Below are 60,948 nucleotides of genomic sequence, written 5' to 3' on the forward strand. Positions count from 1 at the left end.
AACTGTTCGTTTAGAGCTTGTTTTGCACCTGCAGACTTATGCAACCTTAAAACCTCCAGGGCATGCACTGGAACAATTGGTGATTTTAAAGTAAACTTTATCAAAAGTTGTATACTTTTGGACAGTTTTTATTTCTAAATTACAACATTTCCTCTAAATCAATGTTATGCAATCGAAAAACATTGGAACAAATATGATCTTTTTGAATATAATTGTGCATATTTGATCTAAAACACTGCACTCTTGCAGAGTAAACGCTTGCTGAAGAGACTTTTTATTGATTGGTTGATTTTTTATTTTTATGTATTTATTTATTTATTATTTATCCTGGCAAGACTTATTTCCAATTTGACTGTTGCAGTGATTGTGCAGGACGTTCTCACTGGCTTTCATTTCCATCATAGCCTACACAAGATACAACAAACCTGGAGAGAGGGTTGAAGTGGGGAGAGCAGTACCCCTATGCCTTCCCCATGTGGTTTGGCCCTTCTGTCTGCTTTCTCAACATACATCATCCAGATTATGCCAAAACAATACTGACAACAACAGGTGAGTGAAGCTTTTAGCTATTCTTCTTTATACAGGGGTTATTTATTTTAGGTGTTTCTGTGTGATCGGAAGGCTAAAGTGGGTTTATATTTGCCGTCTCTCCAACAGAACCAAAAGATGATTTTGGCTATATGTTTATTGAGTCATGGATCGGTGAGCCTGCCTTGCCTTTTTTACTGCAGCATGTCATACGCTCTAAGGGTTGTTCATTAAGCTGCTTTGTTATAACTCCCTTTTATTGTGTCTTTGGAAGGAAACGGGTTACTGGTGTCAAAAGGTCAGAAGTGGTTTCGACACAGGAGGCTCTTGACCCCGGGCTTCCACTATGATGTCCTAAAGCATTATGTCAACCTGATGTCAGAGTCTGCACAAGTTATGCTGGTATGTAATGCTGTACTCTTATTTTGGCTCAGATGTGGTGATTTAGACCGATCTAGATCAGGGGTCTGCAACCTGAGGCTGCAGGGCCACATGTCTTTTATCCCTTTATTGTGCCTCTATCAAATGATGTTTTTTGGTTGTTTTGTTATTTGTTCATAGATCGCAAGTTATATCGTCATCGCAATATTGATCACTAATATGGCTGGGAATCACTGGGTACCTCACGATACGATACGATTTGCGATACATTGCTCATGATAACGATAGTATCACGATATGGCGATAATGTGATAATCTCTAACAACTCACGATATATCAAACTTTAAGAAAGAAGAACTTGAAAAACTGTTTTTTGGAAAATATTTCCCCATTTATTCTTCTGTTAAACACAATGATAATGAACAACTTGTGCCCCATTTGGTGTAATGAATAACAGACTTTGGTGTAACATTGCTGAAATCAGTAATACTCGAATGTTCATGTTTTTCTTGAGAACCACAGGCTTTTTAGCGTCAAGACGCCGCTTGTCTACCGCTGCTTTGAGGAGAAGGGGGGTCTAAGGGCAGGGATGCCACTCTTTCTGCTGTTTCCATCTCAACCATAGCTGTGGTCTGGGCGGACAGTGCAGGGATCCTTTTTTCAGTATTTCCGAGAGGGAATGTCAAAGCGGAGCTCTAATGCATTCAATAAAAACCAAAATCCCTCGTTCTCCACCTCGCTGCAGGGACGGAGCCCATTTTAAACAGCAATCCCGTTTGTTATTGCCTCTGCTCTCGCAGAAGACGGTGGTAGCTTTGCCTGGAAAAAAGGTATCCATGCCGGGCTGTGTCCGCTTCAGGCCAGCAACAGCCACGTCTTTCTCACACAACTCCGGGTGATGCATTCAATGCTGCCGGTGTGTCTATTACTTGCTGCTCTCGTTATTCTCCTTGTTTTTCCCCTCCGCCATTTTTGTTTGCATGTTTATTCTTCTTCGTCCACCCGCAACAGCCAATCTCACAACGAGCGCCCCCTATCGACCCTCCGAATAATTTTCTTACGAAAAGATGATTTATATAATGTTTTACAGGGTCTTCAAACGTAAATAAAAGGTTGATACTTGATGAAGACACGTCGAGAATCAATCACAGGACTAAATATCGTGATTTATCACCATATCGATTTTTTGGCACTCCCCTTTTAATTACCCGTTTAAGAATTTTTAGTCCAGTAAAATTTTATACATGACGTAGAACAAATGATTTGCCTTTTGCCTGGACTAATGTCATTTTTTTAATCCTAATCAAAACTCACCAATGTTTGTTCTATTTTCTAGGTTTTAAAGTTCGAACAAGTGTTTTTGGAATTCACAGAAATGCCACGGTCTGGGAAAACCCTGAAGTAAGCAGAAGTGACGTCACTTCATGGACAGTATTGTACAGTGTTCCTCGTTTATTGCGGGCTTACGTTCGATTAAAGGACCTGCGATAGGTGAAAATCGACGAAGTAGGATCAGAGATGTTCACTGCACTGTTAAAAGAAAAGATCTGCTCCAAATCAGAGATTTATGCAACTGTTGTAGGCATTCGATACAGGAGACACAGAGGAGATTGATGGACAAGACCTACAGCCAATCAAGATGCAGAACACATTTCACTGTGTAGTAAAAAAAACATTCAAAAATTGCCCATAAAAAAATCTTTCAGACCGCAAAAGTTAAACTGTGGCGATATAAGAGGGAACACTGTTCTTTGTTAGTTGAATAAATCCTATTACCAACATGTAGATTTGAGCTGGTTATGTCATCCCTGTGACTTTGTGGTTATTGCTCACACATACTGATTAGATCATGTGGGACTGACACATCCTGTGTGTTTCCAGGTTTTTGACCCGCTCCGTTTTCTCCCTGAAAATGTTTCCAAGAGATCACCTCATGCTTTTGTGCCTTTCTCTGCTGGGGCGAGGTTTGAGCACACTCACACCCATGTGACTCCCTTAAAACTAGATGTTCACTTTTTCACTTCCTGTCTGCTCACATCATCTCAATAAACTGCTTTGAAACAATAACCAGATTTTCATCTAAATGTTTTGAACTGTAAGGAGGCACACAGATATTTCAAAGTATTCTATTCACTAATTATCCATACCCAGTATGTGGCATAATTTCAGTAAATGAAGTTACTTAATTTGATGGATTCTGTGTGTTGTGTCTTTCCAGAAACTGCATTGGTCAGAATTTTGCTATGAATGAGATGAAGGTGGTGATCGCCATGATGCTAAAGAAATACCAGCTGATAGAGGAACCCAGTTTGAAGCCCAGGATAATTCCTCGACTGGTTATGCGCTCACTTAATGGAATTCACATCAAGATCAAACCTGTGGAAGCACAGAAGTAAAGGGAACATAAAATAATTGCACTTAAGAAAAACACTTGGGATAATGAATAAGCTGTTTTTTAAACTATTTTGTGTATTTTGCTAGCAAAAAACTTGAAATTTGTAATTGTTTAGTGTCAAAGCAGTATAGAGGAAACATGTGTTTTTTTTTGTTTAGCCTTTTTAACTAGTCCTGTCCAACAGCTGGGCAGACAGATGAGACCTGAAGGCCTCTTGTGTTGGACATATTTTACTTTAACGAAAGGGGTTATAAACCTTCTGACAAACCAGAGGTATGTCTGAATAAACCCCTTTTGTAATCGAGGCCAAACTTTATTCATTTTAATCGTTTTTGAAAATCTTTTGTGTTGGACCGGACGGAAAAGGAAAGGAGGGAAGAAAAGAGAGGGATGTTAGAGAGGGGGGGGTAGGAGGGTGATCATAGGAGGGGGGAGGGGGTTAAAACCATGAAGCAGCATAAAGCAACAAGCTACTGGATGTTTATCATTACGGTAAGGTTCAGATGTAATACAAATCTCAAAGGGGCGGGGCCTTTCCTCACACACACTCAAATGTTATAAACACACCTGTTGGCTGCAAAAATGTCAACATGTACACAATACAGATGGTGTTCACACACGCATACTCATGCCTTAAAACCAACTAGCGTGAGATATTTCATTCAATCACGCAAACTATTAGTGCAAAGGTGAGCTAAGGGAGAGCTCTGGTCAGGCGCCGACGGGACCGAGGCTGCCAACCGGCCAGGGCAACCGGCGATTGCCTCAGCGGAGACCCCAACCCCACAACCCCAGCGGATGACACCCAGAGCGACCGGGGGCCCCAAGAGGGTTGCCCCGCCCCGTCCCAGAGCCAGGGAAGGGTTGGTCCCAGCCCCAGGTGTAGATGGGCAGCCCGCCCAGTGCCGTTGGACCTCCCCCCCATGCAGGAACCCCCGCCAACCCCCCCCCCAGCACGGGCAAAGAGACCACCCCCCCAAGCCACGCCAAACCACCACTCAACCTCCCCCACCACAAACCCCCCACACCCGTGCCCAGAAGACCGCGTAGCGCCCCAGCCCGCCCCACCCAGGCACCGGACCCGACCAACGGAGTCCCCACAGCCCCCCGCCGGGCATCGGAGGTCCCGATCCCCAAACCGACCCCCGGCAGAAGGGCAAGGAGCAGTGACGACCAGGCCCCCCACCCCCTAAGTCATGGAGTTAGCTATGGGAGACTAGAGAGACTGAATTCTCTCAAAGTTACTTGAACTTTGGGCTGACATTTTTTCCAAGCTGATATGATCAAACAGCAGATTTCTGTGTTGACTTAAATTTATATTTTTCTTGTTTTCCAATTTATTAAAATTGTTTTTTTAGCAATACAAATAGTTGTGAAAATGATAGATACTAATCCTCCTTCTATATCGATGGCACTCATGTCACCAAGCACACAAAGTGACGGTGAAGCCGTGATTGAAACCTTAAGCCAGACTGATAGATCGGCACATACCTGCTGCCAGAGAGCCTGGACGGGTGTGCAGAACCACAGTGCGTGCATGTAACTGTCAGGTAGGTTACTATCGCAGTGCTGACAAATGTCTGAGTTACTGAGACCAATCTTGAACATCCTCTGTCCAGTGTAGTAAATTCTGTGAAGAGTTTTGAAATGGATTAGCTGCAAATTTGGACTTTTTGTCAGTTTAAAGGTGTTTAGACAAGGTTCTGACCAGAAGCTTTCATCTGTGCTGATGCTCAAATCCACATTCCATTTTGTTGTTGGAAGTGAAATATTATTATCTAAATTGCATAAGAGTTTGTATATTTTAGAGAGAGTTTTTATTCATTGAGAAATTAATCAGAGAGGTAACTACTTCTGGTGGCTTTAAATCGCTGTCTTTATATTAAAAACAATGTATGGAAACATGTGTTTTTTAATAACGAATTAAAGTTTGGTTGCAGTTTGCAAATCAAGAAAAGACTGAGAATGTTTGTGAAACTTTAGTTTTAATACATTTCATAACTCATCTGTGTCATAAATTAGGAAATCCGGTGAAAATATCTGCTTTTGGGGTGTGATTTCGCTTTTTCTTCAAAATATGGCAAGACTCAAGCTAAACACGGACTTACTTTTAACCCTTGTGCTATCCTAGGCACTTTGACATTGGGAGTGAGGTCATCTAGACCCCACAATACAGTGCGCTGAACTTTGTTCTTCAATGATTTGTGATCTTCACTGGTTTCCATGGATTGCCTAAAACCCTTTCCACCTTTGTCATGGTAGGGATAACACGTCAATGGTCATGTTGGCCCCGTGGGATAGCACAAGGGTTATAAGCAAACATCTTGCAGTGTGCTAGAAATATTAGCTGGAAAAAAAGTGACAAAGAAGAATAGAAACATTTGAAAAACACTAAATCTAATGAAATCTATTGGGTTTCAATTACCTTGCTATGCAAAAAAATCTATATTTAAACTACAAGGATGGTTTGTGGTAGTAATAAAGGATAAGAAGTTCAGCATTTAATAAAATGAACTGACATGTGTAAACTTTTTTATAATTAATAAGCTGGAGAGAAAATCAGACATGACTGTAAATCAAAGACTACCCAATGAGCTAAGGAAGTTCTAGTTAAGATAGTTTTAGAATCTCTTTAAACAAAAAATTAGAGCTAATTCATACATTTAAAGCCAAAACTCATTTAGGATGGAAAATGTCTTGTTATATTTAGAAATGATACATTTTCAGTGCAACTAAACTTACCTGCAAATACTTCAACCACAAACCACCAAATGGTTCCCAAGCGCTGCAGTGACTGCAGCTCACCGCGGCCCCCACAGGGGATGGGTCAAATTCACAAAACCACCTCCACGCGCCCGCAGCTGTAAACGGAATATGCTTCTTCAAAAACTATTGTGTGTAGCAGAACAAAGGTGAACGGTACGGCATGAAGATGATGCTCCTGTCTGCAGCATACGCCCAAAACATTCAACCAAGACCATCACACCCCAAAAACATTCACCAAATTTTTCACCAAATCTCCAAAATCACTGCTGCATCAGGTCTGAGTGAGTCGACTCGAAGCTCATAGATTGTACTGGCAGACATCAAACAAAACCACCTTTTGGGAAATATTATACTGTTTCAAATTATTAAACGTTATGCACCTTAAGCCAGACAACTTTGAATGCACATAGTTCTTCAAAGTCAGTTTAAGGTATTCCAGAATCTTGTGATCTTTCAGCAGTTTTTCCTGTGTGCTCAGACGCAGTTGGCTTTCTTCGGTTAGTTAAGCCGTGTAAACTGTTACAGGTTAAAGTTTATGACCAGGTTTATTGTTCGTAAAACAAATTTCAAACCATTATGTCCAAGTATTTTTCAGTCCAACCAATATTGATTACACAATTCTGTCATTAGCTAAAAGAAAATGGAATAACCCATTTCAAATCCCAGGAAAAAGTCCAATATGTTGAGTTGTGTATTGTTTGGACCAGGAAATGCCAAAACTTTTAAGAATTAAACAATTCTTTGCAATATTCCTTTAATGATTACTTAGATTCAGGTGAGGTTTGGTGCAATAGATCAGACAAATGATCACTTTAGAGCTTGCAGCCAAACTTCAAACCAATCTCAAAACTTTGTTTGAGTCGCCACCTACTGGCTCACCAGGAGAATACAACACCTAGTCCATATAAGATCTGTCTAAAGGCCTGTTCACACCGGGACGAATTTCGCCGGCGATTTTCGCCGACGTTTAACGCCTCGTGACTAAACAAAGGGCACCAATGTGAGTGTGCACACCGAGGCGAAAAAACGCCAATCTATTCGACCAATGAGAATGGCGCTTTTGCACACGTGTCTGGATCTTCTGAAGTTACAGTAAAACACAACTTGGGGGCGCTCAAACACAAAACTGCCTTGCTGAGCACACATACCAGCGAAGAAGTTAGACGCCAAGTAGCGTCTACACTGCCGCGAAGAAATAATGATGGACATTCTTAAATATCCCCTTACCAAGTACCAGTTGGAGCTACTGATGCTTGAAATATTCATGTTTTCTTTGTATGATTCTGACAAGCGCGTAAATACTTGCTCTCTTCTTCTGAGTGAAAAGCGACTTTAAGAATCGTAAAGTTGCGCAGCGCCACCTTGTGTACAGGAGTATTTCTGTTTACATTAAGCGCCATCTAATGTCAGGGAAGGAAATTGCATGTTCGCTCGGCTCATCGTCAGCGAAAATCGCCTGGGTGTGAACACAAAAGACGTGGCGAAAAACGCTGGCGAATAACGCCTGGCGAATATTCGTCCCGGTGTGTACGGGCCTTTATACAGTGTTTTTCAACCATTGTGCCGCGGCACACTATGGTCAAGTGTGCCATGGGAAATGACCCATTCATTCACTGATCTAAAAAAAATTTCCATCTCCAGGATATCATCTGTTTGTTCATCCAAACAAACCCTGATAAAACACTGAGAAAATACGAATATGAAAGATCGTAAAATACCTTTTTCTTTGTTTTTGTTTGATTCTATTAAAGATATTTTGATAAGAATAACGGTACCGCAATTTAGCTGCAACTAAAGCCGTTTTCTGAAAAGTCCCGCCCCTTCAACTGTCTCCGCCAATCATTCTTGGAGTCTTAATCACATGTCATCAGTCTGACCAATCAGAAGTGGTTAAGTCTTCCCTGCTTCACTGATTCTGTAAATAAAGTCTCTCAGTTCCACCAAAAATAGCAGCTAAAGCTCATCTTTAGCGGTGTAGCTTTTCACAGAATCCAGTGTCAGACCGTGGAACAAGTGAACAAAACAATGAAGCTCAGAGACGCTTGTCTTTCTGCGTTCGGCGAATCATTGCACTACATCTCCCATGATGCATTGGGTTAAAGTGACAGCGTCTCGGCGCACAATGAGTCTCTCCTCTTAACATCTTGAAACAACAACGAACACACATCAAACAGTTTTTGAATCTTTGCCTTAACTTTTATTAAATCTTTTGGAGAGAAAAAAGCTGCAACTTCCAGCTTTTTCTGCCACAATTATCACAAAACTGCATGTGAGAATGCGGAGGCACTGTAGATCAATACAGACTATGAGTTCCTCCTTATTTTATTTTTTTTTGGATGCTGGTGTGGCGCTGGATTTTTGTCAAGGTTAAAGTGTGCCGTGGCTCAAAAAAGGTTGAAAAACACTGGTCTAATACACAGAATCTGGATAAATGGAAACACAAATGAAATGTAAAAACATTTTAAAACAGTAAAAGTAAAAAAAAAGATAAAGAGAATAGCCCTGCAATTTTCCAAAATATCCATTTACAGATGTATTCTCTCCTGACCTCTCAGTTTGGTGTGGTCTATAAAAGCACATTTGCTTAAATAGCAACTGTAAAACCAACAAAACAGAAATAAAAAGCAAGTTTACACTGATCAGAACTACCATGGACATTGCGGTGAGTCCACACCCATCAATAACAACTATCTGCCACTCTTCAACTGATGCACTAACTGCTAAGATTTTTTTGTCGGGGGGGGGGGGGGGGGGGGGGGGGGGGGTTCTAGCTGCCGCTGCAGCTACGGCGAGGGTCTTGGTGTGGGGACGACTGGGCACTCTCCCTCCTTCTTTTTACATTCCATCATCCATTTTAGAGGAACATAAACACTGGAGCAAAAGTATTAGCTCACATTTGCACTAATATTTTACGTATATTTATATATATTTTGCGTGATCGAATGGATTATTTCACACTTGTTGGTTTGAATGCATAGGTATGCATGTGTGAACATTATCTGTATTGTGTACATGTTGACATGAACATTTTTGGAGGTTTCAATGTTTATAACATTTGAGCATGTGTGGACAGGCCCCGCCCTTAAAGACTTGTATTACATCTGAACCTCACTGTAATGAGTATAACCATCCAGCAACTTATTGCTTTATGCTGCTTCATGGTTTTATCCCCCCCCCTTCTATAATCACCTTCCTATCCTCCCCCTCTCTGTCATCCCTCTCTCTTCCTCCCTCCTTTCCTTTTCCGTCCGGTCCAACACAAAAGATTTTCAAATACGATTTAAAATGAATAAAGTTTGGCCTCGATTACAAAAGGGGTTTATTCAGACATACCTCTGGTTTGTCAGAAGATTCATAACCCCTGTTGTTAAAATAAAATATGTCCAACACAAGAGGCCTTCAGCTCTCATCTGTTTGCCCAGTTGTTGGACAGGACAGCTTTAAAAAAAAAAAAGAATACAATAAATAAATAACATTTTAAAAAATCAGTTGCAAGCCATTTTATTTACAAAAACACTCACAAACCAAAACGCGTTTGAAAAATTGAAACAGTTATCAGTGCAGATAAGTAACTAAATGTATTTGAAAACCTTGCACACATTTAAAAATAATAAAAATATATATGTAGATTTCATACTAAAATGTTGTAATAGTAATTGCTGGCACCTAAAAAAAAAAATAAAAGCCTAGCTCTGTGGGCCTTCTTTTTACAACTCAGATGCTGCAACATCTTCAGAACAATTATAATATGAGTACCACTAGTTTGTCTTAAATATATATATTTTTAATTGTATAAAACATTTAAAATTCAAACATGCTGATATATTTTTTGGCTGATTGAGGTTCACAAACCTGTTAAGATTTGTGTGTAACCTTTTACAGTAAATGACAAACATTCCATCAGATGCATATTTTATACATAAAATAATAAAGATATGAAAACCGTGTTTTGACGGATTCCGAAGCCTTTAAAGACAAAATATTTAACTAAATTTGTGTCAGAAAAAATAATGGTTCAGAATCCTTTAAAGGATCTTGTTTTCTGTTTTCAAAGCACTTGCTGACATTATCAGGTACAGACACATAGCAATGCTATATTTCATAAAGATAATTAGCAAGCAGTTATTCATTTTCTGACACAATGGAAAAAACCCTTCTAAGGGTTTCCATTTTGGACCTTGTAGGGTGAAGTTTACTTCAACTCACAAAACAGAATCCATGTTAAGGCAACTTCAGAACTGCTAAAATATCGCAACAATTACCTGCTCAACCTATCCAAACTGCTTTTTGTGAATTTTATTTCACTGTAAATGGTTTCATTGTGGGCTAATTCACGGCCGTTGGTCTTTGCAGGGGTTCTAAAGGCAATTGAGGAATAAACAATGGAGGGTTCTTCTTCCACCTGTGAATAAAGAAATAATGATTAGTGGAAAATGATTAGTAAATGATTAGTCACTTTATGATTTGTGGAAAATCTAAAGGATTATTACTCACACTTGTCCATCTTCTGAAAACACAGCAAGTGCAAAGCAAAGGAAATGCTAGAGGGTGAACATAGAAAATGTGTGATGGAGCTGTTAAAACCTCAGGCTCATTAAAACTCTGAAAGTAAAAAACCTCAGAATTTGCACCCCAGACCTACCAGACTGCAGTCTTTTTCTCAAGCAGAACATTAAAATTAAAATCAAACAAGCAGAAGGAACCAACACGCCACAAACAAGTCCACTCCAGTCTTCCTTTTCTGTGGACATTCCTGCAAAAATGATCATTTTAATATTACAATTTGAAAAATGTTGCTTAAATTTTAAAAGACTGACAGACATGTGTATATGAATAGATAACCTGTTGTTTTGCTAAATGCAGTTGTTGACACATAACTGCTGGTAACTGTTGAATGTTCATCTGCCTTGAACATCTGACTTGCATTGCAGGTTAATTTCCCAGATCCATCCACATGCATCAATATCCCTGTTATGTTCATCATCTGACTCCAAGCATGACTTTTTTTATTGAATTCCTCATCACACACCACAGCACACGACACAGGAGAACCTTTATCAGGGATCACTGCTGGAAAAACATATAATAATAATACTAATAACAAATTAGATACCATAAATTGAAGCACTTTGATGTAAAAGTGTGTAAATGATGACCAGCTTCTCACCTGTTATTACGCATAAGTTGACAGTAAGCACTTTTTGACTTGGACCCCCACACCGACTCACCAAGCACGTATATTTCCCAGCATCTGTAATATTTACATTTGGAATATATATGGACTTGTTGGAAGTCACAGTGACGGAAAATGGCCTCTGTGCTGTTACAGAGATAGAATAGAATAGAATAGAATAGAATAGAATAGAATAGAATAGAATAGAATAGAATAGAATAGAATAGAATAGAATAGAATAGAATAGAATAGAATGTTTTATTCTTCACCGGGTTAAACATTTGTACTGGGCTCAATGGCTGAAAAAAACCCTACTTTTCCTGAAAGCAGTTGCAGTACCTGCTTCAAAAACCCATTCGAAAGAAGAAAAGTTGCCTGAGCATTCTTGGTTAAAGCTGGTGCCTGCGAGGATGTTAACCGTCCTCTGACTTTCATCTAGAATTTCTGGAAGAAAGAAACAAAAGGAGAGTTTAAGGAACAGACTTTGCAAATCTGCAAAAAAAAAATACAAAATCTGATGAAAATGTGATGAAAACCTTTTTTCACGCTGATGATGTTTGACTCTTTCCTGCTGCAGTTACTTTGATGGCAGATTTCACACCAATACATGCCCTGATCATCATCCGTGAAAGAACTGATGACTAAGTTGGCATTTTTTAAATTAAGTTTTTTGGTGAAAAGATTTTTACGAAATATTACTCCTTTTTTGTCTTTAGACAACAACACAGTTTGATCACTGTATTCTTCCTTTTTGTAAAACCATTTGAACGAGTCCAAGTCGCGGTTGCTGCAGGGTATGACAGCTTGACATCCCAGCCAGAAGCGGAAATGATCTTTGACTGATTTAAAAAAAAAAGAAACATTTTTGTTATTGACATTCACACCACATTACACAACTATAAAAAAGGTGATATAAAGTTAGCATCATCTAGGTTCCATGATTCACTCACCGTTTCCTTGTGTTATGCAAATATTCCAAAGTATAAGAATGAAAATAAAGTCTTTCTGATTCTGAGCTTTGACTGACCTCATGTCTTCAAAAAAACAAGAACCCTGTTCACTAAAACTGAAGCAGTTCCATATACGGTTTTACCAGCAGTTTCCTAAAGACTTCAGTTGAGAGGCTCTTCAAAGCACTAAAGGTTTTTAACTGAAAGTGACAACTGCATGCTCAAGCTGATTTAAAGGAAGTGGTCCAGAGACGAAGAAATTTAGCAAAGCCTTCCCCTACACTTTTTTTTCTCATCGTCTAGCCTACATTTTACATTCTGCAACAGCAAATGTGTCAAGATATAAAATCTAACTAGCAACAGGTTTCCTCACTTAAAAAACAAATGTGTGAAGGTTTTTTTTAATACCATAGCTTTTCATATTCTGTGTGTTTGACAGTATTTGATTTGCTCAATTGATTTAAATAAAGAATAATTGCAATGGTTCTACATTACTGCACTATATGCTACTGTGCGGAAATGAAGAATTTGATTTAATTAATTTGTTGGCTGAAAATACAGAGGCAAAGACCAGTTCTGGAAACTTTGATAAAACGTGTGGAAGCTTAATAGTATTTGAGTCAACTATGAAGTGTTTATGTTGTGGTTTCTGAGAGGTTTCCTTACAAATGAATGTCAAGGCTGTTTTTTTTTTTAATGTGGTTTCATACTCATAAAAAAGTCAAAGAGACTCATTCTCTCCAACCAAATGGAAAACTCATTAAAGAGGCCTTGTTGTTGTCAAACGTATTGTTATCTTATACTAAATAGAGTTTTATTTCCATTGTGGCTCCCAGACAAGAAGGCCAGCATCCATCAAACAAAATGTCACTTCAATAAACTTTATTATTTATGTACATGACTTGAAAGTCATAGAGACATCTTTTCTAGAAACACTACATAGTAAGTTCTGAAAGTTTGAGGCCTCCGCTTATGTTTAGAGTTTACACCAAAAACTAACACTTTGTGTTTATTAGTCACTGCAGCCACACCAGTCATCCATTCCAGTTCATTCTACTATAAACAAAACTACCAGCTCCACATCATAATGAATCTCATGGTCCCATCTGAGCAACCCGTCTCTGAGAAAGTCTGAAACGAGAGCGTGTTCACGTAAAATACAGCCATAAGATTATTTGTTTTCTATGTCACAGTGACATTAAAAACTGTTTGTTTATTACACAAAATTATATTTAACGCCCCTTTCACCCTATCACGGGTGGTTTCTTACACACAAGCTTGGGTCCAGTATCTTAGCTGTCCCTAGCACTACGCTTTTCTGGACTGAGATGTTTTCTATCAAGGTATCTGCTGTAGCCACTCTTCCATCTTGGGAGTCACTGCCCCAAGTGCTCCAATTACCACAGGCACCACTGTCACCTTCACTTTCCATGCTTTCTCCAGTTCTTCTCTAAGTCCCTGGTATTTCTCCAGTTTCTCATGTTGCTTCTTCCTGATGTTTCCATCGCTTGGCACTACCACATCCACCACAACGCCTTTCCTCTGTTCTTTATCCACCACTATGATGTCTGGTTGGTTCGCTAATACCATTCTATCAGTCTGGATCTGGAAGTCCCATTGGATCTTTGCCCTGTCATTCTCTATCACCTTCGGAGGTGTTTCCAATTTTTGACCTTGGGGTTTCTAGTTCATATTCTGCACACATGTTCCTGTATATTATTCCAGCCACTTGATTGTGGCGCTCTATGTATGCTTTACCTGCCAGCTTCTTACACCCTGCAGTTATGTGCTGGATTGTTTCAGGCGCCTCCTTGCACAGCCTACAGTACATCTTGGGTCTTGTCTGGTGTGGTAGATCTGAGCCTCTATCGCTCTGGTGCTCAGGGCTTGTTCCTGGGCTGCCAGGATGAGTGCTTCAGTGCTGTCCTGTAGGCCAACCCTTTCTAGCCATTGGTAGGACTTCTTGATATCAGCCACTTCAGTTATGGTCCGGTGGTACATCCCATGCAGGGGTTTGTCCTCCCATGAGGATCTGTCCTCCAGCACTGTATCCTCTGCCCTCCATTGCCTGAGACATTCACTGATCATACTGTCAGCTTGAGCTTGATGTACTCATGCATCTTGGATGTTTCATCCTGGATAGTGGCTTCTACGCTCACTAGTCCTCGGCCTCCTTCCTTGCGGCTAGCATACAGTCTCAGGGTGCTGGATTTGGGATGGAACCCTCCATGCATGGTGAGGAGCTTTCATGTCTTAACATCCGTGGTCTGTATCTCTTCCTTTGGCCATCTTATTATTCCTGCAGGGTATCTGATAACTGGCAGTGCGTAGCTGTTTATTGCCCGGGTCTTATTTGTGCCATTGAGCTGGCTTCTCAGGACTTGCCTTACTCGTTGAAGGTATTTAGCTGTTGCAGTTTTCCTTGTTGCCTGCTCCAGGTTGCCATTTGCCTGCGGAATTCCAAGGTACTTGTAACTGTCCTCAATGTCTGCTATTGTTCCTTCTGGGAGTGAGACCCCTCCTGTGTGGACTACCTTGCCTCTCTTTGTCACCATCCGGCTGCATTTCTCGAGCCCAAATGACATCCCAATGTCAGTACTGTAGATCCTGGTGGTGTGGATCAGTGTGATACATAATACAATTATCATATATATATATTCTTAAAGCTAAGATTATAAAACTTGTAAATATACATAATATAAGAAGCTATAGACTGTTCATAATTTTATCAAATGTAATAATTTGTTAGTGTGTATTTTCTTTTAAATTGTGAATTATTACAATTACTTTTTCTAAATTTCGAGAAAGAATTCTTAAAAATCTTTTCTTTTTAATAACAATTAAAAGAGTGAGGCTATAGTCCTTAATTTGCAAACTTTCTATTTAGAAATTAAAACAGAAAATAGGTCACCGTTTAAGTTGTGAAACAAGTTTCCAATTCCGCCATGCTGGAAGCCCAACTTTCCGCTAGTACGTGAACGGCTCACATTGACTTGCGCGCGCGCACCTTTATGCAAACACACACACACTCTCTCTCTCTCTCTTTTCAGGCGCGTGAATCTTCGGTTGAATTGAGCTCGCGCTGTTGTTTTGGGTTGAATTGTCCTCCGGGATCCAGCAGGTATGTTCGCTGCGGGGCTGACAGAAGCCCTCTTCGGCTTTCAGCTAACCTGGCTTCATATTCATGTCGCGTTCGGCGCGCTCTGCATCATCGTCATCGTCCACAAGTTGACTCTGTTGACGGCCACGAGAAAAAGTCTGCTGCGAGACGTTGAAGCTTTTCCAGGACCACCGGGGAACTGGCTGTTCGGACATGTCTTACAAGTGAGCGCAGAAACTGTTCGTTTAGAGTTTGTTTTGCACCTGCAGACTTATGCAACCTTAAAACCTCCAGGACATGATGCACTGGAACAATTGGTGATTTTAAAGTAAACTTTATCAAAAGTTGTATACTTTTGGACAGTTTTTATTTCTAAATTACAACATTTCCTCTAAATCAATGTTATGCAATCAAAAAACATTGGAACAAATATGATCTTTTTGAATATAATTGTGCATGTTTAATCTAAAACACTGCATTCTTGCAGAGAAAATGCATGCTGAAAAGACTTTTTATTGATTGATTGATTTTTTATTTGTTTATTTATTTAATATTTGTTTATCCAAGACTTATTTCCAATCCGACTGTTGCAGTGATTGTGCAGGATGTTCTCACAGGCTTTCATTTCCATCATAGCTTAAACAAGATGGAACAGACTTGGAGAGGGGGTTGAAGTGGGGAGAGCAGTACCCCTATGCCTTCCCCATGTGGTTTGGCCCTTCTGTCTGCTTTCTCAACATACATCATCCAGATTATGCCAAAACAATACTGACAACAACAGGTGAATGAAGCTTTTAGCTATTCTTCTTTATACAGGGGTTATTTATTTTAGGTGTTTCTGTGTGATCAGAAGGCTAAAGTGGGTTTATATTTGCTGTCTCTCCAACAGAACCAAAAGATGATTTGGCCTATAGGTTTATCGAGTCATGGATCGGTGAGCCTGCCTTGCCTTTTTTACTGGAGCATGTCATACGCTCTAAGGGTTGTTCATTAAGCTGCTTTGTTATAACTCCCTTTTATTGTGTCTTTGGAAGGAAACGGATTACTGGTGTCAAAAGGTCAGAAGTGGTTTCGACACAGGAGGCTCTTGACCCCGGGCTTCCACTATGATGTCCTAAAGCATTATGTCAACCTGATGTCAGAGTCTGCACAAGTTATGCTGGTATGTTATCCTGTACTCTTATTTTGGCTAAGGGGGTCTGCAACCTGAGGCTCCAGAGTCACATGTCTTTTATCCCTTTATTGTGCCTCTATGGCGGGGGTCGGCAACCCGCGGCTCTTTAGCGCTGCCTTAGTGGCTCCCTGGAGCATTTTCAAAAATGTTTGAAAATGTAAAAAGATGGGGGAGAGAAATATATTTTTTGTTTTATTATGGTTTCTGTATGAGGACAAACAAGACACAAGCATTCTTAACGTTTACCAATGCTGTAAGAATGTGTAGAATAAATATTGTAACGCCCGGCAAGTACGTCACTTGCAGCGGACGATACGGGAGCCAAGCTGTCAAGAATACTGAACTGTCAATCAACTGTCTGCGCTAGAAAACTGTCCGTGTCCCTTATAGCACACGACTCCGAACAGTCTCAGAGAAGTGAAGGCAAAAAGAGAAGCTGAGCGCGCCGCCTCTGTCCGGCCTATCAAGCCCATTTATTTAGAACACACCACATTGAACATTGCACAGTGGTCATCTACCTCTCTCCCTTCTACACTCATGGTGCAACATAAAGAACCAACATAAATTGAAGAATAAACTAAGGTGGAACAACAAAACTGCCATATGAAAAGAAATGTGGGCAAACAGAAACACTCATGCTGAGCCCTAATAAGACCATCATCCCGCATCCCACAATCCCCTGCTGCTAACAGACCTAAACTGCACAAGACCCCCACTACAATTTCAACATTTCTGTCAACGAAAATTTGCGTCATAGCCTGCGACACACGTTTCTACCAGAAGGGCTTTTTTATTTTTATTTTGTTTTACTTTTAGCGGACCGCTAGGCAGGTGGCTGATGGAAATCGAACCACCGTCAGTTCCGTGCATTGATCTCCTGCTACACAACACAGTCCGATGGCTGTCCAGGGGTGATTTTTTGCGCCACTTTCTCGTCTGTTTTGAACACGTGAAAAACATTCCTGAAAAGCAAAGACCTGAACTACCCGCAACTGGAAGATACTGTGGCTCGGAAAGCTGCACATTTTGGTGGACATGACTGTGACAAGCCACCTAAACGAGCTGAATGAAAGTCTGCAGGCGCCGCAAATGCTTAAAGCTGTTTTGTCATTCGAGCGCAGGCTGACTGTCATGGGGCACGCACGTTCCATTTTATTGTTTTTTTGTTCGAATCCTCAAAATAAAAATGACATCAATCGGATTTCTTTATTCCATTTCTTTAATTTTATCAAAGCAATGACACATAATTCATTGATATTATAATGAAGTTAAACTTGCACAACAGAGCAGTCACGTGACGCGTCGTTCTCCGCAGAATGCACTGCAGGGCAAATAAAAATGTAATCGTTAATGCTCATTATGTATTTGTAACAACGTAGTCATTTTGATAGTAGGCTAATATAGATACACATTGCATGTGTTGCCGTCATTATAAGGCTTAAATAGGGCTTTTAATATTTTGCGGCTCCAGACATATTTGTTTTTTTCGTCCAATTTGGCTCTTTCAACATTTTGGGTTGCCGACCCCTGCTCTATGGCTTTGATGAAAAACGCTTATGATTTTAATAAACAATGGTAGCCTGTACAATAAATTGCAAATTTATCATCATCGCGATATCAAGCTGTGCAAGACATATATCGCAAAAGACGGTGAAAACTGCACTGAATGGTTCCCTTAAATGTGACAAAACAATTTAGCAGCTTGAAATATTTAACGAATCAAAGAAATCCAGTTATGCCTTTGACCAATCAGATGGAAGCCTTTACATTGTTGACCAATTGGATGGAGCCCTTCTATGTAGACAAGAGTCATTTGGAGTTTAATTTAAGTTATGTTGACTCTTATTTAAACATTTAACTGTTGCAGTGAAAAGGAAATGATGTTTTTGGTTGTTTTGCTATTTGTTCATGGATCGCAAGTTAGATCGTCATCGCAATATTGCTCACTAATATCATATATCGCGAGTTTTCGTCATTTTATCACTTTAGGAATCCTTCAAAATACACAAGCAAAAATGATGGTTAAATCTAGAATAAAGTACATATCCTTATCTTCTTTTGCACAGCAGGACCTAGTTTCTGTTCAGAAGCAAAGTTTGAAAGTTTCTGCTGCATCAGGAGGATCTCCTATGACACAGAGTATTTTATTTTGAAAGGACTCATATGTGCTCCCGTCAGAGTAAAATAAATCAAAATTCTTCAATATAGAAACTGTTATAATTCAATAGTTGTAAGTATTTAAAAGCTACATTTTATGAATGAAAGGCTTAATGGCCACAAAAACAAAGTGAATTTTTATAAACGGTGGAGTTTTGGTCTGTAGGAAACTAACCCAAAAGACTCTTTTAGCATTAGAGATGAAACATTTGTGATATGAATCCCACAATCTTTTGTTTCCAGGATAAATGGGAGAGCTATGCAAACACCTCTGAGACGTTTGAGTTGTTTGAACACGTGAGCCTCATGACGCTGGACAGCATCTTGAAGTGCGCCTTTAGCCACAACAGCAACTGCCAGAGAGAGGGGTGAGCCCGATGACACCGACTCTGCTTCCTCCTTACGCTTCTGTGCCCATGAACATATTGCATGCTTTCATGTTTCCAGGGAAACAAACAAATACATCAAAGCTGTGTATGAGCTGAGCGATCTGATCAGCTTCCGGATGAGAACGTTTCCATACCACAGTGACCTTATTTTCTACCTTAGCCCACATGGTTTCAGACACAGGAGAGCATGCAAGGTGGCTCACAGTCATACACGTACGCTCCAACGTCTTCAAACTAAATATCGGGACTAACTCAGACCTAGTTTTGACAGTTTGAAGTGTGAAAAAGTCATAAATTAATGTCTCATTTTGGCAGAGGAAGTAATAAGGAAGAGGAAGGAGGCACTAAAGGAAGAGACCGAGTCGAGTCGCAAGAGAAACTTGGATTTTTTGGACATCTTACTCTTTGCAAAAGTATGTTTTATCATAACTCTACAAATTGCATCTCTTTTTATTATTATTCCAGCGATGCCTTAACCAGTGAAGTGTACCGTATTTTCCGGACTATAAGTCGCTGTGGAGTATAAGTCGCACCAGCCCAAAAATGCATTATAAAGTAGAAAAAAACACAGATAAGTCGCATTTTGACGGGAAATTTATTTGACAAAATCTGAGGCCAAGATATAATAACTTGCACAACCTCATATGACACAATCATAGCAGACTGTTTATCTCATAATTTCACAGTAATTCTTTGTCATACTTATTTATTTATTCCTTTCATGAAGCATCATTGGCCAACTAATACTCTGTTTTCATCCTGTATTAGTAGAAACAGTTGTCATTTTTATTGCATTTCTGAATCTATAAAATCATTGGAAAATAGAATATTATGTTTTTAGCCTTCAAGATCTTACTGTAAAAAAAGGTTTGCTGATTCTCTGAGTCACTTAACATACTCTTAACACTTAACATACCTCATACATCAAATTGACCCAGGAACATCATCTCTGTTCCTCACAAATGAACATAACAGGAGGGTTAACAATGTATTTATTTCAATTTATTTCTAATATAAGTCGCTGCGGAGTATAAGTCCGGAAAATACGGTAATCAAGCCATTTTTAGTTAACCCTTGTGCTATCTTAGATGACTCCACCCTTACACTGACGTGTTCTCCCTACCATGACAAAGGTGGATAAAGGTGGAAAGATTTCATGTAATCCATGGACACCAGTGAAGATCACAAATCATTGAAGAAAAAAGGTTCAGAGCACTGTCTAGTGGGTCTAGATGACCCAACTCCCAATGTTAAAGTGCCTAGGATAGCACAAGGGTTACATGTGAGAACCGAAGCAAAAATGTTTAAAGTATAAACCCACTTACTCCGATCAAATTTTGAGCTATTTTAAAAGCATTCCCTCTGGGTTTTTTTAAATAAGAATTATACCATTTTAAGCTTAAATCAAAAAACCTGTGTTGTTTTCTAGGACATAGTTAGAAATTGACCCCTGAGTTGTGGCTTGTAACCTACCCGGTGTATTTTCTATGCAACAAATACTATTTTTTTGTCAATCTGCCTTTTTTTCCGCAAGTCTGCTTCTGATTCACAGCGATTTAAATACAGAAATACTCAGAAATGCAATTAAAACTTAGTTTTCTCAGGTTTTATTTATATGAAAGTTTTCGTCACGGTAAAATCCGATTATTAACACCCTTTTGTTATGAAGTGTTTCACATAATCCCTGTCTATAATCCCAGTTTTGGTCTTTTAATTGATCAGGATGAGAACCAGCAGGGTCTGTCAGATGAAGATATACGTGCAGAGGTGGACACCTTTATGTTTGAGGGCCATGACACCACGGCCAGCGGCATCTCCTTCATCCTGTACTGTCTGGCCAGCCACCCAGAGCACCAGAAGATTTGCAGAAATGAGGTGATGGAGGCCCTGGATGGAAAGGACACCATTGAATGGTAATGGGATGCAGTCATTAGGCCTGAATGTCAGCACAAGCTGTGTCCCACAGCCTCTTTTCCTTTTTTTTTTTGGTATTCAGGGAGGATCTGAACAAAATTCCCTACACAACAATGTGCATAAAAGAATCGCTACGCCTTTACCCTCCTGTGCCAGGAATATCAAGGAAACTCACCAAACCCATCACCTTTTTTGATGGAAGGACCTTACCAGCAGGTATGGAATCTTTGGTTATGACTTTATAAAGAAGACAAAAGATTTTGTTAAAGTAAATTAAACCTAAACCAAGTCTTTTTATTTTTGTAAAGCGCTCATGCTTACTTCTTGTTCATTTTTTTTTACTCTTATGCACAATTTGCAGTGTACCTCCTATAAATGAAATCTATTCTGTGTATTGCTCAGTATTTTTACTTAACTCTGAGCACTTTTATCATGATTACACTCACTCTGTGATTTCTAGTTACCCGTTTAAGAATCCGACAGCTTTTTGGTCTAGTACAATTTTATGTATAACTAGATCAAATGATTTGCCTGTTGCCTGTACCGATGTCGTTTTTTTTAAATAAAAACTCACCAATATTTGTTCTATTTTCTAGGTTTTAAAGTTGGAACAAGTGTTTTTGGAATTCACAGAAATGCCACGGTCTGGGAAAACCCTGAAGTAAGCAGAAGTAACGTCACTTCATGGACAGTATTTTACAGTATGAGCAAAAATTGCCCATAAAAAAATCTGTGAGACCGTAAAAGGTAAACTGTGACGATATAAGAGGGAACACTGTTCTTTGTTAGTTGAATCATATTGCACAACTTTTACGTCAGCAGTGTTGTGTGTAAACAAATTATTTATTAACAATGTCGTTTTGCACTACAGAGCTAAAAGTTCCTAACCAATCAATCTACATAAGTATATATACCAACATGTAGATTTGAGCTGGTTATGTCATCCCTGGGACTCTGTGGTTATTGCTCACACATACTGATTAGATCATGTGAGACTGACACATCCTGTGTGTTTCCAGGTTTTTGACCCGCTCCGTTTTCTCCCTGAAAATGTTTCCAAGAGATCACCTCATGCTTTTGTGCCTTTCTCTGCTGGGGCGAGGTTTGAGCACACTCACACCCATGTGACTCCCTTAAAACTAGATGTTCACTTTTTCACTTCCTGTCTGCTCACATCATCTCAATAAACTGCTTTGAAACAATAACCAGATTTTCATCTAAATGTTTTGAACTGTAAGGAGGCACACAGATATTTCAAAGTATTCTATTCACTAATTATCCATACCCAGTATGTGGCATAATTTCAGTAAATGAAGTTACTTAATTTGATGGATTCTGTGTGTTGTGTCTTTCCAGAAACTGCATTGGTCAGAATTTTGCTATGAATGAGATGAAGGTGGTGATCGCCATGACGCTAAAGAAATACCAGCTGATAGAGGAACCCAGTTTGAAGCCCAGGATAATTCCTCGACTGGTTCTGCGCTCACTTAATGGAATTCACATCAAGATCAAACCTGTGGAAGCACAGAAGTAAAGGGAACATAAAATAACTGCAGTTAAGAAAAACACTTGGGATAATGAATAAGCTGTTTTTTAAACTATTTTGTGTATTTTGCTAGCAAAAAACTTGAAATTTGTAATTGTTTAGTGTCAAAGCAGTATAGAGGAAACATGTTTTTTAATAAGGAATTAAAGTTTGGTTGCACTTTGCAAATCAAGAAAAGACTGAGAATGTTTGTGAAACTTTAGTTTTAATAAATGTTATGACTCATCTGTGTCATAAATGCATTTGTGACCATTTCCAAGCATACTTTACTAAGAAAGTCACGAAATCCGGTGAAAATATCTGCTTTTGGGGTGTGATTTCGCTTTTTCTACAAAAAATGGCAAGACTCAGGCTAAACATGGACTTACTTAACACTTGTGCTATCTTCGGCACTTTGACATTGGGAGTAGGGTCATCTAGACCCCACAATACAGTGCGCTGAACTTTGTTCTTCAATGATTTGTGATCTTCACTGGTTTCCATGGATTGCCTAAAACCCTTTCCACCTTTGTCATGTTAGGGATAACACGTCAATGGTCATTTTGGCCCCGTGGGATAGCACAAGGGTTATAAGCAAACATCTTGCAGTGTGCTAGAAATATTAGCTGGAAAAAAAGTGACAAAGAAGAATAGAAACATTTGAAAAACACTAAATCTAATGAAATCTATTGGGTTTCAATTACCTTGCTATGCAAAAAAAATCTATATTTAAACTACAAGGAAGGAATGTCATAGTAATGACGGATAAGATGTTTAGCATTTTATAAAATGAACTTACATATGTAAACTTTTTTATAATTAATAAGCTGAAGATAGTTTTAGAGACTCTTTAAACCAAAAATTAGAGTTGATTCATACATTTAAAGCCAAAACTCATTTGATGGAAAATGTCTTGTTATATTTAGAAATGATACATTTTCAGTGTAACTAAACTTACCTGCAAATACTTCAACCACAAACCACCAAATGGTTCCTAAACTCTGCAGTGACTGCAGCTCACCGCGGCCCCCACAGGGGATGGGTCAAGTTCACAAAACCACCTCCACGCGCCCGCAGCTGTAAACGGAATATGCTTCTTCAAAAACTATTGTGTGTAGCAGAACAAAGGTGAACGGTACGGCATGAAGATGATGCTCCTGTCTGCAGCATACACTCATAACATTCAACCAAGACCATCACACCCCAAAAACATTCACCAAATTTCCAAGCAAAAATGATCAACCAAACTTTATTTACCAATAAATAACTTTCTGAGGCTTCATCTGCTTGAGTTTATCTCATCCTAAACAATAAAGAAATGTCCAAAAAGCTCTCTGCCAATGTTTTTGGTTTATTGGCTTTAAAAAAAAAAAAACGAAGTTACCATAAATCACACAAAAAAGGAGCATTTTTGAATTTACATTTCAATAAAATAAAATACCAATTAAAGAGGTTCGTGTCATATTCTTACTTTTTTACTTTACACATAGAGCTACCTTTAAAATATAATTTAAGATAAAAAATTGAAGGACTGTAAAGTTAAAGCTGCTTGTTTTGGTCTTATGGACAAGTCCAAAGAGCATTTGATTATTGAATATTTACCGTAGTTAATGTTTAGCTCTCGAACAAGCTGGAGAATAATAAACGATCTCTATAAACCTCATCACCTTTCCTCTCTTTACGTGTCGGTGAAGAGAGGACACACACTTGACCCACATTACTTCCTTTCAGACCAGCTCATAAAACAATGCAAGACGTTATCAGAAGTTGGAAATTCAACAAGTCATTGCATACAAAATAAATAAATAAAAACCTAGAGCTTAGTGATGTAAAATGTGCTCAAGATTGTATTTTGAGACATGAATGAAGTGCAACATGCTGCAGAGGCTGCGTTCACTTTCCACGGCTATGTTGACACAGAAAAAAATAAGTTTTAAATGTCTAAAAGTGTTCCAATTAATCCTGAAAAACCCTCTCCAACATGTTTAAGGATGCATTAACAAACATAATCACAAAAGAAGCAAAAGTGCTTAAAAAGTATTTTTTATTTACAGTCATTACAAAATCGACACTTAACTGACAAAAAGTCAACAGTTAAAGACGCAAGAAATGTCTTTTTTTTTTTTTTTTTAATCTCTTGAAATCTGTATATCTGTTAGGAGTTGGACGCTGTGACGCAGGACGCCAACTACTTATTCATCCAATAACATGGAGCATCTTTCTTAAAACTGTTTGCCCGTATGTGAACTCACACTGACCTGAAGCTTTCACCAAATCTCCAAAATCACTGCTGCATCAGGTCTGAGTGAGTCGACTCGAAGCTCATAGATTGTACTGGCAGACATAAAAAAAAAACCACCTTTTGGGAAATATTATACTGTTTCAAATTATTAAACGTTATGCACCTTAAGCCCAGACAACTTTGAATGCACATAGTTCTTCAAAGTCAGTTTAAGGTATTCCAGAATCTTGTGATCTTTCAGCAGTTTTTCCTGTGTGCTCAGACGCAGTTGGCTTTCTTCGGTTAGTTAAGCCGTGTAAACTGTTACAGGTTAAAGTTTATGACCAGGTTTATTGTTAGTAAAACAGATTTCAAACCATTATGTCCAAGGATTTTTCAGTCCAACCAATATTGATTACACAATTCTGTCATTAGCTAAAAGAAAATGGAATAACCCATTTCAAATCCCAGGAAAAAGTCCAATATGTTGAGTTGTGTATTGTTTGGACCAGGAAATGCCAAAACTTTTAAGAATTAAACAATTCTTTGCAATATTCCTTTGATGATTACTTAGATTCAGGTGCAATAGATCAGACAAATGATCACTTTAGAGCTTGCAGCCAAACTTCAAACCAATCTGAATCCTTTGTTTGAGTCGCCACCTACTGGTTTACCAGGAGAATACAACACCTAGTCCATAAAAGATCTAATACACAGAATCGGGATAATTGGAAACAAAAATGAAATGTAAAAACATTTTAAAACAGTACAAGTAAAAAAAAAGATAAAGAGAATAGCCCTGCATTTTTCCAAAATATCCATTTACAGATGTATTCTCTCCTGACCTCTCAGTTTGGTGTGGTCTATAAAAGCACATTTGCTTGAATAGCAACAGAAAAACCAACAAAACAGAAATAAAAAAAAAGTTCACACTGATCGGAACTACCATGGACATTGCGGTGACTCCACACCCGTCACTGACAACTATCTGCCACTCTTCAACTGATGCACTAACTGCTAAGATTTTTTTTAAACTTAGGTGGATTTTATTTCCAGACAAAAAAAGTTACAAACAACCAAACTGTTTATTAATAGGAGTGGATTCTAGTGAGGCAGACCTACGGTAAAAATGTAAGCTGCACTTTTGTTTGACGATGAGTAACACTATAAATTGATGGGGGGTAAATAGAAGTGAATGGCTCCATCTCTGCCAGGTCACAGTGACTGGCCCATCTTCTGGTAACCTGAGAGGCAGAAAGAAGCTTTCCAGAACTCATCAGATAAGTAGCGAAAGGGTGGGTTTTTTGCCTGGCCAAGCCTCTTTGGCGTACTTCTTTTTGCGTGGCTCGTTGAGGGTCTCTGGTAGATACGGGGCTGTGACGGGCGTGGGATTGAGAGAAATTGGGGGGTGAGGAGCCTCTGGGGCCAGGTCCACCTCCGGCGCTGGGTTTGGGAAGGGCAAAGGAAGTCCTCCTTGCATGGCAGCACCCCCGGGCGCTCCTGTAGGCTGGTTTTCATGACTGGTGGGAGGCAAGTCCCCATACAGACCACCACCTAAGCTGTAGCCATGCATGCGCTTTGCTGTCAGCTCGTCCAGTCCCAGAGTGTTTTGGCCCTCCGCTCTGCGTTTCTACAACAAAAAAGTCAACTATTAGTCTGATGGGTTAAGCTGGAAGCTGTACAACTTTGTTTCTTTTACAGATTTACAGAAGGCATAAAGTCTGTTCAGAATTTAAATTATAACACTATATGTTCACATCGATTAAATAACTATTCTTGCTCTTTTTACCTTCAAAAACATCTTCTTGCTAATCTTATTTTTTTTCTTTAATGCAAGTTATTCATGTTATAAACTGACCAATCAGACGCCTCAATATAAGATTATGGTCTCATGTTGAACGTTAATTAATTTCATTTTGTTGGAAGTAAACCATTCTTGCTCGGTCCAGTTCTCATACAAATAATCACCAAAATCCTTCGACAGTTTACCTTGATGGGGATGACAGCTGTTTGCACCATGTTCCTGAAGCGACCGACCGAGGGGTCAATATCCTCTGAAAAGGAGAAAAAGCCTTTTAGAGATGTTTTCACACATCTACATTCATGAGAATCCTAATAACTGGAGAATAACATGGAATAGACACACTTTGACACAACTGCAAAAGTAATATCAATGTATTTTACAAATATTTTTCAGCCTTTTCATAAACTAAAATTTGGGTGTATATCTTTAGAAAGCAACATTGACAGAATTATTTGACTGTGCTTTAATAAAAAGGGAAATTAACTACACACCCCCCCCAAAAAAAACAAAAAACTATTTACCAGTACATAAACTTATATATATATATATAAAGAACTAGTCCACAGGAAATCTACCAAAAAAATATTCATCCTGTCTCAAGAGGTGAAAACAGCTATGATTAAAAACAAGAAGTTCATAAATGAAGTTTTTTATTTTTTACACTGGTAAGTACCTGGGTTAATGATGGAGTCCTCTTCACTGAAGGTGACTCTGGAGTTTCTGCGTTTCCTTTTAGGTCTTTGGATTTCCAGGTTGCCTTCTTCAATGGTCAATAGCGAGATGCGCTTGTTGTGAGCTGTGTTGAACTCTGTCAGATTCTGACAGGATTCAGAAACCACAAACATTTGTAAGGCGGCTACAACATTTCAACCAACCGGTAGACGGGATTAAAGGATTCATAAGTGGGAAAAAACATAGTAGTATTCTGAAACTAAACCTTGCCACTACTTACTTTTACTTTTACTTTGACCATGCACACATGGTCAAAGTAAAATATGCAGGTCTATTTGTATAAAAGCAAACAAGCAAATCTTAAACTTTAGTAGTTTGACAAATTTAGCCAGAGTTCAAGAATCAACAGGCAAAAAGACTGGAATAAACAGAGATGAAAACAAGATTGATCAGAAAACATAACGTACATCTAACTCTGTTTCTTCTTCTGGAAGACCTAGAAGTCCTTTGAGCTCCTCGTCATCTCCCGTCTTATTGTCTCCTGTGCTAGTGCTGCCTTGGGTTTGGGGTTTCTCTCTGATGATATACGTTCGCGTGGAAGCCCCAAAAGCTAAAGTGGAGTCTATAGGAACCTGCTGAGGCTTGTGGGCCTCGAGGCGGATGTGTCCAAGGAAAGTACCATGTGCTGAAAGGGTAACAATCAAATAAGGTTTCCCAAAAGAATAAAATAAAGAGGTAACGCAACACTGTCATAACAATGAAACAATACTACAACAAAACAAGATGCAATTTTTACCACCACCGTACACTCCAACTCTTTTAGCAATTGGGAAAGATATTTGCTTTAAAGTCAGAAAGTTGATCAAATCTAAATTTTTCAGTGATACGATCCGTGATTTCATCACAACACATGAAATACAAACAAACAAAATGTGTATGGATGTTGAAGCTGTGGTGATCCTTTTAACTCTATTCATATGATTTAATATTCGTAAATGTATCAAACGTGATGGCAGAATGTATTCAATTCCTAAATGATTAAAATGCTTCAGTATTGCATTCTGCTTTGTGTACCGTTTCTTTCTTCCAACAATATAAATCAAATACAAAGGTAGGACTAAAAGCGATCCCTTACTGCTGTTGAGGTCTATAAGGAAGAGTCTTTTTAGGTGTTTGTGGTAGACTAAGGCAGCATGAACACGGGAACATGACTGATGGTCGATGGTGAAGTCACACCAGTCGGGGTTCCTCCCAAAAAGGTAAAACTTCTTCTCATCAATAATCAATTTCTATAGAAAAGAGAGAATGTTTTTTCTGTCAGTCACACATAAAGTATGGCTTCAACAGTACAGGTGTACCTCTGAGTCATAACTCATCAGTGTCGCTTCCACTGATCAGCTTAAACCTCACGGCTGATTTTGCTGTAGCACCGTTGGAAGCCATGCAGCCACAGACCTGTCCTGATGTTCAAACATCAGGGACAGAGCAGACTGTCAGGCTCGTGTATGGGTGCATGTATGGACTTACACGATACATGATTTAACAACAGTAAGGCACAAAAGCAGAATAAGCAGTCATATTACTGCATAACAGGACCAACATCTGCACATTTTCATTCAATTATTACCTCTATCAGTTTGTCTCCCTTCATTACGTCAAGATGAAGCCCCGTGGGGGGTTTGCCTGCCCTGTAAACAGACGATCAACTACTGTCAATATTTAGGGAAAACAAACAAACATGGATCATGCACAAATTAATGTTACAATAAATGAATTCAAATGTCTTTTACATGTTTCTCTCCGCGCTAGCTATTTCAAGAATAAATATTTTAAAGATAAATATTTTCCACATTTATAATAATAATTATTTTTAATTGATCTGGACGTGAATTCTACTCATACAAAGAACACGGCTTTCCCCGTTCGAATAAATAATTTCTAGCCCTTCTGGTTAATTGACGCCAACAACGCTAAGGGTTACCATGCTAACCTAGCTAATGTTAGCAACTGCAACTACAGACTTCTACTTAGCATTAAAAGGCACAAATGAACAGGTCAAATAGCTTTGCAAATGCACATCCAGCAACGCGTTACAAATTTCTAGTTTGTTCTGCAATAAGTAAGTTTTCTCACCATGATGGACAATCAAAAGGCGGAGGACCGTCTTTGCCTGTTTTAGTCGCCATCTTGCTTTAGCATATTGCAACCAAAATGCATGCTGGGTAAACAAAACATTGGGATGTCGGGAGTTGTCGTTCAGAGATAATAATGATAGTAAGAGTAATAATATTAATAATAATTTTACCATATTGCAATATTCGTCAGATTTGTACAGGATACAGGGAATTATTCTTTTTTAGTAAAACTTTTGAAATAGTTTTTTTTTTTTTTTGGCAAATGATCTTCACTTAAAACTTAATTGCACTGTAAGATTTATTAACAAAAAAAGTTCAATTTTGATTTACTTGTGTTAAATCCATTCATAGAAAATGTAATATTTTAATTAAAAATATACAGATTAATTTTAATAATAATGTCATTAATTTTAATTTCACAACAGTCCTGTAATGGGACTCAGAAAAAGTTATAAAAAATATTTGATGACAAAAATGACTTTTTTTGTTAGCTTTTCTCTTTTCTCTTCATGGTTTACACAGCAGAACCCTCGACCACATGCCTCCCCATCTATCCCATAGGAAAGATGTTCTTCTTACTACAGTACTGACCAAAAGTTTGGACACACCTTCTCATTCAAATGAATGGGAAGGTTTGTCCAAACGTTTGGTCTGTACTGTATGTTTAATGTTTCTTTTCAAGATGATGAGTGGTTTGGGAGTAACTTTTAAATACTTAACTAATGAAAAACATTATCATATTATATTTTGAAAAACAAACAAACAAAAACAGTTATAATTCAAGTAATTTTTTATTTGATTTGCATGTTTCTTTGTAAAGCTGCCTAATAAACATGAAGAATTCAATTACAAAAGACCACTAGAGGTCTCTAAACTCTTAATTTGAAAATGGAAACATTTTCTTGGAAATAAATGATTGGTCAACATGTGTGGGATTCTGTGTTGGGGGGCTTGAAGTTGTGTCTGTATCTATTTCTGCTTGTGAGTGGGTGAACTCCTTCTGGTTTTTGCTTTTTTGGTCAGGCCTGAGGTGGGTGGAAGGGGGGGGGGGGTTACCTCAAATTAACTGACTCTCTTGGATCCATTTAGAGTTCTATGTTTTAAATAAAAAAATATGTTCAGCGTTGACCTCTGTTAGTCAGCTGGAGATGGTAAAAGTTTTGTTTACAGATGGCATAAAGTGTAAAGCTGAAGCAGAAGTGAACTTTCAGAAAGGATGATAGACATTTTCAGAAAAGCGCTGTGAGCTGGATCCATAAAGAGGGGGTGCAGACACAACTTTTAACTGCATTTGATTCAGACATGTAAGGCTTCAACCAAAAATGAAATGTTTTCCGTCTATAATTTGCAAAAGGGGTAAAGATCACATGTTTAGTTAATGTGTCACACATCCAAATCCAGTTTTCCTTACCCAAGTACATTTGCATACAGTAAAATAAAATAAAACGAGTTCTAAGGTTTAGGCATTGCAGTAGAGTTAGTCCTTCTAGAACATTTTTAATTCAGAAAGAATGCATTTTATGTTTTGTTCCATTGATAGAGGAGAAATTGTTCTTCTCAGATTCTGTCTCTCACACATTCATGTGCATATATGACATCTGTAAAAACTCTTATTCACTTTGTGGTGTATTTTATTAAGCTGCAACAACTGTAACATTGTCTGTGAGCCAAGACCTGAGTCATATCTCACTGCCTTTACCACAGTGTGCACAACTTGTGCAAATAACTCCCTTAACTTCCTTGTTCACTCTTGTGGTTTTTAGATGCGAGAGCATCTCCTTTTTTTTTTGTTTTCTTGCTGTGCTTGTCATTTACCTCCTGCTTTCATTTCTGAGAGCAGCACAGAAACAGCAATGGCAGGTGCCATCGCTTTGCCGCTTCAAGAATACTTTGCATCCTTGGACAAGGCCAGTTTGCCAAAGATTCTGCAAGTGTGCTCTGGAGTGTATTTTCAAGGTAAGCCTTGTGGGGTTTTGGTTCTTTGAAAAGTAAAGACTTCAGTATAAATTTTAAAGAAGTTTAAGGGAACACAGAAACTGCGGGCACTAAAACACGTTCTACTGCGTCTGGATTTCAACATTCTCAGCCTGTTTTAGCGTATGTGCCTCCCTCCTTCCTTCCACTGGTCTCATTCATGAAGCATTTTATGTGATGATCATATTTGCATTAAGTAAAAATGTTAAACTTTTATAAGGATCATGTTTCTTTCTTTCTCTGTTCAGGTTCTGTGTATGAACTCTCTGGTAGTGAAGTGTGCTTCTCTACCGGTGATCTGATAAAGATCATTGGATTGGAGCTCCACTCAGTTTCTTGTCAGGATGTTTCCAACGATGAAAAGTTCGAGTTGCCAATCAATCACAAAGGTTGGTTTGAGATGCACTTGAGTAAAATGTTTAGTCTGCTGCAGTTTGCTGATTTTTTTTCTGTTTTTAGGTCTGTTCAAAGTGGTACCAGACGAGATGCCTTACAGTTCGCTCGAAGAGATGTTGAGTTTAAGGCCCGTCAGCTTGGATACCTGCCTTCCCTTCACTTTCACCAACCGCTCTAAGATGACCTTTGGGGATCTCACCCTCGGGGCTGGGAAAGTGTTGACTGTGCTTTCAATCGAACAGCAGAAGGGCCAAGAGGACCAAGTGCGATGCCACCTCAAAGGTTCACAAGAGACCTCTGCAGAAGTGTGCATTCCTACGTCTTTCCGTGGGGAGTTTTATGAGTGCGAGAGCGAAGAAAACTTCAGCCTCCAGGAGATCATGTCTTCACCATCACTGCGCAGTCGAAGGTTTCGCTTCAGCAACACCGCCAAGTGTCAGCGACCCTTAATCTTCTCTCCTATATATCAGATCCAGGCCATCATGAGTAGTAAGAAAAACTTCTTTACATATTACATTGGATTTTTTTGGTTCCTTATTTTCATAGCTGAGTGGTAAATGAGAAGTTCGTCAAACTATGAATGTGGATTGATCAAATCGAAAACAACATTTATAGAAATGGATCTTTGTAAAACATCTTAATATCTTTGCTCAGAAACATTTTAAGTATCATTTTACTAATGTTTACTCTTTAGAAAGCCGTAAGAGGGAAACAATTATCTTTATTTAGCTTTATGGACTTTCCTCTTTTCACATGTCTCTCACTAACATTTGTCAATTTTTCCCCTACAGTGAGAAAAAAAGAGATGAATTTCCTATCCAGTTTAGAGATAGATGTGGTGGATGTCACCAGCACATGCCAGGATGTAGAGTTTGTGGCGCCCCTCAGTCTGACAGAAGTCATGTCTCAGCCGGACGAAATGTTCCCCGCGGTTGTGGAGATCATAGATGGCCCAGAGAATGGCTACATGTTCAAAAGCACATGGATAGCAGAGCTCAACAAAGGGGTCAGCTTGGTTTTACACAAGAGAACGACAAAATCCTTCACAATGGTGTCCACCCCGAAGAGCCGAAAGACGCAGCAGTACTTCCTCGTGTGTCAGCAGTACACTGGACGCTTTCGGAAAAGACCGAGAGAGTTTAACTCGGCCTATGAGCTGTACGTGGCTTCAACTCAGACACCCTGCCTGAACGTCAGTGTGACAAAGAACTGTGAGGAGGACGTGGCGGAGGGCCTTCCTTCCCTCAGTGTTGGGGAGAAACTGGAGATTCTAAGTTGCACGAGAATGGAGTTATCTCCTGAGAACAGCAAAGGAGACAAGCAGTCTGTTGAGGCTCTTTTATGCCAACGCTTGCAAGAGCAAGACGAGGAGGACGATGAAGACAGCGACGTGGAGGCAGCTGAAAAGGAAGATAGTAAAGATGAAGTTTTTCTTCCTCTTTATATGCAAGGGCACTTTGTGGAAATACTTCCTGATAATAAAAAGTACAAACTCAGCGAATTGGTTAAGAACTGTAGCTTTCCACTGGACGTGAAGGTGGTGAGTCGTGATACAGAACTGGAGACAGATCCACTGTCGGCGTTTGCATGTCTCCGGTTAGAGGGAATTATTTCGGAGCCCGTCATCCAGGCAAGCCTCCTCGAAAAGCCCGAACATTGTTTTGAGATCCCAATCCAGTGGCTTTCCGTGAACGTCGTTTTCACCAAGGACCCTTTGCTGTGGCCTGAAGGTCAACCTCCCAAATGTTGCGTAGAAAAGGTCATTGAGGTGACCGAGTCCTTTTTTTATGAGTTTCGAAAGCAGGTCAGCTCAAACGAAGTTCCCCCGCCTCGGCCGCCAAAGAGAAACATGTCTTCAGAAAAAACAAGCAAAAAGGGAAAGAGCACAAAGAAAACAAGCAAAACAAATAAAACCAAACACCGAAAGGAGATGGCCACCCCGACCGAGGAGATGAGTAATCTGACTTTAACTAACAAGCGAAGACCACCAGCTCCACCCCCTCCAGTAAGTATGGATCTGTGGCAGTCATGTTCAAAAAGCTTCTCTGTTACAGTACACAGTAAACCTCACTTATGTCTGACACCATACCTTTTTCAAATGTGACTGTTGGGTAATCTTTCAGAAAAAGGTCAGGTACTATTTTCCCTTTTTTTTTTTTTCCTTTACCGTTTCCTCTTTTCCTACAGGCTGACATAACTGACGAGTCTCCACCAATTGTGCCCCGAAAACACTCTGAAGTTGAAGTGGCAGAAAGGAGGGCTGTAGCAAACGACTACGCAAAACTAATCCAGTCACAAAAAACACGAGGTGAACATTTGATTTTAGCGTTCATAAAAACTTTATGAATGCCGAACACCATGCACTTGCAAATCTTCTGTAGAGCAAAGAAACGTTCCTTTGGTTTGTGAGTTTTTTGGCTCAACAGAACCGACAATATTTAATCAGAAAAGACTAATAGTGGAACTCGTTAAAATAATAGTGTATTTTGTGGTACAAGCACCAAAGTTAGCATGGATGCAACTTAGGATCCTTTTTTTTAAAAAAAAAAAAAAAAAGCATGTTTGCCACAAAAAAAAAAATATTCTGTCCATCTTCTTTGATGGATAAAGTGATGTATATATATATATATATATATATATATATATATATATATATATATATATATATAGTGAGAGATAAATACATGGGTACTGAACACTGCAGGTGACGTTTTCCAGCTTCCTTGTCTTTCTTTTCACAGCAAACATGTTTTTCTAAAGGAGGGCCTCCTGAGGTCTACTCACGGCAGATTTGGTGCTTGTACCGCAAAATGTACGATTTGTCTGAAATATCAACCTAACCGGCTCCGCTACAAAGTAAACTCCCTGAAAAGACGCTGCTCAAAAGAAATGAGGAACATATTTTGCATGTAAAAAATATTCCATCTTTGTTTTGTAAATATGGAAAACTAATGTTAACGCTCACTTTTTTTGTTTGTTTTCAACCCTCAGGAACAGAGGACAGTGACCACGACTATGAAACTGTGGATGAATCTTTTGTAGATATGATGAAAACGGCACAGGAGAGCATCATGTTCTACTAAATAAACAAAAAATAAGGATTGTCAAACTGGACTTCAGAGGGGTACAGATATTGCAATATCAAGCACTTCTTGTTGAAAAACCTTGTAAGATGATAAATACACCATGCTGTGTTAATATCAAACTACAAATATAAAACTTTAAACTAGTATTTCATGAAACCGTTTTAGATTATTCAAAAAATCTGTTTTTTTTTTATTATTAACTCAAACTTATTTGTGGAGACGTTATTTTACTGTCAACATGTATTTGAAGCTGCCTGTGTGTCAAACTATTGAGAGAAGCGGGAACTTGTGTTGAAGTGTTGTGTTTTTGTGTAATACTAACAGTATGTTTGCTTTGGTGGATGTAAACTGCAAAACCAGAGCAGTAAGGCAATGCAAACCACAATTAGCTACCTTTTTCTAATCTGTTAATTCGTTTTACTGCGGTATGGAAATACAGCAAAGCACGATAGTGTCATCCTTTCAGCAACGGAAACTCTAAACAAAACGCTCTATACAATCTTTGATGCGAAGCCACAGACAAAACCACAATGTGAGGCCCAGGTCCCCTCCACCCCCATTACTTTCTTATACATATATTTATTTTTTGTATTATCATTTTACAGCACAGTTAGGATTATGTGTGTATCATATGTGTATCATGATTTGTCAAAGACTGCACATCCTGATTGATCTCTGAATATAACTGAAGGGGACTATTAAACTATTTGAATTTAAAACGTTTCAGTCGATTTACGTCCTGTGAAAAGTTTTACCCTAACATTAAGTAACTAACATAAAATACTATCAACATGTAATGTAATGACATGAAACTTGCAGACCTTTTTGTCTTCAAGGTTAAAAAAAGGTGAAAAATAGTTGACAACTTTGCAGTTCAGATTTAACAGATTTATTTTATTATACAGACAAAATAAATTCTTGGTTTACAGAGGAAGAAAAATCCAAGCACAGTTTTGCGAAATCTATTCTTACAGAGAAAACTGCACAGAAAGTAAAAAGCGCCACTGGGTACTTGTGCAAGACTAAAAAATCAAAAGATGCTTTACAAGAGAGGAGAGGGTACACACAGAAACACAAAATGAAGTGCAGCAACAACTGCTTTCCTTCAAAGAAGTGAATAGCAGAAGCTGCTGCATGAATGCAGAAGGAGGAAACAGAAAAATGCTGAGTATCTTCCCACATTTTTGTACTTGCATTAAGAGTTTGACAAAGTCTACAACTTGAGTAACAAAGGTTTCAGTGCGGTACCCCAAAAGTTCAAAAGAAGTGAACTAGTCGTTGTCGGTTGATTTGAAGTGGTCTTCGTCGATAGTGGAAAAAATGTGACCCTCGTTGCTAAGGAACTCCACCGCCTGTCTGTTGGCGCAAAGAGAGAAGGAAATAAATACTTTTTGCAACAACTAATGCTAAAAAATGAGAGAAAAAACAAGCCGGTCACAATTTTTTTTTACAAATATTCAGAGAATTACCATTTGCATAAAAAAAATGTATTCTAGGGAATTTCCAGATTCTAACAGCTCAACTTCCTTCTTCTTTGTTGTTGTTTTTTTTGTTGCTGTGGTTTCATTTGGACTAAATAAAAAATAAAATCAATAACTTCATTTTTAAACACCGTGACCTTCAGAAAGGCAGCCAGCATGTAAAACATGAACACGTTGAAGCTAAACTAATTTAAATACAAAAAAGATTTACGATTGGGTTATCTAAAAAGTTGAAATGGTATTTAACAAATTGGATGTTAAATACCTTTTACATGTGTGCCAGAAGGTATCAACCTCAATAGTGTGTGAATCATTAAATATTTAGTAAAGGCTTTCTTTTTATTTTTATTTTAAACCTATGAGAACTCCCAGCTCTCACTAAGCATTTAGAACAAACATAATAGAAATGAAAATGGTAAAAACTCAACCTTTTTCTTAACTTAAAGAAAACAACAACAAATACATTCATTTTCTATTGCTGTTCATGTTTATGAAAGCGCTTTATAGCCCAGATTCACTTACTTAATCATGGGGAGACTCATACCACCAAGTCGGTGCTTCAGATCTTGAATGCTGATACCCTGTGGTTCTGGGCAACCTCTTATTAGACTCAGCACCTAGTAGATGAAAATGATGATACATTACTCATGCACTATTTATACCAATTTGATAGATAATGGGAATTTCAAACAAGCATTAAAGTCCCACGCCAATGAAAATGATGTATTTAACCCTCCATCTTCCACTCAGCCGGGACCGGGTCGTGGGGGAAAGCAGTCTAAGCAAAGATGATGCCCAGACTTCCCTTCCCTGGCTACTTCCTCCAGCTACTCTGGGGGGACCCCGAGACGTTCCCAGACTCTCAAGCGTGTCTTGGGTCTTCCCTGGGGCCTCTGCCCAGTGGGACATACCCGGAACACCTATCCAGGAGAGGGGCCCAGGAGGCATCCGAACCAGATGCCCGAGCCACCTCCAGTGGTTCCTCTTGATGTGGAGGAGCAGCCACTCCGAGTTCTCTCCGGGTGACCGAACTTCTCCTCCTCTCTAAGAGAGCGCCCAGCCACCCCACTGAGGACGCTCGTTTCAGCCGCTTGTATTCGGGACCTCGTTCTTTTGGTCCCAGACATGACTATAGTGAGTACTGGAACGATGATGGACCAGTAGAGAAACCGAATAGCAGTGAGCTCAGAAGGGTCGGTGCGATGTGGTTTGGGTGGCAGTTGAAGGCAGGTGCCTCAGCAGCCCAAACTCCAGTCATGGAACTTGGTTTAACATGTAGCATTTTTCTCAAGACATATAAAAGAATTTAAGGTTAATGCTGCATTTCTGGGTATTTATTCAAGTCATGATGGATCAGGAGCAGAGAAAAAACCTACAGTTTGAAAAAGCTCTCAGTTGTGACACAGCAACTGAAATGGGTGGGCCAAAGTCTCCCATACTGGTGCATCCACTTGCAGACAAATAGATCCATAGAGATTTTCATTTTTCCTTGCCTGAGCTGGCATCTGGCTGAAAACTGTATTGGCTAGATAGCTCTGTTATTGTTTGCCATATTTGTAGCACGGCTAATGTTAGCTTGGGGTTGTGGGGGGCTGTAAGCTAGCGAGAGAAGGTGCATAGGAAGGCATGATGGGATATCACGGGAGGGTTACTTCCGCCCTTTATCTCTTAAAAAAAAGGATACAGGCTTTTTGATTTTGGCCACTGGGAATGCTTTTAAAATAGTTAAAAATATGTAGTTAACTTGATTAGACTTACCTGATTTTGATTTGGACTTAACCCGTTGTTAGTCATATCGCTGGCACCCGCATAGCTGCCTCCCATTCCTCCAATGGCTGGCTTGGACACGCTCCCAGCAGTCATTCCTCCACCACCACCAAGCTACAATAACAACACAAACTTCATCATGTCATTATGACTTCTTCAAATCCAGACAACCTCAAATACAAAATGATGTCATTCATGGTTGAAATGATTTACATGATTGTTAAACGCGTATATTATTATAACTCACATCAAAATGTTGTTGATTTATGTGGATAAACCAGAACTTAAAGATAACAGAGGAGGGTCTGCTATAAAACCAAACTAATAAGTATTTCCTAAATGAAACAATAGCCCATGGACAAAGAGAAGCACCCCCCCCCCCCCCCCCCCCCCCCAGAGAACTGCTTTGGAATAAAAAAAAAGGTATCAATTATGTTCTTTGCCCCAATATGGACAAGAAGGAGGTAGTATAAAACAGTAATGCTCAAAACATAAAATTAGCTTTTATGCTACTTCCTTCATGACAAGTTTTATGTGGAAACCTTTTGTTGGTATTGTTTTGCACAATTTACCACAAACTGCTGGCAGCCTGTGTTGTGGTGCAGACATGTATATGATCATCATCAGTATTATCAGGCTGGAGAGATAATCTCACTTTCAGCTTCGTTTCTGTGCATAAAGTCAAGCCACTCTCATGCAGACACACTTGCAAATTGAACATGCAAACTAAACATTGTAATATATATTTTTCTGTACATTGTTGTTGCAAGACTTAAAAAAAACTGTAAATATGACTACTGAGTTTGTATCACATTCATGTATGTGATCATGTTTCCAACAAAAGGGGGTTCCTGCAGACTTAGACTTCAGAATCTTTAACATGCTGGACATACAGTTCTTTAGGGAGAACAGCAGACTTTAAGTACAAACGATTCTAGAGACGACTCCAACCATCTTCCTGTTTCAAACCACACACTTCTCTGCACCAAAACGTCTTCAATGATCGGTAAACACAATTCTGACTAGCTCCGTCGATTTTCTCTTTACTGGATTCAACGAGAAAACCTCGAAACTCTCTGGGTCGCACGCATCAACATTCAGTTCCTCATTCTCAGAGGTTTTCACTTGAGATGAGAACTGCAGAAGTAAAAGTTTCAATTACTTACGGTGTTCTGCGGTTTGCCGAGCGCCATGTGTGCTTGGACAACTTCCAGCATGTGTGAGGTGATTTCATTCATGTCCTCCAGGGGTCTGATACAGAACGCCACCATAGACCTGTGGTTCTGACACAGGAAGGCAAACACACATTTTCTGCTAAATTCAAAAATGAGTAACTGAAACAGCAGCAATGAACAATCACAAATGACCTTAAGACAGGTTATAGGTGTTTAAAAAAGCAAATAAAGCTCTTTAACAAGTTTGGAGGCTATAGGTGTTAAACTAAGGAAATGAGGCTCTTTAAAAAAAGTTTGCAGCTGCTGTAAGAACCTACACTTAGCTCAGGAAAGAGGTGACAAAAGCCTAAACCTTCATTTTTTGGGACGAAAGCACCTTTTAGCTAAATAAAGAACTGGCAAATCAGTGACAACCATTTTTTAAGTTAATTCATGCAATAACTGATAAAAGACAAAAGTTTCCAATTTGTGTGGCCCTAAAGCGTGGCCCTTTGTTTACAGTGTTAGGGCCGCATGAAGAAAATAAGATAAAAATAAAAGTTGGCAGGCCCTGTAATACACTTACTTGAAAAGAGCGTAGGTTTCCAGAGACTTTGACATATGTTCCTGGAGGCAAAACAGTGCTGTCCACACTCGGATCCTACAAAATAAAACCCAATCAGAGAAATTATTTTCTAGAAACCGGAAGTTAACTGAAATAAATGTTAAAATATATATTTTAATGAAACCAGCAATGACAGCATCAACAATGATAATAAAGATGTAGATTTGATCAAATGTTGTTTATAAACAACAATGGTCTGCAGACTGTGTCTCTTATGAATCATATTTAGCAAGGGGTTGTCACCAACTGACCTCTGTATCCACCCACTGCTTCACATCCATAGGAGCACCTGTCATGTCATCAACCCTGTACTGGATGTAGGTCATGGATTTGTCCGTGCTTCTGATGATGCCAACAATGGTGACCTATGACAGAGATGTGTAAAAAGGCAATAAAAACAATATGAAAGTACATTTTTGTTGTTTTTTGTTTGTTTGTTGCCAAGTGTTATGCATTAGTAAACACTAAATTTAAGACAGAAACCTGTCTTGATTTTTCAAAATAAAGGATCTGGAGTTGGTCTCTCTTGTTCCGAACAGATATTTTACTGCTGCTTCCAAGACTTAAGTTTGGATCAATTATTTAAACACCAGTCGAAAGGAGAAGTTCTACATGTGTGTAGCAGAATACGTTGAAGTTTTACAATCGTGGTTATAAAATATTGTTAAATATTAATTTAAAAAAATTAATTAATAAAAAAAAAAAACATTCTTTAACCCTATGATGCCTGACTTTACTTCTAGCTATGAAATAAATCATTCATGTTTTTGCTTTCATGTAGATGCTAAGTTAAGGTAATTTAAGATGGAAGTACTTTGATGCATATTTGCTCAATAAATGTCAAACAGCTTGCCAAACAAAAGATTACTTGTTCCAGATTTTCTATTTTATTTTATCATTATTATTGTGTTTTTTGTAAAGATCTGCCACATAGCAAAGAAAGGTAAAAGTCCATAACTTACTGATGCTTTTGTTTCCAACAAAAAGCTTACAAATATATTAGGAAAAAAGCTAAATCTATTATTTCCCAATTGATAAGGCATTATTTTTGGACTCATTGATTTTTTTTTTAGCTCCAATTAACTAATTATTACCGTAATTATTGAGACTTTGTTTTACTGTGACTTGGTCCCCTTCCCTTCCATCGTTATTAAATATATACATAGGTCTGTGTTTTTTTTATCTTTTTAAAGAGAGAGAGTAAAATCAAAATTATATGATATCTAATACTTTACAGTAGACATACTCTTTTGCATTTTAGGTTACCTGGTTAACCTCCACTTCTCCCACTTTAAAGGCTTCATCAGCCTGAGATGCAGACATCAACTGAGACACTGTGCAGGGTATAATTTGAGTGGAACGGGTCCTCTGGTGATGAACAAACAGACAGAAGGATTTCAGTTTTTACTAGCGTTACCGTTATGTGCTTAAAACAACACTCAAGCATACAAGACAAGTGCAATAATAATATAAAAACGGTTTATGTTAGGTCAAAGGGACAATGTGGAATTAAAGATGTTCAAGCTTTAATATGGATCACTTTTAACTACCGGTGTAAGTTTTGAAAGGCACCATCACTCTGTCGGCATTGTCATTTCTCACCCCTTTCTTCTCTCCTTGGGACAAGCCAGGCGATGCAAAGCCTCCAGGAGACTGCGTGTAACCCCCAACCATTCCCGACTCACTGTAGCCTCCTAAAGTTTCAACACAGAAATTGAAAGCAAGTGAAGCAAACTCCCTTTTCGGCATATTTACAATGTTAATGGAAGACACATTTGACAACAAACTATTACACTTGTAAGAAATAAACAAAGAAGCCACTTGACTTGAGTGTTAAGTAAAGCTAACGTTAGCTGTACCAAACAACACAAACATGCCAGTGTGAACGATGTAAAGGCAAACAAACAACTTGGATACGACATTTACCTTGATTCCACATGCTGACACTTCGTAAGTAATTCTTAAAATGCAAAGATAATTTAGTGACGGGGTGAAATCGAGCAACCAACTTGCTTAACGACCTGATTCCCGCGCGCCAAACTCAATGTAAGACGCATGCGCGTGGGATAATTCCCGCGAAACGTTTCATCGCGAGAGGTATATAGATAATGTACTGGCCCTGATTTTTGACTGTCAGGCATTTGCCACGGTTTTGGAGTAAACATTCCAATTAATGGGGAATTTCCACCGTTTTTTTCTTAAACTCTAACATTGTTTTTATTTCATAATGATTGTATTATTTTAAAAGATCTAATAATCCTTGTTTACTAAGAAAATCTACACCTGATAGAAATATTTCGGGAAATAACAAGCAAATTATGACGCTATCGCAAAGAGGTGGAACATGATGATCTTTGTTCCTTTCAATTTAAAAAAAAAGGTTTTCTAGTTGTAATGAGCACTGGTGCATGCGTAAATACTATAACTTATCAAAATCTCAAAAATTACAAATATAAAAAAATAAAACGTGAAAGGTATTTTGTGTGTGATCGTATGGTCTAAAATTTGAATTGCTTTTTAAGGTAGCCTTTTGCTTTTGTGTGTCTTTAGTTTAAATAACAACAGTAAAGGTGATAGGATTGTGTAATATTTTTCTCAGCCTCCAAATCCGCAGCTCAATAAACATAGGCTAATCAGTAACACCCTGTATTAGTATGAACTTCTAAACTTTTATTTAATTTGAAGAAAAACAATTTTCTGTTGAAAGCTTTAGTTCTGACTTGCCATGGAGAATCAAATGATAAAAGTGTCATTTTGTAGTTTCTGATGGACAAAGAGAGCTATTTTGTAATGATTTAATCTGTCAAAAGTGCTTCTTATCTTAAGCGTTCTCGTAAAAACTAATAATATTGTGTCATAAAACAAGGTTTAGTTATTATGATCCACACAAGCATGTCAGTGCCTTGGTAAGAAGGTTGTGTTGGCCCGCTCTGCCCTTCCTTTATAGACCCTTGCCTGTCTTTTCCAGCACAGCTGTTCTCAGACACTCAAACATGACAGCAACAAGCTTTTTCTTATCTTGTCTGCTTTTCAAAGGAGCTCTTGCTCTCACTGGTAAGTAGAGCCTTGTGTAACCAGCGTGTTATAGATGATTTTGTGACATTTACTTACTTCGCCTATGTGCTGATCTTTTCCAGGAAGCTTTTGGCATATCACAGATTTGCACTGGGACCCAACTTATGAAGTGACAGATCAACCGGAGCTGGTGTGCGCCTCTAGCGGCAAACGGCCTGCTTTGAGCGCCGGTAGATTTGGAGACTATGTTTGTGACTCACCATGGCACCTGATCAATTCCTCTGTGTATGCCATGAAGAGCATTCTTCCAGACCCAGACTTCATCATCTGGACAGGGTACCTACTTTTCTTCTTTACATGGTAACCTCTGTGGGTTTTTTCTGTGCAATTAGACTAATTTCCCACCAAGATGTCTACTAGATAACTAATATACACTTATTCTAGGTGTCTACTAAACATCTCAGACAACTATTTTGTTCCTTTATTAGATGTCTAGCAATAGTGTCCTGATCTGCATATAGAGGTCTCCTACACATCTTCTTGAAGCCATCTAATCTTGGGATATTTGCCTATTAGACTGTTTAAATCATGTGTAAATGTATTCGTTGTATTATCGAAGGCCTCTCATGCACCTTCTTAATTATTATTTGTTATTTAACTGCACTATTTAACTAACCCTAAGCCTCCTCGAGAAAAATGGCGGCTTGTTTCCAACGCACAAGTCATGATGGGACCACAATGCCGTTGGCTGAGGGAAAGTCGTCTGCTAAAGATCGAAACGGCGATGTGCAATAGCCAGGTCTTTATTGTACATGTCTGTCATATCTACAGCTGTAAAATCAAAAGTATCCACAATTTAGATATCTAATAGATGTGTCTGTGCTCAGTGGGTTCAGGCCACTTTAACAACCTAGTTTCGATTTAATTAACTGTACTGGACTTGCTACAAATGTTGGGCTTTAGATTTCCACTTCCTCCTTTCGGAACACTTTTTACAAATCTCTCCTTTGACTTTACAGAGATGACACACCGCATGTGCCAAATGAGGATCTAGGAGAGGAAGCTGTGATAAACATCATCAGTAATCTTACTAGTGCAATAACTGAGATTTTTCCACGTAAGAATGAAATCCAGTAACAATTCTGGGAACCTATAGAGAAAATGACACTAGGTTGACCTCAGTGATAATGAAAGACTGCACTTTTTTTCCTACTTTAGACACTAAAGTATATTCGGCCCTTGGCAACCATGATTTTCATCCAAAGAGCCAGCTTCCTGCAGGCCCAAATACAATCTACAACCGAACAGCAGAACTGTGGAATCACTGGCTGGAGCTAGAATCAAAGCAAACATTTAAAAAAGGTGAACAAATAGTCATAAGTCTACAAAACTTTACGTCTTTGACACGATTGATGTGTTTGTTGAAAAAATAGGCATTAAAAATATAGGTTTACAAATATATGTTTTTACAGGTGGATACTACACCGAAAAGCTACTAAACCGAAATGGTTACAGGATGCTGGTCCTTAACACAAATCTGTACTATGACCAGAACCAAGTGACCCAGAACATGGATGACCCAGCGGATCAGTTTAACTGGGCAGATCAAATTCTCACAGAGGCTGCCGCCATCAAAGAGAAGGCAAATCCCATCAAAAACATAATAAGTTAATCAAACTCAAATAAATTATAAATATATTTTCTTTTTTTCAAACACTAAACTGGTTTTGTCTTGCAGGTTTATATCATTGGACATGTTCCTCCAGGATTTTTTGAGAAGAAGAGAAGTAAGCCATGGTTTGCACCAAAGTATAACAGGCGATACTTGGATTTAATAGAAAAGCATCACTCAGTCATACTTGGACAGTTCTTTGGTCACCATCATACTGACAGCTTCCGCATGTTCTACAATAAAGACAGTAGGTTATAACATGGCTCATTTGTTTAACCCTTGTGCTGTCCTATGGGGTCAAGATGACCATTGATGTGGTGTCCCTACCATAACAAAGGTGGAGAGGATTTCATGTAATCCATGGACACCAGTGAAGATCACTAATCATTAAAGAAAAAAGTTCAGCGCACCGTCTTGGGGGGTCTAGATGACCCCACTCCCAATGTCAAAGTGCCTAGGATAGCACAAGGGTTAACTCCAAGGGTTAATTTGTAATAACTTCTTGAAGGCACAAATCTATATTCCTATATTCTTCAGGGTTGCCTATCAGCACCATGTTTCTCAGTCCGGGCGTCACACCGTGGGAAACCACACTTCCTGGAGTTGTGAATGGAGCCAACAACCCTGGGATTCGTGTCTTTGAATATGACACAGACACACTGCTGGTGAAAGTAAGAAATGAATCTTTATAAATATTCATTTCCATGTATGCTTTTTTTCTGAGATTCTCTAAATTGGTATTTGTTCTGTAAATGTTTTGACAACATAATTCTCACATTTAAAATTCTGTTTTTTTTTTAACCCATGTATCCGAACAGGACGTTGTGACATATTATCTGAATCTGACTCATGCCAACGCAGCCAGAGGACGCTGGGAAAAAGAGTACCGTCTCACAGAGAGTTTCAGGGTACCCGATGCCTCCCCGGCCTCCATGCACCAAACTCTGGAGCGTTTGGCTAATGAGCACTGCTACCTGCAGAAATACTATGAGTTCAACTCTGTCAGCTATGACCTGACGGACTGTGGCAGCGACTGCCGCGTCGACCACGTGTGCGCAGCAAGAGAGGTGGACTTCGACAGGTACGAAGACTGTCTGGTGAAAGAAGGAGCAGCCTCCGTTTTTAGTGGCCGGCTGCTGTTTCTTCCTATAGCTGTCAGTCTGTTGGCCAGTTGGTAGTGATTGCCAGTTGTATCATGTGACACCTAGCACCTTTCAAAACTGTAAAACAAAAGAAAAGATTGATCCTCTTCGCATCTTTTAACTGCAAAAATGGAGATGAAATCCAGCAGAAATGCTCTTCTTTGAAACTTCTTGGATATCCAAATCTAACCCTAAACTGTAAATAAATAAATTAAATTATAGCACTATTTGTGTGCCTCTTTCATTTTTAATATAGAGAATCTATATGAAACACAAAGAAATCGTTGTTTATTTCTGAATACAAAAATTCAAGTTTTATTTATGTAAATTTTTAAAAAGTTAGTATGTGGGATATATGTGGTTTTAAATTAATGCCAGTAATTTAACAACATCCTGCTTACAGGATCTTAGATCAGACAGGAAGGTTTTTTTTTAAATTTTCTTAAAAAAGAATGTGTCTGACAAACCAACAGTGTGGGATGAGTTTATTAAAACCACCAAGCTCAGAAGAGTAAAACCTGTTTACTGGAAATAAAAGGTTGCATAGATGCGTCCAGAGCTTGGTGAAAGTCTTGGAGAGCCACCTGATTGCAGGCAGGAGCTCTTAGCTTTCCCTGCCGGATGAGGGAACACAGTTCATCCAGCATGACTCCAAACAAGCTTCCATCTGGGGAAAAAAAACATTTTCGTTTATCAGATTTTGCTTTTTATTTTTAATCAGGGAGTGTTGAAACTATCTTACCAGAGGCGTGGTCTCTTTTCCACTGAGTGACCCAAAAACCTCGAACTTTCACATCTTTAAAAATGAGTGCACTCTGAAAACAGAAAAATTTATATTAAGCTTTTAGAAAAACAGTTTTGGTTTTCAGAGTTAAATACCACTTATAGAGAACTGATCTCAGCTTTCACTTTATTGCATTTTCCTTCTTACCACAGGCACAGTAACCGGCTGTTTTGACATGCCACCATAAGTCACCATTGATCCTCCAGTCCTGAAAGATTGGAGCAAATGTCTGTGGGTGACGGCCGTGTGACATTAGCTGACGCAAGATTCCTTGTAAAATCCTTTGAGTCAACTGTAAAATGTAAATGATTGATGATTATCATAGTTAAAAATAGACATGATCTAACATGCTTACTGTAAGTGTCGAAGGAGTTCCGTGGCACTTCTGCCTCCAACACCATTTAATGCCAGTTTTGGCTTTGGACATGACTAGCCATAAAAAAAAAAAAAAACAATACCCCATTAGAAAAAAACAAAACTAAGTGGTCATATCTCTGACGTTATCTTGAAATCCACAGACCTTGAACACTTCCTTAATCTCAGGCCGTCGCAGGGCCTCTTCTTTGATCACGTGTGTCGCTCCAATGGCTTTCAGTCTTTCACAGAGCTGGGCGAACTCTGGTCTTTGAAGAGGAAAAAAAAAAAGACACTGCCACAATAAAAAGGGCACAAAAGTCACACTGAGCACTTTTTTCTAGAAGCCGTACTGCTAAGTTTACCTGTCTCTAACAACGTTTATGGTGTTTATTCCCCTTGCAGCAGCTATTTGAATGACAGCCTGCCCAACTCCGCTGTTGGCTGCATTCTGGATTATTGAATCACCTGGACGGACACAAAACAGAGCTGCTTGATGTGTCACAAAGTATTTGTTTGTGAAAGCTTAAAGACCTGATGAAAATTGTGTTTTTTACCATGTTCTTGTAGCATTTTTTCATGATGGAGGACATATATGAAGAAAAATATTCTCAAAAGTGTGTTTCTGAGTATTTCTTTATTCAAATCATTGGGAATCAGGAGCAGACACAAAAATGCCTCGTGGGTTTACTCTACGCCAACAGTCTTGCTGCACTGCAGAAAGTTTGTCTTGAAAACGACACCTGTTTTGGGCTATAAGTGTAATCATAATTAAAAGACCCCTGGGAACGCTTTTACAGCAGATCAAAAGATGATTGGAGTGGGACTTTAATGAATATCTATTATATGATTTTAAACGTGTCTCTATTAGTCTTTGAGTGTTCAGGTTTCAGTGGCTGAAAATGTAGGTTTCTGTATTCAGGAGGTTTACCTGGCATGAGATCTTCAAAGTCAACCAGCATGCGGAAGGCAGTGCAGGGATTCACCCCCAGTGTTGCAGCAGAAAGCAAGGGAATATCGTTTGGAACGGAGATGACATCCTCCTCAGCAAACACTGCCTCTGTCCTCCACGTTCCTGCACATGCAAAGACACACAATTCTTTTTTTTTACATGAAGGCTAGCTGATTGATGCGTGTTCTTTAGGCAGTAATTTACCAAGACCAGCATCTCTTGGAATGACCCAGTCTCCTACTTTGAGAGTTTTCACCTTCTTGCCCGTCTCTATGATCGCACCCACACCCTCATTCCCACCAATAGAAGGGAGATCTGGCAGGATCGCGTAGGTACCTGGAAGAATTCAATGCAAATCTAAGGATGATGCTTGAATACTGCTGGCCAGTGCAAAAATACTTTAAAAATACCCTGAATCATGTTTATGTCAGATGGGTTGATTGGAGCTGCCAAAAGTTTGATAAGAACATCCTTTTCTCCAGTTGGTGGAAGGTCTACATTCTTCAACCTAAGAAGTACATCTCATTTAGCTCTAATAGTGAAATCCAGGATATTATGACAAGATATATGTGTTAGAATAAATACAAAAGCATATTTGCGGATACAGTCGGGCTTTCTTACTGAAGCACTTTTGAAGGGTCTCCGTGGTTAGTGTAAACCAGAGCCCGACAGGTCTTGGTGGAGCGTCCAGCTGAATGACTGAAGTTAGAAACGTTAGCATCTCTGCACCCCTTTAGCAGGGCAGCCGCGTGCCGCCTCATGCTAGGAGTCTGTCCTTTAAAACGGACTATACGGAGCGGCGACCACATCGTTTTAGAACTAACCGGCAATTAACAGGAAGCGTAACTACAAACACCGTCTTTAAAAGTAAACTCGACAAGATTCATTAATCTGACAGCTGAGTCTATGTGGCAGCCATGTTGGCTCATGAGATAAGGTCAACAAAAAACAGCGACTCCCTGTGGATATATATGTGACATAAATAGTTTGCTTTTGACTAAAAGCTAATAATTTTAGAGCATGTTTTCCATACCCGAAGTATGAGTAAGAAGTATATGTGCGATTTAAAAACAAAACAAACAAAAAGAATAAAACAACCATTTCCAATGCTTTGTAAAAACAGTTTGTAATAAAAAAAAGTAGTTTCTAATTTAAAAAAAAAGTAGTTTTAAATCAGTTCAATTTATCTTAATTTAACAGTGAAGTACTCTTTTAATCACGAATATAATTTTAAATAAAAAAAAATGGGATTCCCCATTAAAAAAACTTTTTCGGGAGAAATCCCCACATTTCCGGTTGCGTCATCGCAAACGGGAATGAAAAATTTATTTTAAAAGCAGAAGGATAAAGAGTTTTTTTTCCCCGCCTTTTAAAAATAATATGTCAACATTTTCCATCCCCCAAAAGACATCATGTTGCTTTTTGTGGAAATAAAGTGTTTACAAATCGATGAAATCATTTTAACTTGTTTATTAACTTTGTTTTATAACAAGACTTAGGGTACAGCCCTTATTTAACAATAAGACCACAAAACATTAACAGATTATGTGTTTCTTGATAAATTAAGTGGACCCATTTTTTTTAATCTTCTTTTAGGACGCAGTTTTTTTTATAAATTTTGAAATTCAAGCTTTTCTTGTACTATCATTGTGTTAAAATTTTATGGAAAAAAAATCATTTTAATTAATCCTTACTTCACCATAACTAAATTAAAAATGCTCTGAAGTACAGTGCTACCTTTGCAAGTAAAGAAATTTGAACGTAATAACAGTCGGACAAGGATATTGTGCAATAAAGAAATCGCCACTGAAAAACACACTTGATTTGTACAGTAAGTCTATTACATTTTGGAAGTGACTTTGCAGCACACGACATCTAAAAATAAACTCATTATGGATTTTTAATTTTTTTTTGTTTTGTTGACACGCTGCTTTTGCCTCATGTGCTCCTTGATTAAAATATGAGTAAATCCAGTCAATGGAAAATTACTGAAAATGTGGGCTAAAAACTGGAAAAAAAGCTTTTACAATAAGGGTACACTCAACAGAAATCAAAACTGACTTTTTTATTATGAAAAGGAGCAGATCTTTACACAAAGAAACATGATCACAGTAATACTTTCAAACTTTACATGCTGTTATATCGCTGAAAAACTAACCAGTAAATTGCCTGAGTTCAATATGTCTGTAGTTTATTGGCAGTAGTTAGTTATACATTCAACATATTAATAAAAGCACGTTTTTTTAAGTAACCTTTGTCTTTTGTACCTGATAGAATACAGCACCATAAATTAAATGGCTGATAGTCACAAACCACTAACTAAAAAAAAAACTTGAGAAATTTCAAAAGTTACACTGAACAGAGCAAATCTCAGGCTCAACAATAAAATCACAATAACACACCACTGATGTGTTGAACAGGTTGGTTACAATCACAATGTCTGGCGTTAACAAAGTAGAGCAAAATATTGCAGACATTATAACACTTTGATCCAAACAGTGGCCTCCCAAAAGTTCCTAGTAGAGTTTGACAAATGGCACAAATAATTAATGATTTTTAAAAAGTTTTTGATTTTTGCGTGTCCCTTTATTTTCTTTTTTAATAATATGATAAAAATAATTTGCTCATATTAGAGGATATGTTGGCACTTGACATAATGGATAAAAAAAACTGCCCTGAAAAGTAAGCTGGCTTTACGACGGCACTTTCTCATTTCTTTGAAAAACCTGAGTAGAATCATCAAAACAGAGTTTGATTCTCTAAAACGCCAGAATTTATACAAGGCATCACCTTGCATCGAAGTATGGAATAGTATGCGTGTCAATCATTCGTGACATTCTCCTTGTCACAAGCACTGATAGTCTGGAACACCAAGTATCAAAAGTTTGAGAGGAGACGATGATTAAATACTACAAGCCCCAGTCCCTTTACAATCTTCTACGACATCCCCATCTACAACGATTACAGAGGAAAAAATACAATAGTAATGAAATACTTTTTTTTTATATTGTGAGAAAGAATACAGAAAAGCATTGTATGGAAGGATGAATCAAAAGACCTGAACATTTACTGTTGTCAATTGCAGCCGTTGCTTCTGTGACCCAAACCTTCACAGTTTTCTAATGAAAGTCCAGTAAATAAAGGGGGAAAAAATAAAAGAATACAAACAAACTGCACCTTCTCTGGCCTTCTTTTCACATCATGAGGATGAGCATTTGGATCCCTGCTTTGTCATACACTAAGACTCTGTGACTCCTTCCAGTCAATCTGAAGGGCTCCCTGAGTTTCAGTTTATTAATTCCTGAGATAATCACCGTAGTAGATTATTTTTCTCCCGCAACAAATTGGAATTGAAAATAAAAAGTATATAAAAATCAAGATATATATTCAAAAATATAAAATAAACTGAAATATTTACATATAGATAAAACAAATTGATGCATCTTACACATGATTAGTGCAGTGACATTGCATTGGATATGGCATAGATAAGGATGACAATGATCTATTTTGTCTTAAAAGGCTCATTAAGCACTCACATGAAGAAAAAAATAAAATACAAATAAAAATCAAATTTAAAAAAAACCCTCACAGTTAACACCAGACCTCATTTTGCCATGTGTGCAGCATGTTCTTTATATTGTTACTCTTAACTAGTTATAAAACTATGTGTTCATACTTAATTAAATTAAGGAAAATTGCATGAATCAAGCACATATGTACAAAGCAATGAGAGTACCTGGATGTTAAAAGTTACTAAAATATAAAAAAAAATCATAATACAGATTCAAATGGCTTTGCAGTTTTCTGGTGTCTGTGCCCAAAACTTCATTACTGAGAGGTCTCAACAGGATCAGAGGGTGAAGCTGCAGTACTCTTGAATGAAAATAAATAAGTAGTATGATCTTTTTAAAAAGGCTTTAGAATAATTTTACATATATATTAATTGGATGTAACGTCAGCTTCTCCTGTAAAACGGGAGTAAAATGCTGATTAGCTAGCTAGACCTACATGCAACTCTGTGCAGGCTTGGTGTTCCTGAACAATCACCCTTCTGCAGATTATAGGGAGGTCAAAGTCTTAAATAACTACCTAGAAAACGATCATACTGGATATAAATTAAAGCGCCAGTCTTTTCACTAGCATCGCAACGTCTGATTCTTCCTCGTTGTTGTTTTCCTCAAGAGGAGAAGTAGCAGGACTCGTCAGTATTTCAGCCCATGTCAAGTCTTTCAGAAGTGTGGTGTTATGATTTAATCAAATCCATGTTCAAGTCATTCAAAAGCAGCATTTTCTTTAACACATCTGGCACGAAAAAGTGACACCTTGCAGCTGACGGTGGCCGAAACGGAGCGTTATGCTGCCATCTTTGGGTCTGATTGTGTCTTTCTTTACCTGCTGATGGCTGATGGTTTAAAACTATAGACTCTGAGCAATTGTGAAACTAAATTGCAGCGCCACTTCAAACAGTACAACTGACCACCTTCTGTGAAGTTAGCGGTTAGTGGTTAAAAGCGTTGTGACACACTTCATAAAGATGGTGAAAAGTGTAGTCTTTTCATGTTGACCTGCAGCTGAGGAGACAAAGAGATTAAGATCTCTAAATATTATATAATGCTTCCATTTTCCTCTTTCTCCCAAACAGACTGAAAATCTGCACAGCTGTCGTCTTTTCACATTAATAGCTGTACCTTAAGTCGACACAAAGCCAGCACCTGCGGAGCAACACGAGGCGGTCATCACTGCAATTCCAAAATATCCCATATCATGTCGACTGAGTGTAAATACTGTAGTGCAAAAGGGATTTGATTTAACCCTAACATACAATCTCCACTCTCCAAAGCCCTAGTCTGAGAATTTCTGGTGATTGTAAGCAGTGAGGATAATAGAGCAAACATGCACCAGTGAGGTAGACCAGACTAGCCAGCTAAAAGATGAATGACAAAGAAAAAATAATCAACGAAACATATATATATATAACTGACCAAAACCTGAAAACAACTTTTGGTCTGACATTCATTTGGCCCCAGGAAAACTGGATGGTCAACTGCAATTTTGAAAATACCATTTCATTGCCAATAGCTATACCCTTAAACCCATCAAAAGTTTTTTTTTCCCCCTATTCTGTCATGAACCCTCCCAGTGTGTGATATGCACACTAACATTCATTACAGAGCAACTAACTATTACATGTGGTGTAAAAGTCAGGAAAGAGATGAAATTGTAAGGCAGCAAAAGCATCAATCTATTCTAACCACGCGGAGTCTTATGCATATATTGCGGGTGTTTGAGAGCCTCGAGAAAAGGCTCTTTTTTTCACAGAACCTGTGAAAACCCGTGAAAAACCAAAGTGTTTTTTTTCCCTCTAACAGCAGTGATTCGTTCATCTAGCAAGCTTTGCGAGTGCAATTGTACAGAAGTCTTCCTGAGTGTTACACCAGTTGGAAAAAAACATTCTTCATGAGTATTTTTTTTTTAACCTGAGGTAAATCCAAAAGCAGCTTCAGCAGCTGGGAAGGAATCGTGTGTCCTTCCTCGCCGTCGAAGCAATTTGATTGGCTTCTGTGCTTCATCGAGGCCCGACCTTTAGTTTAATCTGACGTCTCGGGAGGCGGTGCCGGGTGGCTGTAACCTCCCTCGTCTCCTTTCAAGGGAGACGGTTTTCCCTGAGAGCTTGGTGAGGACTGTTGTGCTTTGATTGGGCAGCTGGCGACCATGTGATCGATGCTCTGGCAGAAATGGCACTTCTTGGGCTGAGGTGGCAACTTACACTCTTTGGCATGGTGGTCCAGACCTCCACAGTTGTAGCACCTAAACAGCAAAAGTGTTTGATCATTTTCTACACAAACAGATTTAAATGTATGGTGTTTTTGAGTGTTTTTTGGCACTCAAATACGTGTTTTCTTTGGAGACACAAGAAAAAAAATCACAATATTTTAATCAAAAAACTTTATCTTCCGTTTAAAAACTGACAGGCTGGTTGGAAAATCTCTGTTTTTAAATAAAAACTGAGATTTTCCAAAAAGAGTAAGTGAACCAGTTTGTCTAGTGGAAGAAAGACAAGCAACAACGGAGCTAAATGATAATAGTTCTTTCTTTAAAAAAGTAGAAAATCCTTTAAAAATATTCTAAACCTTTTATTAAAAAAACAAGATAGAAACAGGTAAGAGGTTTCATACAAAGAAAAAAATGTGTTTCATAATAATTTTATTTAAGGTATTAAAAAAAGTTACAAATTTAACTTTAAAACACAAAAATATCTTTTACACTAATTTGAAAACCATTTTAAGCATTATATATTGTCAAAACTTTTGAAAGGCAAATAAACAGCCAGTTTTCTACTTTGACCACTAGGTGGCAACATTTCCCGTGAGTTTGTCAGCTGAACATAAATCTTTAGAGGGCAGTTCAGGGCATGCCACACTGCTCCATATAAAGAACAACTGATTGAGGAGTTTTTCAGCTGGTCATGTTTGTTACATGATGCAATTCTGCTTAAAAAAAATCTCTAACATCAGACAATGTTTAGGAAATGTGGGTCTTCTTGCTTGTTTCAATTCTAGTTAATATTTTCTATGTTGAGAAGAGCATATTGTTTTTGACAAAAGCTTCCATTTGGACCTCATTGTATCAAATGTGTTATTCTTTTCATTAGAGATGATTTTTGGAAAACTCTACATGGGGTCATTGAGAGCAACCAGCGGTGACATTTGCCAGCACTGTTTAGGAAATGATCCATAGAATGGCCACGCGTACCCGGGTGGAAGACAGAAGGATGGTGGGCGTGAGGTGGACATTTTGTGTCTTTGTAGCCCCCCCCCCCCCCCCCCCCCCCCCCCCCCCCCCACGGCTACCTTTGTGGCACCAGATGAGGTTCGGAAGGAGCAACTGCTGAGGGGTCACCATGGCTTTGTAGCATTGGCCGCTTGGGTTGTGTCAAGGTCTAAACCATCCCATGACAGAAGTTCCCTACTTCAGCACCTATCAGGAGGCAAGTGGAAGTGGTCCCCTTTGTGTATAAAAGCTGCAGTAATGACCTCTGAACCCTGTCACCCCAACCCCCCCAATCCCATCCGAACCCCCCCAGCTCTCTTCCTTTTATTCGTACGCAGTCGTCATGACAACAATGACCTTTCACCCGCCACCCTGGGCTCCTGCATCTGTTATCAATTAAAAAGATAGGAGCTTTTCCCCTTTCCTTTTTTATCACACACACGCCTGGATGCATACATATGAATTTGTTTATGATGGTGGCGGAAACAACAGCAGTTCAGCTTAAAGTCAAAACTTTAGTTAAAAAAGACTCAATATTCATCTTCAGAATCATAATTGAGTTTTCAAGATATTGTGATCTGTAACAGAGACGCAAATCCGCATATCACGACTGCACAATGAAGTGTCCGAACTATGTCCGCTCTATGCAATGTTGTGGTCAAAGTATTGAACCACCACAGCCTCCCAGGACTCTTTGAGGTAGTAATGATCTCTGTTCTCACACTCACTTCTCTCTGGTTGTAATCACTCCTGACAGGAGGTGAAGATGATACACCTCTAACCCTTCGCCATGCCATGTCCCAAATTTCTCACCCTCACTTTAGCTTTTTTTGTGGTAATAGGGACATTGTGGCCGTCGTGCCTAGGAGCACATTTGGGTGTTTTGTAACCTTTTAACAAGAAAAATTCAATAAAATTGAATTTTGTTTTTTAGCTTTATAATATGTTAACTGTTAATATTGGATGGGTGGATGGATGCGTATTTCTCACTTTTGTCAAACAGAACTTGGTTAAAACAATTTTCACAAACTTTTCAATCATTAAAGTTACTCTAAATCTAATAGCAGAACTGCTCCTCAAAGGCTGAAACTGTCAATTGTTAAGTTTTGTTTTAAGGTGGCAAAAATGGTAGAAAATTTTGGGAAAGGAGAAAGTAGAAAGTAGGTTGGTCTGAATTCACCAGGGACAAGCAGATTTAAACAGTTATTGATCCAGGTCACACGTCAGGCATGCTGACGTGACCCCTGCCTGGGTTAGAGCTGGGGGGTTGGGATGAAGTAAAGGAAGAAAATTGGGAGAGAAGCGAAAACAGTTTGGAAAATCTCATGGAAACCAAACAAGACTTTTTCTGAACAGGTCATTTTCATTCTCCAGATAAGGCAACTAAACATTTCTTTACTGATTTGACAAATTGTTTAATGATTTAAGGAAGTACACTACTGTAGATTCATTTTTGTTGAATTATTTGCTCATTTCTGCTGCATGGGCATTTACAATTTAAAATAATAGTTTTACAACAGCATTGCAATTATAACCAGTTTCTAATAAAACAGTTTGAGGACATCAGTCAAAACTAAGTACATTTTTTTAAATACAAGGTGCCTTAAAATTGTTTTGAAGTCAGGTCTTTTTTAGAACTATAAATCTATTGCAATTGTCACGATAATCTTTCCCATATAAATGCTTTTATAAAATATATAGTTGGTTTGCTTGTTCATTTCAATAAATAAGTATTTCTGGCATTTATTCTAAGTAATTTTAATTTGCGTCAGGTGAAATTGGTAATGGGGAAATTCAAAGATGTAAATTTAAACCCCCTGTTGCTCTCCAATGCTCACCTGGAACGTCGCTTTTGGACCTTTTTGCCTTTCGGTCTCCGCTCGCTGCCCACACAGTAGATGCCTCCTGGTCCTGTGACTCGCTGGGACTCCAGGCCTTTTGATGACTTCTTGTAGGTAAACTCAACTGCTTCTCCCTCTTTCAGGCTGCGAAAACCTTCCATGTGCAGCTTACTCTGACAAGAGGGAAAATAAAAATGTTTATTAGTATGGAAGTGTTGGATGATGCGGTTTAAAACGTCACGGACATCATACATGTGATGGGAAGTGAGAAATACTTTAAACACATTTAAGGAATCAGATGTCCTCATCTTTCCCACATTACCACCACATTAAGCTTGCAGAGAGTCTGACCTCTGGGAACATCCCCCAACCATTCTTTCCAGCCTGATATCATCAAAGCCTGGTGGCACTTATCAGATATCTGTTAGTCTAAGGTGATCTCCAGTCCTCGCCTAAAAAACAAACAGCCCCCCACAATCCCCTCTGGTCCCTGTCTTCCTGGTTGTTTGTGCACCACCAAGACCCCTCGTTGTCCTTTCATTGTGTTGGGAGTGGTAAACCTGGCGAGGATAACCTTCACCCCCCCCCACCCCACCACCACCACCACTGGAGGAACAGCATTCCACTCTGCTGCCCCCACCCCCAACCCTCTTCCCACCCACATCACAAAGCTCCACTAACACACTGACCACCACCACTAACCCTTAACTACAGGATGCAGGGGTTGGTGCTCGTGTTGGGGGTGGGGTGACAAAGCAGCAAGGCTTCTCTGGGAGGTTGGGGGGTCAGGGTGACATTCTTCGGATGCTTGTTTGGCAGAGACAAGAAGGATATCAAGTGAGGAAAAGCACAAATGACTAATATCTCCCCAAATATTGCACCTGTGACCCGGTTGTTGTGTCAAAGGCGTGACCGGAGCTGTAAACTGCAAACACAGCTGCTTTATTTTCACAAACACGAGGCTTACCTGAGGTGGAAAAACATTTTTTTTTCTTCTCAGCCCATTCAAAGAACAATTCGGCTACCTAAAGCAATGAAGCCACCCAAGGAAAGGAAAGGTGTGGTGCAGGTTTAAGGATAAATCCTTTCAACTGCATAACTCCATCATGGGAAACCCCTCTGTAAAAATCCCTTGGTGCGGCTAAAATTAACCTGTCACGCAGACTGCACACTGTTGACATAGATGGAGCTGTGCATTAATTTGTCAGGTTTGTTTTGGTAGACAGTAATCCCTTCTCTTTGATTGTATTCTGAGCAAAACCAAATCTTTTGACCAATGCTCTGTATTTTTGTCTGAGGGGAATCAAACAGAGCACACAATATAGGAAGACGCATTCATGACTGATGGAACAAAAAAATAAAACATAGAAATCTGTAAAATGCTCTGTTCGACTATAAAGCTAAAAGGACAAACACGTTCTACACAGGGTTTAGCTTCAAGCACAGCTCCTGAACAGCAGGATGACACAACTGTTGAGCCATGACACCTAAATGGCTCATGAGAATTCGGCCTCTGTCCCATCAGGCCTATCTGCCTTGGTGACCATTAACCCACTTCCTCTCCCGTGTGTTACCATCCCCACCCCTAATAATGGATGCTCACCAGCAACAGCTCCAACAGCCGGCTCTGAGCTTCTATACTTGAAGGTTGCAGAGGTATAAGACGCGTGAGTTCTAGAAAATTTTAAATGTCAATTAGGACTAAGAAAGACATCAGAGCAGCGAGGGACAATGGCAGGACTTCTGCAGAGACAAAGAGGGGCTCTATCACGACTGAGGGGTGCTTCATTTCGGTTGCATGGCTCTATTGTCCACCTGCACAAAGAACGGATGACGTTGTCAAATCATCCACACGTTCACTAGTGACAGAAATTTAACTTGATTGGCATCTTTTTTAAGGATCCACGTGTCCGATGTGCACCGTAATTTTATCAAAACATTGTAAACCAAAATGAAAAATTGTTATTTTTACTCATAATGTGTCAGAAATGAATCCCGAGTTTGAAAAAGTTATCCTTTATAAAAAATAAAACCTCAAACATGGCAGGTTTAATGCAGGTTTACTCTCAACTGCACCAGGGTTTTGGTTCACAATATGAGTAATCAAGTGTATATTTCCTGTAAGTTTCAGTTGCGCCAATTCCACAGAGCATATATGCTTCTCTCAGTATGCATCACTGTAAAGAAATGCAGAAATAACAGAACAAAAAGCAGAGAACAGGAACAATCAGGTTGTGAGAAAAAAAGCTTCTGAATGTTTTAATGAAACAGATGTGTAGGAACAAGAATCTTTACCAAAATAAATCCTGGGGTCTTCTTCAAAGAAGATTCTTGGTTGTAAAGTATAGGTCTGTACCACACACAGAGGGGGTTGAAGAGACAGCCAGAGAAGCCTTTAATCACTTTATGACAGGAACTTTGAGGTAAAAGAGCTGCCGGTGAAGATGCCTCTCATTCACATGCTAAACCTTTATCTTATCAGGCAGAAATGGAGCTTCTCACTCTTACACAGCAAGAGGAGGAAAACCCCAACTTCTTCAGTTAACATTTTGAAGGTGGATAAAAAAGGAAATCTTTTTTTTTTCAAATAAAGATAAATCAAATATTTAAAGAATAATAAAAACCTAAAGTGCAGGGAAAAAAGGGTTGAGAAGAAAATAATACTTAAAAGTCTTTGGGTAGCAAATCAGGTACCACAGAGGAGGGGACAGATGAATAATAATACATTTAAAAAAATAATCTAGATATATCAGCTTAAAAATACGTTGGTTTTTTGTAGCCTAACTTGGTAAACAAAAAGCGTATTTAAATAATTTCAAATCTTTAGGACTACAATGGTGTTTTTCTCCATTAAAATGTCGTTTTGAGACATTTTAATTAAAAGGAGCTACATTTTTTTTGTCTCCCTCGCGCTGTTTTTGGGGTGAAAGTCTCATGGAGGCCCTCTGCTCTCCTCCAATCGATTTTTTTTTTTTTTTTTTTGCAGAAAATGGAGCAGCAAAAAAAATCAAATTTTGGAGCAAAAGTTCCTGATATTTTTCTGTTTTACGCACTTTGTTCTTGACCTTTTTATCCCCATACCTGAGGTAAACCTTTCAAAGTTTTTAGCATTTTCATACTGGGTGTTTGTGGAGGGCACAAGAAGTAAATTCGTTAAGGGAGCTCACCTGGTGGACAAAGACATCCACCGGCTCGTCCAGCGGCACTCCCTCCCGCTTGGTCATGGACAGAAACCCAAAGCCCATGCGGACGTTGAACCATTTACACACGCCGGTTCCATGGAATGACTGCGAATCCTCCTCTGTGCTCGGTCCTTCGTCTTCTTCTGTCTTGCACACTCCTGTGGATGAAAAAATGCGCGAGGGACACTTCAAACCCTGCGCGTAAAGCCAGGACGCACGGATCGAGCCAAAACTGTCATTTGCGTAACTTGGTACAAATCGATGACTTAAGTCGGAACTTTAGTGTAATTAAAAAATAAAACCTCTTAAATCTCCCTACACGTTGAGGCGCGTTTGATTAAAATTAATGATCTTGCAGGATTCGGCGCGTCAGAATTTCAGGAGTTGGAAGCATCACGTGTTTGAACAAAGCCCCCCAAAATGTTCCACTGCAATCGGACCGACAACGTCAGAGAAAACAACTTCATCAACTCGCAAAGTTTAGCGCATCAAGTTACTCAACCTGGGAACTCCTGGTTGGAAACAGAACCCATGTTCTTCAGGTCGGGTTCGGGTCAGAATCTACAGTCACGTTACAGTATCCTCTCCTGCGCGCGCACAAGGTAATCCTCGCAGATTGCCACTTTCATGCAAAATGCTGTGAAAAGCAGAAGCGGCACAGCAAGAGGGAGGAAAGCCAGGAGGGAGGTAAACAAAAGGGGGCTGGCAACCTATTCCTCCTAAACAATACGAGGTGGGGGGGTCACCGGGGGAGGAATTTCTGCTGAAGACCCCCACCATAATATCTGAAACAAAACAGCCTTCTCCATCTCTAGAAAGGACTTTTTTTCTTGTCTTTCTTTCGTTTTTTTTTTCTACTTAAAAAAACTCCCAACGTACCTTCTGCCATGTTTGTGGGCCCCCTTAGTCGCAGAGTGCGCGGCTGCCGAGCCCCAGATGTCCGCCTCCAAACGCGCTTCAAGCTCTCCTGCAGTGATCAAGCACTGCTGGTCAATATAAATGACTATTTCTTATCCAACAAACCCCCCACACTCTCGGTCATGTCCACGTGATTCACGATTACAGTCCCCAAGGATACATGCATTGTGTGATGGAGGGGCCTATCACAACAAACGCACATTTCAATATTCTCATATATATTTTTTCCCACATTGAGATCCTTTCTGCTGCAGCAGCAGCTTCAGATTTATTGCCTTTTAGTTTTCTGGTTTGTCGTTGGCATCATTTTTGCATAAACGAGTTAAACCTGCTGTACTTTTGGATGGTTCTCCCCCCAAATATTTATGCGTAAAACTGCAGGGAGACGCAAAAAAAAGGTCATTTTGACCAAAAGGTTTGCAAGAAAAGTCAATGAATGTCCCAATGAAAAATCTGGGACTTTTGATAAAATAATTGCCTTGGTTGGTAGAGTTAAGGATAAAAAATAAAACACATTTTTAGTGTTATTTTTATTTATTTTGTTGGT

At 38.9% G+C, this 60,948-nt stretch overlaps 9 protein-coding genes and 1 non-coding gene across 14 annotated transcripts in view; 4 read left to right on the top strand and 6 right to left on the bottom strand.

Moving 5' to 3' along the window:
* The window catches only part of LOC101169314 (cytochrome P450 4B1-like), a 3,749-nt gene extending 308 nt beyond the window's left edge, over nt 1–3,441 (top strand). The window contains exons 2-7 of the mRNA XM_011485621.3: nt 405–549; nt 658–702; nt 803–930; nt 2,246–2,310; nt 2,791–2,873; nt 3,128–3,441. Coding sequence (XP_011483923.1) covers nt 405–549; nt 658–702; nt 803–930; nt 2,246–2,310; nt 2,791–2,873; nt 3,128–3,156 — 495 coding nt within the window. The 3' untranslated portion in view covers nt 3,157–3,441. The remainder of the gene's footprint in view (nt 1–404; nt 550–657; nt 703–802; nt 931–2,245; nt 2,311–2,790; nt 2,874–3,127) is intronic.
* Nucleotides 3,442–9,517: 6,076 nt separating this feature from the next.
* Nucleotides 9,518–12,653, bottom strand: LOC105355988. Of its 3 annotated transcripts, none has more exons than XM_020710298.2 (8): nt 12,194–12,653; nt 11,780–12,082; nt 11,559–11,687; nt 11,238–11,390; nt 10,913–11,137; nt 10,713–10,823; nt 10,565–10,611; nt 9,518–10,472 (listed from the first exon to the last, which is right to left on the bottom strand). In XM_020710298.2, the coding sequence occupies exons 1-8, from the start codon at nt 12,273–12,275 to the stop codon at nt 10,329–10,331; spliced, it is 1,194 nt and encodes a 397-aa protein (XP_020565957.1). In that variant the 5' UTR covers nt 12,276–12,653; the 3' UTR covers nt 9,518–10,328. The 3 variants fall into 3 exon arrangements, with proteins under 3 accessions (XP_020565957.1, XP_023820047.1, XP_020565955.1); XM_023964279.1 differs by having other exon boundaries at nt 10,913–11,140; nt 11,583–11,687; nt 12,194–12,652; XM_020710296.2 differs by having other exon boundaries at nt 10,913–11,140; nt 12,194–12,652.
* A 2,585-nt stretch (nt 12,654–15,238) lies between these two features.
* LOC101165838 (cytochrome P450 4B1) lies at nt 15,239–22,704 on the top strand. Its single transcript, XM_004078270.4, has 12 exons — nt 15,239–15,517; nt 15,930–16,074; nt 16,183–16,227; nt 16,328–16,455; nt 18,868–18,992; nt 19,072–19,226; nt 19,329–19,426; nt 20,736–20,926; nt 21,010–21,143; nt 21,524–21,588; nt 21,947–22,029; nt 22,284–22,704. Exons 1-12 carry the CDS (start codon nt 15,317–15,319, stop codon nt 22,459–22,461), a joined length of 1,548 nt encoding a protein of 515 aa, XP_004078318.1. The 5' UTR covers nt 15,239–15,316; the 3' UTR covers nt 22,462–22,704.
* Nucleotides 22,705–24,560: 1,856 nt separating this feature from the next.
* ppp1r8 (protein phosphatase 1 regulatory subunit 8) lies at nt 24,561–29,382 on the bottom strand. Of its 2 annotated transcripts, XM_023964271.1 has the most exons (8): nt 29,283–29,318; nt 28,777–28,837; nt 28,508–28,609; nt 28,285–28,438; nt 27,617–27,834; nt 27,151–27,295; nt 26,663–26,727; nt 24,561–26,303 (listed from the first exon to the last, which is right to left on the bottom strand). In XM_023964271.1, the coding sequence occupies exons 3-8, from the start codon at nt 28,523–28,525 to the stop codon at nt 25,950–25,952; spliced, it is 954 nt and encodes a 317-aa protein (XP_023820039.1). In that variant the 5' UTR covers nt 28,526–28,609; nt 28,777–28,837; nt 29,283–29,318; the 3' UTR covers nt 24,561–25,949. The 2 variants fall into 2 exon arrangements, with proteins under 2 accessions (XP_023820039.1, XP_023820038.1); XM_023964270.1 differs by lacking the exon at nt 28,508–28,609 and having other exon boundaries at nt 29,283–29,382.
* LOC111949015 lies at nt 28,500–28,664 on the bottom strand. The gene has a single exon (XR_002875037.1).
* A 1,655-nt stretch (nt 29,383–31,037) lies between the features above and the next one.
* Nucleotides 31,038–35,459, top strand: themis2 (thymocyte selection associated family member 2). Its single transcript, XM_023964021.1, has 6 exons — nt 31,038–31,240; nt 31,507–31,647; nt 31,718–32,143; nt 32,446–33,659; nt 33,842–33,962; nt 34,646–35,459. The coding sequence occupies exons 1-6, from the start codon at nt 31,048–31,050 to the stop codon at nt 34,735–34,737; spliced, it is 2,187 nt and encodes a 728-aa protein (XP_023819789.1). The 5' UTR covers nt 31,038–31,047; the 3' UTR covers nt 34,738–35,459.
* Nucleotides 35,460–35,613: 154 nt separating this feature from the next.
* On the bottom strand, nt 35,614–41,829 carry rpa2 (replication protein A2). The gene is made up of 9 exons (XM_004078271.4): nt 41,694–41,829; nt 41,370–41,461; nt 41,034–41,135; nt 40,019–40,132; nt 39,729–39,803; nt 39,155–39,271; nt 37,980–38,102; nt 36,744–36,838; nt 35,614–36,096 (listed from the first exon to the last, which is right to left on the bottom strand). The coding sequence occupies exons 1-9, from the start codon at nt 41,704–41,706 to the stop codon at nt 36,012–36,014; spliced, it is 816 nt and encodes a 271-aa protein (XP_004078319.1). The 5' UTR covers nt 41,707–41,829; the 3' UTR covers nt 35,614–36,011.
* An 802-nt stretch (nt 41,830–42,631) lies between these two features.
* Nucleotides 42,632–45,823, top strand: smpdl3b (sphingomyelin phosphodiesterase acid like 3B). The gene is made up of 8 exons (XM_004078285.3): nt 42,632–42,821; nt 42,905–43,118; nt 43,802–43,899; nt 44,001–44,144; nt 44,255–44,424; nt 44,521–44,701; nt 44,992–45,125; nt 45,273–45,823. The coding sequence occupies exons 1-8, from the start codon at nt 42,761–42,763 to the stop codon at nt 45,630–45,632; spliced, it is 1,362 nt and encodes a 453-aa protein (XP_004078333.1). The 5' UTR covers nt 42,632–42,760; the 3' UTR covers nt 45,633–45,823.
* A 243-nt stretch (nt 45,824–46,066) lies between these two features.
* On the bottom strand, nt 46,067–48,636 carry mecr (mitochondrial trans-2-enoyl-CoA reductase). Its single transcript, XM_004078272.3, has 10 exons — nt 48,308–48,636; nt 48,097–48,194; nt 47,891–48,022; nt 47,666–47,809; nt 47,100–47,202; nt 46,901–47,003; nt 46,736–46,809; nt 46,528–46,588; nt 46,339–46,411; nt 46,067–46,263 (listed from the first exon to the last, which is right to left on the bottom strand). Exons 1-10 carry the CDS (start codon nt 48,493–48,495, stop codon nt 46,100–46,102), a joined length of 1,140 nt encoding a protein of 379 aa, XP_004078320.2. The 5' UTR covers nt 48,496–48,636; the 3' UTR covers nt 46,067–46,099.
* A 1,100-nt stretch (nt 48,637–49,736) lies between these two features.
* Nucleotides 49,737–60,471, bottom strand: LOC101169811 (protein lin-28 homolog A). Of its 2 annotated transcripts, none has more exons than XM_004078286.4 (4): nt 60,363–60,471; nt 59,469–59,641; nt 56,299–56,474; nt 49,737–53,497 (listed from the first exon to the last, which is right to left on the bottom strand). In XM_004078286.4, exons 1-4 carry the CDS (start codon nt 60,370–60,372, stop codon nt 53,278–53,280), a joined length of 579 nt encoding a protein of 192 aa, XP_004078334.1. In that variant the 5' UTR covers nt 60,373–60,471; the 3' UTR covers nt 49,737–53,277. The 2 variants fall into 2 exon arrangements, with proteins under 2 accessions (XP_004078334.1, XP_011483924.1); XM_011485622.3 differs by lacking the exon at nt 60,363–60,471 and adding an exon at nt 59,986–60,140.
* Nucleotides 60,472–60,948: the final 477 nt, after the last annotated feature.

This window comes from Oryzias latipes, chromosome 16 (assembly GCF_002234675.1).
Source record: "Oryzias latipes chromosome 16, ASM223467v1".
Taxonomy (NCBI): domain Eukaryota; kingdom Metazoa; phylum Chordata; class Actinopteri; order Beloniformes; family Adrianichthyidae; genus Oryzias; species Oryzias latipes.

What these genes read in the sequence shown, in the direction of transcription:
- LOC101169811 (XM_011485622.3), bottom strand. Translation starts at nt 60,016, where the DNA reads ATGGGTTCTGTTTCCAACCAGGAGTTCCCAG. An exon ending in TTCCAACCAGGAGTTCCCAG is followed by an intron (nt 59,642 to 59,985) that starts GTTGAGTAACTT and finishes TTTCATCCACAG; the next exon opens with GAGTGTGCAAGACAGAAGAA. An exon ending in TGGATGTCTTTGTCCACCAG is followed by an intron (nt 56,475 to 59,468) that starts GTGAGCTCCCTT and finishes CCCTCTTGTCAG; the next exon opens with AGTAAGCTGCACATGGAAGG.
- ppp1r8 (XM_023964270.1), bottom strand. Translation starts at nt 29,335, where the DNA reads ATGGCGACTAAAACAGGCAAAGACGGTCCTCCGCCTTTTGATTGTCCA. An exon ending in CCTTTTGATTGTCCATCATG is followed by an intron (nt 28,838 to 29,282) that starts GTGAGAAAACTT and finishes GTCTGTTTACAG; the next exon opens with GGCAGGCAAACCCCCCACGG. An exon ending in AGGGAGACAAACTGATAGAG is followed by an intron (nt 28,439 to 28,776) that starts GTAATAATTGAA and finishes TCTTTTCTATAG; the next exon opens with AAATTGATTATTGATGAGAA.
- themis2 (XM_023964021.1), top strand. Translation starts at nt 31,048, where the DNA reads ATGCGAGAGCATCTCCTTTTTTTTTTGTTTTCTTGCTGTGCTTGTCAT. An exon ending in GTTGCCAATCAATCACAAAG is followed by an intron (nt 31,648 to 31,717) that starts GTTGGTTTGAGA and finishes TTCTGTTTTTAG; the next exon opens with GTCTGTTCAAAGTGGTACCA. An exon ending in CCAGTCACAAAAAACACGAG is followed by an intron (nt 33,963 to 34,645) that starts GTGAACATTTGA and finishes TTCAACCCTCAG; the next exon opens with GAACAGAGGACAGTGACCAC.
- rpa2 (XM_004078271.4), bottom strand. An exon ending in GAGAAGTGGAGGTTAACCAG is followed by an intron (nt 40,133 to 41,033) that starts GTAACCTAAAAT and finishes TCTCTGTCATAG; the next exon opens with GTCACCATTGTTGGCATCAT. An exon ending in TCGGCAAACCGCAGAACACC is followed by an intron (nt 38,103 to 39,154) that starts GTAAGTAATTGA and finishes TTGTTATTGTAG; the next exon opens with CTTGGTGGTGGTGGAGGAAT.
- mecr (XM_004078272.3), bottom strand. Translation starts at nt 48,495, where the DNA reads ATGTGGTCGCCGCTCCGTATAGTCCGTTTTAAAGGACAGACTCCTAGC. An exon ending in GAACTCCTTCGACACTTACA is followed by an intron (nt 46,589 to 46,735) that starts GTAAGCATGTTA and finishes CCAATCTTTCAG; the next exon opens with GACTGGAGGATCAATGGTGA. An exon ending in AGCCGGTTACTGTGCCTGTG is followed by an intron (nt 46,412 to 46,527) that starts GTAAGAAGGAAA and finishes TTCTGTTTTCAG; the next exon opens with AGTGCACTCATTTTTAAAGA.
- LOC105355988 (XM_020710296.2), bottom strand. Translation starts at nt 12,275, where the DNA reads ATGAGGTCAGTCAAAGCTCAGAATCAGAAAGACTTTATTTTCATTCTT. An exon ending in CAACTTATGCGTAATAACAG is followed by an intron (nt 11,141 to 11,237) that starts GTGAGAAGCTGG and finishes ATGTTTTTCCAG; the next exon opens with CAGTGATCCCTGATAAAGGT. An exon ending in TTTTCAGAAGATGGACAAGT is followed by an intron (nt 10,473 to 10,564) that starts GTGAGTAATAAT and finishes CTTTATTCACAG; the next exon opens with GTGGAAGAAGAACCCTCCAT.
- smpdl3b (XM_004078285.3), top strand. Translation starts at nt 42,761, where the DNA reads ATGACAGCAACAAGCTTTTTCTTATCTTGTCTGCTTTTCAAAGGAGCT. An exon ending in AGGAGCTCTTGCTCTCACTG is followed by an intron (nt 42,822 to 42,904) that starts GTAAGTAGAGCC and finishes GATCTTTTCCAG; the next exon opens with GAAGCTTTTGGCATATCACA. An exon ending in CAGACACACTGCTGGTGAAA is followed by an intron (nt 45,126 to 45,272) that starts GTAAGAAATGAA and finishes GTATCCGAACAG; the next exon opens with GACGTTGTGACATATTATCT.
- LOC101165838 (XM_004078270.4), top strand. Translation starts at nt 15,317, where the DNA reads ATGTTCGCTGCGGGGCTGACAGAAGCCCTCTTCGGCTTTCAGCTAACC. An exon ending in GTTTATCGAGTCATGGATCG is followed by an intron (nt 16,228 to 16,327) that starts GTGAGCCTGCCT and finishes TGTCTTTGGAAG; the next exon opens with GAAACGGATTACTGGTGTCA. An exon ending in CGGTCTGGGAAAACCCTGAA is followed by an intron (nt 21,589 to 21,946) that starts GTAAGCAGAAGT and finishes GTGTGTTTCCAG; the next exon opens with GTTTTTGACCCGCTCCGTTT.